Here is a 70,017-nt window from a genome sequence, read left to right on the forward strand (position 1 = left end):
GAATCAATGTTATTGTTTTGACATAATCATAAATAAAGATGATGGAAAAAAAGAATACAGCCCAGTCGTTAAACTAGCTAGCCAATGGAAGACTAACGGTGTTTGGACAGCTTCCAGTTAGCTCACTCTCTCTGATCACTGTGCCAGGAAGTCCAGAATCTAGCCCACTGGGTTAAAATCTAGATAAAAACAAGGCTGCTATTTCTCTAACAGATCTGATGTGCGAAACATGTGGAAAAAATATTGCCATGACTGTATTGGTGATGTTAAAACACCATTTGTTATGTCAACCACATCCTCACATAGTAACATATTTCTTGCTGTGATTTTTCTGTGTATTTGTCCCAAAGGCACATGGGATATGTTTAGCAATATTTTATTGCTATATTGTCCGTCTGTGGTGTTTTATGGAAGAAGATTTTTACATTTACATTTACATTTATTTATTTAACAGATGCTTTTATCCAAAGCGACTTACAAAAGTGCATACAGTAAGTATAGCAACAATATGGGGACAGGATGTGTACAGTTCCACAATGAGACAGTTCTCAGCTGAGAGCAAGGTCTGTTTGAGGACACAGTACTATCAGATTTGTACAACTACAGCATATAGGGCAACTAATACGATACACCTTCAAACGGCAAACTTCAATAACTTCAAACGGCGCAATAAGCGTCAGGGTAAAGGCGGCAGCAAGAAACAATTTAAAAAGCACAGCAATTTACGACAGCACTGATTGGGGGGGGGGGGGGGGGGGGGGGGGCTGACCCAGCAATTGTGTGCTGGGTCAGTCCAGGTAGAGTCTGAAGAGGTGCGTCTTCAGGCCCCGTCTGAAGGAATGGGGTGAAGGAGCTGTCCGTAGCGGGACAGGGAGTTCGTTCCACCACTGGGGAGCGAAAGCAACACACTGGACAGAAGCCATGGACAGCGATTTCAGTGATTGCCTGCATTGACAGGTTAGATTTATAATGTGGTGGTTGTGTGTTGCAGACCTTTTCCCTGAGTCAAGATGTTCTACACCTGTGGACCCAATGAGGCAATGGTGGTGTCAGGTGAGTTCAGAATACTTACACAAATAAAGCAGTTGGCATTGTGTGAATGCAGCTGACTGCCATTTCTGCACCAATGCTTTGAGGCAAATAATTTCATTTACAATCAGACCTGTATGTGGGGAAACTGCCCTGTTTTTTTCAGTGCATATTGGTTTAAGATTTATTTACAGGAGTCAGCTCACAGATATATGCAGATCAATGTGCAAATAATAAAACCGATACAAATTTGCCTCGCGTAGGTCTGTGTCTAATTTTGATAGAAATTAAGCATACTGTTTTGGATTTGTCAGTTTACATAAAAGTTTACTTAACAAAGTAGGTAATAATAAGTAAAGTAAGTTTTTAGATGAATTTTCGATTAAACAGTTCTTTGTGGAAGAGTGATAATGACAATATTTTTCATCATGGATTTGTTCATCATATTTAGGATGGTGTGTTTTTTGTGAATGGTGACTGAACCTTTGTGCTTAAATGGTCATATTGTATAAGAAATCTGTCCCCCTCTCCCTCCTTCCCTCTTTCTCCCCCCCCCCCTTTCTCTCCATCTTTCCCTCTCCCTCTTTTTTTCTCTTCTTCTCTCTCTTAGGTTTCTGTCGCTCCCCACCTCTGATGATAGCCGGAGGTCGGGTGTTTGTGATTCCTTGCATCCAGCGGATCCAGAGGTATCCCACCATCCCTCTCTGACTGTGATCATGCACTTCATGTGTGTGCTCATGTGTGTGCGTGTGTGTGTGTGTGTGTGTGGGTGGGTGGGTGTGTCCCTGTTCATGTCCATGTGTGCGCACATATGTGTGTGTTTCTAAGCATGTGCGCACGTGTCTGTAAGTGGATTCATGAACCTTCGCTTTCCTTGTTATTTCACAGGATCTCTCTGAACACTCTGACACTGAACGTGAAGAGTGACAAAGTCTACACCCGACATGGAGTGCCCATTTCTGTCACTGGCATTGCCCAGGTCTGCTCTTTCACCCTTCACTCTCAAAATATCATATGCAGTCTGTTAGTATAATGTGTAATAACCTCGTCTCAGACAGTGACTGATATACTTGATTAATGTCCAGTCAGTCACGGTATACACTATAGTGACAGTCATTGATGTATTTCAGTTTCCTATTACAGTATGTACACTGGAGTATCTCTCAGGGCTAGTGTTAAAGACTACCTCCATGTGACTGTATATTTTTTACAGCTTTCCTGTGGGTAGCTTTAATATATAAGCCTTTATGTAATATGCTTTGTTGGTAGCCAGCTATAATATGTGTTGATATCTCTGTGCATAGTTAGCCGTCGTATTTGTAAAATGCCTTCAGCTGTCATGTAACTACATATCTAGGAGTAAGATCTTTCTCAGCCAGTTGCTGTGCAAATTTGTTATAATTAGCCAGCCAGTGTTCTGTTAATATTATTACAATTGATAACATAGTGGCTAGCTAATGCAATTTTAATATAAAGCTCTAATAGCTAACATACTTTTCAGTGGGCAGTGTGTTAAGCAGATTTGTGTTTTAATTGTTTTAACCACAGCTTGTGTTTAATTCAGCTTAATTGTAGCTCATGTGTTTAATTCAACAGGTTGCATGTATACTTTTATTATGGAGCATTCTGAATCACAGGACATTGCTTATCGTTTACAGAAAGCTGTGAAAAGTCACAGGAGGAATTGTAGTCTCCACTGTATTAGTGTGTACTATGAAGGAACTGTCAGTGTTAGGGTTAACTTGTGTTAGTGTCCAGGGGGTCTGTATGTATACTGTATGTAACTATGTGTTAATGTGCTGTGGTTTTCAGTGGGTCAGTATATTTACAGTACTGTAGTGTCCGCTGGGTCACTGACCTCTATGACCTCCCTGCTGCAGATGAAGATCCAGGGTCAGAATAAGGAGATGCTGGCTGCGGCCTGTCAGATGTTCATGGGGAAGACGGAGAACGAGATCGCCCACATCGCCCTGGAGACGCTGGAGGGCCACCAGAGAGCCATCATTGCTCACCTGACCGTGGAGGTATGGGACCGCAAGACACCTTGACGCTCTGATACACAAGTGTAAACACTGTTACACCCGATAGTGTTACTGCACTGGCCTGATAGGCAACTGTGCATGCTGCTCTACGGGGTTGTGAACATTATGCTATACTCACAAAACCTCTGCAGGGAAGATGCCTTGCTGGTGTACAAAGAGTTGCCATTTATTACGGTATTGTCGTTTAGCAGACACTTTTATCCAGAGCGTCTTGCATAAGTTACAGTTTTATTCATTTACACAGCTGGAGGTTTACTGAGGCAGCTGTGGGTTAAGTACCTTGCCCAATGGTACAACAGCAGTGCTCCGGTGGGGAATTGAACCGGCAACCTTCTGGTTACCTAAAGGGCTGTGACATGGCGTAGAGCACTAATGCATGACTTGACTTCATAATGGGCTGACAGACCATGCTTCTCCCTTCCTCTACAGGAGATCTACAAGGACCGCAAGAAGTTCTCCGAGCAGGTGTTCAAGGTGGCCTCATCCGACCTGGTCAACATGGGAATCAGCGTCGTCAGCTACACCCTCAAAGACGTTCACGATGACCAGGTGGGGCAGCCTCTCCTGTTTGTGTTTGCTGAGTGAGGTCCCTCTGTTTATGCATGTGTGTGTGTGTGCGCAGGTGTGTGTGTGTGCGCACAGGTGTGTGCGCGCAGGTGTGTGTGTGCTCAGGTGTGTGTGTGCTCAGGTGTGTGTGTGCGCAGGCGTGTGTGTGTGTGTGCAGGTGTGTGTGTGCGCGGGTGTGTGTGTCTGTACACGCGTGCTGGCTTATCCCTCTCTCTCTCTGGCCGGCAGGATTACCTCCACTCCCTGGGGAAGGCCAGAACTGCGCAGGTGCAGAAAGATGCTCGCATCGGAGAGGCTCAAAACAAGCGGGATGCTGTCATCAGGGTGTGTGTCCGATTCCTGCTCTTTCTCTCCACTCTCCCCCTCTCTTTTACCTCTCTGTCCCCATCCCTGCTCTCTCCTCCTCCCCTCAATCTCTGTCTCTCTCCTCTCCCTCCTCCTCTGTCTTCTCTCTCAGTCTCTGTAGTCAGTGAGACAACACGCATTATGCTTATAAAAGTTTCACCGTTAAGTCAAACAGTCAAACAGTACACACACAGACACACGTACACTTTCACGCTGCTCATGTGTGTATTCTTGCATTACTCTCTGCCTATTCAGGAAGCCCACGCCATGCAGGAGAAGGTCTCTGCTCAGTACGTGAACGAGATCGAGATGGCCAAAGCTCAGAGGGACTTCGAGCTGAAGAAGGCTGCCTACGACATCGAGGTCAACACCAAGAAGGCCGAGTCTGAGATGGCCTACCAGCTGCAGGTAGGACGCAGCACCATTACCCCATACAGCAGTACTGAAACACATCTCACTTGTTTAAACCCACCCTCAGAAGATGTAAGAGTGTATACTGTACCAATGTATGTGTACCAAGTGTGTATACTGTACCGACCATGTCAGTGTCATTCTGTATATACTGTATTAACTATCTCAGTGTCACCATATACACACTGTATTCTCTCAAGGGAGTGTTTGTGCTGTAGTGACCCTCCCTCTCCTCTAGGTGGCGAAGACGAAGCAGCGCATCGAGGAGGAGAAGATGCAGGTGCAGGTGGTGGAGCGCGCCCAGCAAATCATGCTGCAGGAGCAGGAGATCTCCCGCAAGGAGAAGGAGCTGGAGGCCAAGATCAAGAAGCCGGCCGAGGCCGAGAGGTACCGGCTGGAGAGGCTGGCTGAAGCTGAGCGGTGAGTCACCATACGGCCGCGCAACTCTGGAAATAACACACTCCAGTCACGCAACTATGCAAGAATACACTCCAGCTGCACTACCCTGCATCACAGCAAATAATACACTGCATCCACCCAACTGAGCAATTGTGCAAATAATGCATTTGAGCTATACAACTGCACAAAAATAATACACTTCAGTTATGCAACTGTGCAACTCTACAAGGAATGCACTCCAGCCGCACAGCAATGCTGCAAATAATGCATTCCAGCTTTATAACCAAGCAATTCTGCAAGTAATGTATTTGAGCTATACAGATGCGTAACTCTAAAAATAAACACTTCAGCTGAATAACTGCACAACTGTAAATAATGTACTCCAGCTACACAGTCACACAATTAAATTATACAGACTGGCTGCAACATGCATTCCATAACAGTGAACCCTGCAAACCCTACACTCCAGCATACATACCCACACAACTCCGTTAAGGCACAGTACAGTCTTCATTAGTCTTTGCCACACTGAGGTGCGTCTGTGATCCCTGTGTCATATTCGGGCTCTCTCCTGTCTCTGCAGCCTCCAGCTCATCATGGAGGCTGAGGCTGAGGCCGAGTCCATCAGAGTGAGTGTCATCAGCCTCTGTCTCCTCTTTCTCCTCTCTCTCCCTCGCTCTGCAAGCTATCAGCCTCCCCCCTGCGCCAGTAAAATGTTCACCTTCCTCTCACTCTCTCTCTCACTATCTGTCTCTCTCAATCTCTCTCTCTCTCTCTCTCACTATCTATCTGTGTCTGTCTCTGTCTCTCTCTGCGCAGTGGTAATATCTGACACCTCTCTCTCTCTGTCTCAGTCTCTCACTGTCTCACTCTCTGTGTGCAATGGGTAATGTCTTTGTCTTTTTTAATGTCCTCTCTCTCTATCTCCCCCGCATTCTCTCCCTCTGTCTCACTCACTATCTGTCTCTGTCTCTTCTCTTTCTCTCTCTCTCTCTCTCTCTCTCTCTCACTCTCGCTCTCACTCTCACTCCCTCTCTCTCTCACTATCTATCTGTGACTCTGTCTCTCTCTGCGCAGTGGTAATATCTGACACCTCTCTCTCTCTGTCTCAGTCTCTCACTGTCTCACTCTCTGTGTGCAATGGGTAATGTCTTTGTCTTTTTTAATGTCCTCTCTCTCTATCTCCCCCGCATTCTCTCCCTCTCTTCCTCACTCTGTCTCAGGTGAGGGGCGAGGCAGAGGCCTTTGCGGTAGAGGCCAAGGGCAAGGCCGAGGCGGAGCAAATGGCGAAGAAAGCGGAGGCCTTCGAGCAGTACCAGGAGGGCGCCATGGTGGACATGCTGCTGGAGAAACTGCCTCTGGTGAGGCCAGAGTCAGGGCCAGGAGGGGTCGGGTGGCGGGGGGGACCAGGCAGGGGGAGGAGGGGCAGGGGGTTACAGTCATGTGCGCACGTGGAGAACAGGATTAAACACAGAACAGGGGGGAAGAGCATTATGGGATACAGCATGAGAGATGTGGGATGCATTTCACTTCACGGCTCCGAATGAAGGGTCTGTGGCGGGGAGAGAATGTGGCAGCAATGCATTGTTAAGTTGCAGTTGCCGTGACCTCCCTCAGAAGATGTGGCTCGTTGCACAGAATCAAAATAGCAAAATAGCAATTACCCTTAAAGCAGTGGTGTCAGAGTTGTAAGGCAAGGTGTCGTTGAGATTATAACCCTGTAGACCTTGGGTCTGTTTCCAGTAGGATAGCTGGTTTTGAGTGGGAGAGATCCTGGGATAGATGCTGGGCATACCTTACACGGTGTCCTGTTCCCGTCAGTAGTATTTCCGTCGACGGGGCTCCAGTTTTCACTCAGTTTTCACTGAACGCTCTCCCGTAGATCGCCGGCGAGATCAGCAAGCCCCTCGCGGAGGCTCAGAAGGTGACGATGGTGTCCAGCGGAGGGTCGGAGGTGGGCGCGGCCAAACTGACCGGAGAGGTGCTGGACATCATGACCCGGCTCCCTGAGACCGTGGAGAAACTGACCGGAGTCAACATCTCACAGGTGAGACCATGTGGAGCCTGAGCAGAGATGGAGTGTCTCGGGTGAGACCTCGCAGAGAGAGACGGAGGAGAGACCTCTCCTCCAGCATGCCATCTTTGTCATGTCATTCTCCCAGTCAAATTCAATTTCAAATTGTGTGTGTAACTGGCATGCCTTTACAATGTACAGTGCAATGAAAGCAGGGCTGCTAATGGGGCAGGTAGGCCAGCCAAGAGGGCACTGCAGTAGTCCACTACTAATTGGAAGTAAGATAATAAAACCAGGTTCACTGACAACAGTGTATTGCAATGCTGCTGTTTGTATCCATATTGCTCTAACACTACTGCGCTCTCCCTCTCTCTCCCCCTCTCTCTTTCTCTGCATTTATTTCTCCATCCACCCAGGTGTCAACTCGTATGGGCTGAAGAGGATCATCATTAAAACAACCAAATGGAACATCGACATCTTTTCCCACTGCCCTGCCTGTCTGTATTTGTCTGCATGTGCGTTTGGATCACAGCCTAACCTGTGCCTCCTGTCTGTATGTTCCTGCGGAAAAACAACTCCCATTTCTGAGTCTACCTCCATGTGTCTGTCCGTCTGTCTTTCTGCACGTCTCCTTGTCTGCGTGTCTGTCTGCCCGTCTGTCTCTCTCTCTCCATCTTTTCTACATAACTGCCTGTATCCACTGCCTTGCTGTTGAATCCAAAGTGCATCTTAACCTCAAGTCCGGTGCGAACACACTATCAAACTTTCCCGTCTGTTATTCCAGTTTTACAGTCTTACACGGCAACGTGGCAAAAACATCCTGACCAAATCTGCCATCTCAGATTTCACTCGTCGTGCTAGTTGCTTATTTATGTTTTTGGCCTCACTGGAACAGATAAACAGCTCACAGGATGCAAAGTGATTGGACAGTGTCCTCTTTCATTAGCCTATGAAAGGCCCCTAGTTCAGCTAGTGACAAATCACAGATGTGAGCTGCTTAGCCAGTACTGAGAGGCGGTTGGTTTCATTAATGATTTAGATGTAACTCTCTGTACTCCATGGGTTTCTCCTTCTAACATGTATGTACTGTTCTGTGTGTGTCACCTTATCACATTTGTGTTGCACATTTTCCTGTAACTTTTACTCCTCTCAGTCCACTGTTGGCACGGGGGTTATTTTCAGAGCCCACGATCCTGCAAGGCCCTAATCACTGCGCCACACTGCTACCTCTGAGGGACTTCAGCAGCCGAGATTCTACAAGGGACGTTTTAACAGAGTAGTTCACAGCCCCAGGGTGACCAGAAAGCTGGTGCAGGGAAAGAAGGATGTGAGTAGAGGAATGAGAGAGGTGTGCAGTGCCGTAGAAGGGGTGTTATGGAATGTTTGAGGGGACTTAGATGGCTCCGTTGGCGATTTACGTTTCTGTAGTAAGGGTCAAGTACACACAGTGTCACTGGTGTGAAAACCGAAACCGCTTCCTCATTCGTTCTGACTCGAGACGGTTCTGTGGAATGCATATCAATCCGGCTGAAGGGCCGCCACTGTCTTTCTCTCACGCTTAAACATAACATAAGGGACTAAATTGCCTCTTCCATTAATTCTGAGGCTGATGTGCGTGTAAGAGGAAAAAATGCAGTGACCCGGTTAAGTGACACTCCAGTAATGAAGAAAAACAGAGGAGCCAGCCTACTTGTGAAGTTATCGAATCAGGAAATGCCAGATAAGCAGTGTGGATGTCCACTCCACATTACAAACACCATCTATCTGCAGATGTGCTCAGGGCAAAGAATGTTTGGTGCTTGGTGACAAGGAATTATATGATGCGTGACATGAATGAGACATGCATGAGCCATATGGTAATTACTTTTCCTGTCATACCTGTACCTGTCTTATGTCTCATAGCAGCCATTGGCTACTTTACTGGCGAAGGTGAATTGGGCATCAGGATCGTAGGCAGACCAGGTAACTGGCAAAGGGGGGTGGGATCATCCTGTCCACTAGATGGCAGCAGTGTACCCAGTGCTTGACATTACAGCCAGAACGCTAATTAGTTTAAACGCTCTTTGCGAAATTGCAGCCAAGCACGTTGCTGCTGAAACCAGAGTGAGCATGTCAGTTACTTGAAACACTCTTCCGCTCGGGACCTCAGGCAGACGCGTCACATTGCTATATTCACAGCTAAGTGCCTGGACTCAGTAGCCTCCCTCTGTTCTTTCTCACTAATAGACTAACAGACTAATACACTACATTCTGTCCAGTAGTATAATGGTGGTTGTTAGCGGTATACTTTTGAAAACTGTGACTGTTCTTTCGTGAAATTACTTCCTGCATGAAGTATTTTGTTTGTTTGTTTTTAATTCTATTTTTAGAATGTGTGCATTATCAGAAGTAAAAAAAAAAAAATAGAGGGGAAAAAACTGCACGCCCCAAGAGAGGCTGACCTTTTGACGTCGCAAAGGTGTCGCGTTACCTCAGATAGTGGTAATCGGAGAGAACACGGAACAGAGGCAGACCACAGCGTCAACATCGATGAAACACGATACACAGCTGATGTTAAACACCGATCGCGGTCGATCAAAAACAGTTGACTTGACGGACGGTTGATAGAGCATGGAATGTTTGAAACGCAGGTAACTGAAATGCATTTTTCCGAACGCTAAACGTCATTGACCATATGCCAGTGTTGAATCGCTGTAGGTGTCTCTGGATCCTGGTACACTGGTACGGAGGACACTGCACTTAACACCGGGGTTGATTGGTTTGGGGATTGTCTTCAGTCATCAGAACTTGTCATGAAGGCTCCATGTGTAGATCTTTCTCTTTTATGCTGTATTAGACTGTGTTGAATTAGCTGCTCATGTTAGATTTTTATTTAGAGAAAAAAAAAAAAAACCTTTGATTGTTTGATTTTGTACTTCATTGAGGACTTGCCAAACTGTAACTTGCCTTTATGTGTAGTATTGGAATTAAGTGTGTTAGTGCACTGAGATATTGAATAATATTACATGTATGTATTTTATAGGAAATATTACTATTTAATCATATACAATATACAATCCCTGTTGTTCCAAATACTGCAACCCTTTGAGTCTTGTGGTGTTTCTTTCTGTGTGTGGTGATGTATGGTGTAGGGTTCTATTCACGTGTGCGTTCTGATGTCTTTTCAGGTATAATGCATGCTCATTTCATGCAGCTAAGCTTATCAAAGGACATACACTTCATGTTATTACTACCTGTACTTGATCTGGAAAGATGTGGGCAACAGTACCCACATCAACAGTGAAACGGCACTGATCACGAGAGAGAGCCAAAACTGCAGAGAAGATCCAAGCACAGCTGACGGTGACCTGCTGTTTTAAAGTGACTGAAACACAAGCTGAAAAGCACATTTGACTGCAGCGTGCCGACATCAAAAATTGTCTAACCGTAAAAAGGCTAAATGTGGTATTGTAGTTCATCAAAAAAAAGAAAAAAAGGTCATTATGGACTCTGTAGCCACTAATGTGACTAGCCACTAACTAGCCACTCTGTAGCCACTAGCATACTGTACAATGGCTTGTGCTCTCCTGGGCAGTGAAGACCACATCCGCGTGTTTTCTCTGCGTGGCTTGGTGCCGAGGGGGGGTGTGACTGGCTTTGTGGTGTTGGGGTTCTGCCCAACCCTAACCCCATCTAGAGCTTTACCCATAGCCTTTTTCCACTTACTCTAACCCTCCTTCTTTGCATAAGAATTTACTTTTTGGAGTCATACGAGCTGTAGTTTTTAGGTTTCTTTTTGTTCCCCTTCACTTGTTTTTATCTGCTGTTTTTCCTTTTTGAAAACCAAAATATGACTCAGTTCATCGTGGTTTTCCCTCATGTAGTTCCACGCTTGTCAGTTGCCAGTTCACTTTTGCGGTTCATTTTTCCTTGGTTACCACATGCAGATCACAAAGAATATCGATACCAGAGCGATTTACATAGGTTACACTTTTATCAGTTTATGCAGCTGGATATTTACTGAGGCAATTGTGATGTAAGTACCTTGCCCAACAGTACAACAGCAGTGACCCAGCAGGGAATCAAACCAGCAATCTTCGGGTTGCTAGCCGTGCTCCTTACCCCTACACCATGCTGCAGGGATGGAATGTAGCTCATTTCACTTCTGAACACCATTCTCTCCTTACACTGCCATGGAGCTGCCCCTGGGAGGATGGAGGATTACCCACGGTGCAGCGGGGCAGACAGGGAGAACTGACACTGTCACCAAGGGGGCGGTTCACTTTGCTCTGAGCCAGATCATGTACTTCAACACCTCATCAGTAATGCAGGGCTGGTGGAACCTCCCATACGCCCATATATGGTGTAGCCCCATCATCTCTGCTTCCATGCAGTGGCCATTTTAGGCACTGCCAATGATGCACTCCCGTAACACTACAACAGAGTAATACTGAAGCTATAGTAAAACACTCTGAAGTATAATTACAAAACTGTCAGAACTGCTTCCTTGCTGTCTGCCTTCTGTGAAGAGCAGAGGAGTATCACATCTACCCAAGCAAATCAGTTAAATGAAAAATGACACTCCCCGACCCGACCCGACCTGCCTTAATTGGCCTTATTACTAATATCGGCATTACTCACACCGTTCTTATGTGAAACCACATCATAAAATATTGATCCACAAGCCGGCACATCCAAGGGCATAAGACCTGTCAGGAGATGCAAAGCCTGAAGTAACCCGGCAGCATGCAGCTGGCAGAACGCAGACATGCTGCACTGCAGTAGAGGCGGGAGACGGATGTAAAGAATACAGCCACAGCTCAACGTCTGTTTCGGTGCAACTTTTAATGTCCTGTCAGGAGAAGCAGTTGCTTTGGATGTGTCAGTCTATACAGCATGGAGCATCAACGTCCTCATAAAGAGTACTGCAGTTAATAGTAATGATAGTTGTTAAGAGCAATAATAATATTAAGAACAGGAATAAGAATACTGAGAGCCATGTTATTTGGAAAGACACAATGAAATACTACAAGAGATATAGCTAACAAGAACCAGCCAATCACAGCCCACCCCAAGAAGTTCATTATGCGGGCTTAGCAGGGCTATGATTGGCTGGTGTGCAGCCAATACATGTCAATGATTCTGTAGGAATTATTACTTTTTTATACATTTGTAGTTTTTTTTGTTTTTCAGAAGCAAAAAGTCCTTCCCTTTTTGAATGAAAGTTTTTTTTTTCTATATATATATATATTTATATATATATGTATATATTTTACAAGAAAGACTAAAGTAACGTCCACCCGATGAGGATGATGATGATAATTATATAACTATGAGAACTGTAGTTTAGGTCTACTGGCATGAAAGCCTAAATAAGATTCGCAAATAGTACCTGATGGCAAAATCATCAATAATGTTATCATAAATCATCATCATCATCACTCATCTGTTTCAGCACCATCTCGTCCTTTACATAGCTTTTCAGGAAAAGAGCAGGAAAATATAAAATGATGAAAAAAAGTTTAAAAAAAAAAAATGGGAGAAGCCTCGCCCCCTTGCACTCGCTTGCCTCCCCCTGCTCAAACACACTTCCTCCGACAACAGAAAAGTACACATGAAGTAAAGCAGGCAAACGTGAAAGGAAAGGTGAGAGACCACCCCCCTCCCCATCTCTGCACCCTAGCTCCTTCCGCCACTCCCTCACTCCTGCTCCGGTAAACTCTGATCAAAAATCCATAGGATCAAGAATCCATCTTCCCAACCATTCCGCCCATCCGTCCATCTTCCCCCACCGTTCCACACGCCCACGCCAACCCCCCCCCGTTCAGCCTGTTTGAGAAAATCTCGCCTGTACAGTTCTTTTTTTTTTTTTGCCTCCTTCCCTTTGGTTGCAGGGCGCCCAGCTCTATGAGTTGAGGTGCTCCACCTGGATGGCTGAGGTGGACACGGTGAGGCAGAGGTCCTTGTGGGCCGCCAGGTCCGCCACGCTGACCGGCTTGTACTGGAGCTCCCCGGCGGACACCGTCTTGTACTGGTGCAGGTCGAAGGGGCAGGGCACCCCTCCCTCCGCCTGGGGGTAGCTGCCGGGAGTGTTGGGGTTGCCCTGGTTTTGCCCCTGGCCGCCGCCTCCCGCTCCGGCGGCCCCGCCCTCGCCCCTCTCCCCCCGGCCCTGCCCCCCGGCCCCACCGGCCTGGTTCTGGTTCTGCTGCTGCTGCTGCTGCTGGGCCTGCTGAGCCGCCACGGCCGCCGCCACCGTCAGGGGGTCCGGGTTGTGCTTCCGCATGTGTTTCATAAGGTACGTCTCCTGGGGGACAAAGGAGGAGGCCATCAATGCAGAGCACAATCAGCGCCCTGAACACCAAGCACAATCAGCGCCCTGAACACCAAGCACAATCAGCACCCTGAACACCAAGCACAATCAGCGCCCTGAACACCAAGCACAATCAGCGCCCTGAACACCAGGCACAATCAGCGCCCTGAACACCAAGCACAATCAGCGCCCTTAACACCGAGTACAATTAGCAAAGCATTGGGGTTGGAGTGAAGGGCGGTGCCGTCACCAGGTGTGGCCAGGTGAGAGGAGGGGCGTACCGAGGTGTAGGCACGGTTGCACAGGCCACAGGAGTAGAGCTTGGCGTGTTTCACCGTGTGGGTGGACAGGTGCACCTCGAGGCTGGCCGAGTCTGTGTAGGCCCGGTGGCAGTTGTGGCACTTAAATGGTTTGTCCTTGTTGTGTTGCCGACGATGAGACTGAGGGTCAAAAGCAGAGGAATAACAAATTACCATCAATATACGTATCTCATTTAATGATAATGAAACAAGAACAAGTTTGCATATTGTACTGATTGTCATTACAACTGTGCCATTTCCTGAGGTCAAGGCATATCAGAGTATCTGAAGCATCACACTGAATTATCATTTATATGTGTGTGTGTGTGTGTGTGTGTGTGTGTGTGTGTTAAAATGGCCTGGGAGGCAAAATCTGATTACACTGACCCACTGATGAGCCATTTAGTCAACAAACTAACTACACTACACATTAATGCTTGAGTGGTTCTTGGCAAAGTGCTCCACTGTGAATTGAAACAAGTAATTTTGTTTTTGTTTTTTTTATTGAAGGGAAGCACTGCGGCAGAAACTACTGTCAGCCAATAAGTGCTGCTGCTCAGCTTTCCTCTGAACTGCAACACATTTCCGATGGACATTTTGCCAGAGAGTAAAAACAGGCAGTACCTGCAGGTTGGACAGCTGAGTGAATGCTTTCTCACAGCCAGGGTGCACACATTTATAAGGCCTGTCTCCGGTGTGGATCCTGCAGAGACACACACACACGCAACCCATGCGTTATTACTCGGCCTAAAGCAGCCAGCAGATGGCGCTGTGCACACAGCAGTCCCTTACTGCGGGGAGTGGTCCTAAAGACAAACAAGCACAGTAGATGAGAACCAGCTGCCTGACAGCGAGGCTTCCTCCGCTGAAAATTTTAATACATAAAATCAATACTTCCTATTATTTCCAGACACTTCCTGTTATTTCCCCAACAAGACTACAAAAAGCTTAGGCTGCAGCACGCTAGCTCCAAATATAATTGCAATATATACACATTTTCTTATTTTTCAAAAGCGGTTAAATGATTTAAAAGGGGAATGTAGCAGAAAAACACCATGACACCATGCTGTAATGTTTGAAAAAAAATGGTATTTTCTGAATGCAACTCACAAATTGAATAGAAAAAAAAATCCAGTCTTTTGCCATTTTAAAAGGTGTGTTACACACTAACAATTGCCCAGCTGAACATAAGTTTCCCAATAACAGAATACCTGAATGCTGTTTAATACCCTTTAAAGAACCTCTTCAACAAAGACCACATTCAGTCTTGTAATCTGGACTTTCCACAAAAACAGCTGCAGCGGCTCAATGCACTCATACCACAGCGCTCTCTTCAACACTAGCACACGCACACATCTGGGCCCTTACTGTAAGTTCAGATCAGCAACTGAGTGAATACTGTGAATAGGAATTGTATTTCTTAGAAAAACAGTCATGCATAAATGAAGTGAAAGACACGGGAAGGCAAACACAGAGCAGACAGTGAGGAAGACAGATACAGCCTGCAAGCGCTGTTCGGGGGGAGGTGTTGTGTACCTGAGCATGTCCTTACTTTACCTTACTTACAAAAGAAAGGTCAGGACAGGACTGACCTCTGTTTCCGAGCACTCTGACCCACATGACCTACACAGTACTCCATTACTGAAGCCCACATCATGTCAGAACACAAGTTACCCAATACTCAGGACTCAGTAATCATTATAGCACATCTTGTTTTACTGACATATCTTTACAGTCTGCTGAAGGGGACACTCTAGCAAAAGTCTTCAGTGCACTGGGCGTAAAATATTTAAAAAGTGGTGTTCATGCAGCACAGAAAGCTCCGTATGGACACTCATGAATATTCTGCAGACAGGGTTGGTTTCCCGTTTCCTCTCTGTGGGAGTTGCTGCTTTGAGAGCCAGCTGTCTTGTAGCTGGACCTCCAACCCATCTATAATCTCTAAAACATCAGCAGTTGCACACTTGAGTAACTGCTTTAAATGAGACAGTGAGGGAATCTGCCATTTAAAGTCTATAGGTGGGCGAACTGAAAAGGTTTCATCGGCGACACATGCAATATTAATGAAGTCAGAATCAGCGCCACTCCTGGACTGCAAACAAGTTTTCGCACAACCCGAATGCATCATCCACTCTGACGTCATGACAAACTGCAGATAAGCATTGGGTGAAATGGTGAAATTACCCATATGCTTAAAGTGCTCCAAAGGGCCATTTCCTCAGTGTGTAAAGCCCAGAGCTGCACTATAATTACAAGGTTGCTACACCACCCCCTCTATCTCCATGCATTTCTCTCTCAGCTATCGATCCCTCTTCTGTTTCTACGTGTGCATAAATCCATCAGTACCCAGAAGCCTACCCACAGACCCACCCGGAAACCTCCTGGATGTATGCAGTTCTGGTTAGGGGACACAGCACAACAACTGTGTGTTGTAAATGCTTCGCCGCAGGTAAAGTTGGGTTCACATTACATGTCTGTCATTTAGCAGACACGCTTATCCAGAACGACTGACGTGTTACAATTTTACATGTTATCCATTTAGACAGCTCGATATTTAATGAGGCAATTCTGGTTAGGTAACCTGCCCAAGCGTACACCGGTAGTGCTCCAGCAGGGAATCAAACCAGCAACCTTTTTAGTCACAAGGCCTGCTCCTTACCACCATGCAACACCATCATCCCATGTGAGGGTTTGAGGACCATGGAAGTAAACTCAGCTTGGATGTATGAAAGTGGAGAGAGAAAGCAAAGAGAAAGACAGAGGTGGAGAAGGAGAGGGGGGGTTCGGTGTTGTGAGGTGAGTGTGTGCTGTGCCTGTTACCTGTTGTGCTGCTGTAGGTGACTGAGCTGCCTGAATGTTTTCTGGCAGTAGGAGCAGGTGTAGGGCTTGGCCCCGCTGTGGATGCGGATGTGCTGGGCCAGGTAGCTGGAGTTGGCGAACGATTTGGAGCAGTGGGGGCACTTGTGCGGTTTGGCCTCTGTGTGGTTTCTAACGGGGGAGGCAGGGAGATAAGAGAGAGAGAGAGAAAGAGAGAGAGAGAGAGGTATCAATCACGCAGATCAAATCAGATCAATCCCCACAAAATCTGATCAGGCGTTACAGCAAACGCTCCTGTGTCTGGGTGATGACACACAGGACACAAACACACACCAAGCACAGTAACCCCTTCCTCTCTCTCTCTCTCTCTCTCTCTCTCTCTCTCTCCCTCTCTCTCTCTGTATGTCTCCCTCCCAGCAATGTCCAAATGTGGGGGCCAATGTTTCCAGAACAGTCTATGGGCAGTACAAAATCTACAACTAACTCCCTTTGAAAAAAAAATACTAAAAATTCTTTACGTTCCACCAAACATAGAAAGAGATAGGGAGTTGGGTGGAGGTGGAGGCGGTGGGGGTGAAGCGGGGGCTGAGGAAGGCTAGAGAAACTTCTCGAAGGAAAGAGAAGAATACGCGGAGGGAAAAAAAAAAGATGAACGATATGGCTTGACAGTGGGATCCTACAGCAACTCTTGCAAATTTCATGAAACAAAGACGAGAAGGCTGCAGAGACGAAAGAGATACAGGGACGTAAAGATGAAGGGAGCAGGGAAAGGGAGAGAGGGATGAGAGGAAACAACAAATGAACTTTCCTCCAGTATCTCCCGAACCTTCTTTAATTTCCCCCCACCCCTCTGAGGGTCCATCTGCCTAAACGTTTGAGCACTGTGTATGTGTGTGTGTGTGTGTGTGTGTGTGTGTGTGTGTGTGTAAATGTAAGTGTAACAGAGACAGCAGTGAAGGAGAGAGAATGTGAGGATGACAGACTAATGGATACAGAAGAGAAACAGACAGAACAGGAAAAGCTGAGCTCTGAGCTACAGATGGATACACAGAGAGAAGTGGGACATGTAAACAGAGACAGACACAGATCACAGATCACTGCATGCAAAAAACCATCAGACATTGCTTAAGAGACACACTACAACCACCACATACCCCGCTTCACAAACACTTAAGTTGCAGCTTTAACATACAGGTATTTAAAATCTAATTTTTTTCTTAGTCATTGTACTTGTTATATAAATTCACTTTAAAAGAAAATCTCTCGATCCATCAAAAATACAGAGTTAATATTTTAAACACTACATGCATTTGGAAACCACCCCTTTATGTCCACACTCCTTAAGCCACTCAGAAAGCCTCTAACACACAGTCAAGCCCCCACACACAGACACACACACAGAAAGAAAAACACTCCACACACAAACCAAGAAGCACTACACAAACTCCACCCAGACTCAGAGGTACGCACGCATGCACACGCGCACACATAAACACACACACTCAGCCCACCCCCTCTCTACACTAAGCCCACTCTTAACAGACCGGTCCCCGGGCGCCTACAGTACCGTGTGTGCTGCTGTAGGTGACTGAGCTGTCTGAATGTTTTCTGGCAGTAGGAGCAGGTGTAGGGCTTGGCCCCGCTGTGGATGCGGATGTGCTGGGCCAGGTAGCTGGAGTTGGCGAACGACTTGGAGCAGTGGGGGCACTTGTGTGGTTTGGCCTCCGTGTGCGACTTGGCGTGGATCTGCATGTCTGACTTACTGAAGAAGGTCACCGCACACATCCGGCACCTGGAGGCGGAGACAGTCAAACAGTCAGCCAGTCAGTCAGACAGATACAGACAAGGAGGAATGGTGACATGAGGACAGGATGGAGACAGAAAGACAAAAGTGCGTGTGACAGGGTCATGACGGGGAAAGAGAGGGTCAGTGGTGAGGCAGAAAAGAAAGACAAAGAGAGGTAGGAGAAGAGATTTAAAGAAACAAACTTAAGACGACAGCAATCGTATCCGATGAATTAAGAATGTGAATGTGGGAGGAGGAGAGAAAGGATTGTAAAGAGTGTGTGTTCAGTCACTGCGATGGTGAGAAGCTACATATAAGCATGCATGCTTGAGTAGCATATGGTCGTCATAGTTCAGGGCTCATCGCTACGATTTTTATCCAGATTTCTCAAAAAATACTGGGTTTGTTCCTTCACCCATGCAATAATTCAAAGCATAGTCACGCAGATGTACGGGAGTGTTTTTTTCTTCCTACCTGTAAGATTTGTTCCCATCTTTGTTTGTATGGTCATCTTCGTCGTTCGAAAGGTCATACGGGTCAGCTGTATGGTGCTGCAATAATTAACCAAGATTCAATGAACAAGCAAAGTGCAATAACTTCTGGTAACTGCAATGAGTATTACACGGTGTGCATCGGTTATCAGGTCTGGAGTTTACCGATTACAAATCGCTTACGCACCTGGCCCCCTGCTGCAAGGTGTGCCAGGATCAGAGCATCACTTCCTGTGGGGAGGGCGTGGCTGGTGACAGGACCCGCCCTTGGCATCATGGACTTCTTCTTCCTGCCCCTCTTTGAGGGTGCTGGCATGACGACCGCTGGAGAAACGCTGGCATCCTCTTTTTTGTCTGACACAGGGAGGGACACAAAAACAGCGGTTGGAGGACGCTAAGGGAGAGGGAAGAGTCTTGACAAATTGTGAGCAGTCACAGGCCCACACCCACACACTGGTTCTCAATGCGTATGGACTACATTTCCCATCAGCCTCTACAGCTCACAACTGATTATCCTTGGGATGTTTCCCAGTTTTCTACCTCAGTCTTGAGGCTGATGTTACAGTCCATGTTGCATGACCCTCCCATACATTTGGTGTACTAACAGCAGAGCAGAATGCCACAGCCAATCACTGCTTCAAACCTAACCATGTGATGAAAAAAAGCCTTAAGATGATCGAAATCCATGATAGTTTAGCAAAACTGCTCATTTTAATCCAAGTGTTCCGCTGTAGCAAACTGCCCTCACACACAAACCAATGAGAATACCGCACTAACTGACATTTTCTGAATAACTTTTTTTTTTATTACTCCTTAGTCTTTATTACTTTTATTATGCATCACTGTGCAGCGATCTGCATGACCTCGGACAGGTGAGCTTGTGCAACAAGGTTTCTGCTCCATAGTCACACGCGTACTGTGCAGAACCTGGGAAACGTCCATACAGCATGTTGTAGCAGAGGCCACCCCTGTGTCATACTGTACTGGCCTTCGGAGCCATACAGGATGTAGCCCAGCTGCTGAACAGAAATGTAATCTCTCTGATAGGGACTGGGCATCAGGGCTGAAACACAGGTCTGGATAAAATAAACATCGCCTGTAATTAAACCTTTATTTTATTTATTTTTTTTTTTTACTAGAAGCTGTCATGCTTTCAGCACCAGAGCAGTCAGTAAACTTGAGCTGAGCTTCATTTCCAGGATTAAAAGATCTCTTGAAATGCAATTCATCAGAATGATATTCTGGAGTGGGTGCTTTCAAGGGGAAAAAAACTCATAAACATAACAAAAACATAACAAAAAGCCCTTTTCCCCATGTTACTTGTGTACCTTTGGGACCTTTGTAATTTGATTAATTCAGATATTGTACAGTAGTTGATGCCAGTTGTCATTTATTCAGATATACTACTATTTATAAGTTGGTTACTGCCTCTGCTCACACCCTTGCCACCCCATGCCCAAAACACTGAAACTAGACACACAGACACAAAATTATAGGGCACATTAGCTGAACCCCAAAATGGCTAAAATACAACAGACTGGTACACCCCTGCACCCACCCCCTCATCCACAGTCCCACACCAGATCAAATTAAATTAGTGGGGGTAAACAGTAGCAGAAAGCACACCTAAACCTCTAAAGTGTAAACGAATGTTTTATTAATAGTGCTGCACACAAAAGCTATAAACATGGAAAACTGTTAAGCTTAATGGGTCGCTCCGTGGTGGTTTTTCAAGTTTTCCCACAGACCAACTCCCATCTGCTCTGTGCCAAGTTGGAGAAGACTGATTTTAAACAAGTCGAACACACAGCAAACATTCAGCTCCTTGATGCATATTCCTGCATGTGGAGGCATGCAAAAAAATTAAATGAGGTTCTGCATATCGCCTTATTAAGGCTAACAAACCCAGGATGACATACCGTGACAACGTACTGGACATAAACAGACAGTGGGTGTGGCAAACAAGTGCAAACAGTTCAAAATACTGAACTTATATACTAAAAATACTGCTACACCAATCTACCTGGCTACATGGAAAGGGATAATTCTAACAGCTTTGGCACTGAAATTTACACCATGAGGAGCAGAGACACCAGGATGAAAACCCTAATTCTGTAATATTGTCAAAATATATAATTTTATGCATGAGCGTGTATGATATATACTTTGTATAAAACCCTGAAAAATGTTTTAAGGCCTTTCGCCCTCTACTCACTAAAAAAGAGGAATGTGCACATGCAGTTGTCTGGATGGATGGAAAAAACTAAGTGTGTTAAAGTGCAAATGTATATCCACTGTTAAACGTTTTTTTTAATATCATGATCATATTGTTGGGTTATAACAGATAAAGATGAAATAAATACAGAAATCAACATAGTTAGGAAAGAAAACTGAAAAGAATGAACAAATGAAAACAAGTAACCAGCAAGCATAAGATAAGCATTATCTTCAGGGGGCAGAAATGAAATATTTATTGATACTAATTTCAAAACTGCAAATCCAAAACCGTCAACACTGATTCACTACTGCATCTCTTTTTGCACAGGATTTGAGGTGAACAGAACGGAAACTAGCTATTACGTTACAAAAACAAAAATCCCCAAACACGAGCTTGGATTTTCCATGGTCGCCTGCAAGAGTACACATTCTGTGAAGTCCTCAGAGTACAGATGAATGACAAGCGTACACCTGTGCTGGGTAAATCTGGCTGAATAAAAGCAATCTCAGGCTTTAAAGTTTCTGCCTACTGACAGGAGCTGCTGTTCCCCACCACGTCTTTTAGAATGAAGGAAAACAAGAGTGTAGAACATTTGCAGAACTTCACACTGTGCGTCTGTACAACTTTACCCCAGGTCCACAGACCCCAGTCAGAGTCTGAATAAGCATTAGTCATGAACACATACATAACACTCTGTGAATATTCCTGTTACTCAACGGTGGCTTTTATTTCAAACAATCAATTAAAAGAAATGGTAAGCCCCCCAGTGAGGTAATCTGAACACATTTTCTGAGAATTGCACACTTTCAGACTACATGAATGTACTAATTATGGTGCTGTTGCTGCTGCTACCAATAAGGCTTGTTCATGAATTCATTAAGTAACGTGGGCTCTGTAATGTTATAGCAAGCTATCTTGGCACGGTGTCCGTTTTTTGTAATTCTATTTGTTAGATATATTCAGACTTAACTGTAGTAGTAAGTAGTAAAAGGTGTAGTGCCTGATATGCAGCATTTCATCCGTAGTCAGCTGTTTGCCCTAGCCATTCCTACTGCATAGCTAGAACGAGATGTCATAACAACGAGAGAGTGTCTATGAGCCCAAGTCTTCCTTCAGTGAGCGCCTGAGCTACGAATGAGTCCATTTCGGACTAAGTTATAAGGCTGTGTGTCGGGGAGCTGTGTGTGTGTGTGTGTGTGTGTGTTTGTGTGTGGGTGGAGTACTCACTGTGGCTGTAGAGGTAGAGAGAGGAGGGACGGCCTGTCTCTGACAGAAACGGAGAGAAGAGAACACACTCAACACACAGCGCTCGCTTTCTCACCTTACTGAAGGGTCAGGGTCACTGCACCGAAAGTGCAGCGAGTGTCAGTACACAGACGGGTTAGGGCCAGGCGTTAGTACACAGACGGTTTATCGCCAAGGTTGCTGCGTGAGTGTCACTGCCAGGGTAGTGCAGGTATCAGTGTGCACAAGGGTTACTGCGGGCATTAGTACTTGTGTGAGAACGCAGAAGGGTTACTGCCGACATCAGAACAGGTGTGAGTACGCACAAGGGTTACTGCTGGCGATAATGCAGGAGTCAGTCTGCATGAGGCTTACTACGATGTCAGGTTAGTGCAGCTGTTTGTGCCAGAGTTGGGGTCAATTCCATTTCAATTCAGTCAGTTAAGGGAATTAAGTGAGCTTCTGTTCATTAACTGAAAAAATCTCCACAGAAAACGACAGGCAATTTTCAATTAATTAACTGAATTTGATTCATTCCCTGATATTGACTGGATCAAAATGGAACTGACCCAAGCTCTGGTTTATTGGTGCAGTTACTGTGTTTCTGGGTTCAGCCTCAATCACACGGTACAACTTTTGCACTTGCAGTCAGTGTCCAGCTTGTGATCTGACACACTCCTAAATTTGTGGACTGGAATTACTGATATTAGGGCTGGCACACCCACCTGTGTTTTGAAATCAGGAAACTGTAGTGTCAGCACCTCAGCAAGATGCTACAATTAAAGCTACACCCTTCACCGAGCTAACCATTCTCTTCATAGCTTCCGGGAGGGTTTTAAAGTACATATCATATCATCTACAAAAATAAAAAAAAACCTATCAATATTGCCCAGCTATTTCTTTCCACATACTGTGCTTCTGTTCAGTGTTGTAGTTTGGTCTCTACGAATTGACCAAATAAGCCCTAATGTTCTCGCTATACCTCAGAGATCTCATCTTCCGCCTCTGTCCACCTGTTTGTTTTTTTTTGCCTTGGTGCTCGTGCCTTTCCTTCTCCGCGGCTCTCCATCTGCTCTTTTCGAGAAATGGCAGCTGGAACACATCGCTGAATGATCACTTTTTTTTTTTTTTGACTTCTTGACGGTCCTCGTTAGCTCAGCTCATAACACCCTATACTGAGCGCAACGCTGGAGACAGTTTCTCAAACGCCAGAAATGAACTCCATTGGTCATTACCACCTACCACGTGGGAACAGCGAATCATATTTTATCACAACAAACTTGTAAAAGTACTACATTGAAAACCAGTGCTGACATCATACTGCGTGTTCTAGCCTTAGGTCGTACAGCTCAAATTCTTGTGCTCTCGGGATAGTCAGTACGCACTTGGTTCATGCAGGTGCCACTGTAAAGTGGAGTTGGACTGAATATCAAAGCACTTCAGGATTAGCTCTGGATATCAGCCTGCTGCAAAGTTAGTAGTATAAGCAGTGAAATGTAGCATTAGTGATGCTGTCATCTTGATACAGCAATAAAACGTGTGTTAACCAAAAAAATCAGTTCATTGTAGGGCTGTTGCATTAAAAACGGATACACAGACGACACCATTGTCAAGACTACGTTTTGCATTACACTATGATGAACGCAGTAAATCCAATAAGCCACAGTGGGTGAGATCAGCGCCTCCAGTTCAGACTCACAGTAATGTGTTCAGGCACCACGTGCTGGCTGAGAAGGAGCAAAGCGCAGTGCAGTGCAGTGCAGTGCAGTAATTACCTGTGTTTGGTGGGTGCAGCGTGGACACTATCATGGTGGTGGTGGGGGGCCCGGAAACAAAAGACTGTGACGAGGAGGGAGGAGAGACCAGCGTGCCCTGGGGAGTGGTTATCACTAGCCCCGCTGAGTGAGAGAAGGTGGGGGGGGGGGAGAGAAAGAGAGAGAGAGAGAGAGAGAGAGAGAGAGAGAGAGAAATGGGTAGGGTCTGGGAGTCAGTGCCCTGTGACACTTGCATCTCTATTACATCACACTTAAGATCTGTTCAAAATCAAACCCACAACCACCACAGACTGGAAGTGAAACAGAAACAGACTCAAAACAGAGAGGTCCACAAAGACGGAGGTGAAAAGGGACATAGACACATACCACAGACGCAGAAACACCACACACACACACACACACACACACACACACACACACACACACACACACACCTGCCGTCATGATGCCTGTGGAGGGGACGGGCACCACGGTGATGTTCTGGGAGGTGTGCGGCGGGTGCAGGTGGCCGCTGCCCGCCAGCGGGGTGCCCCCTCCCCCTTCCTGCTTGGGCGCCCGTGACCCCGCGGCCGCCCCTGCGTCCATGGCAACCGAGCCTGGCACGGTGAGCACGGCAGCGGGGTAGTGTGAGGAGGCGTGGGGGAAGGAGGGGTTCTTGTCAGGCCCCAGCTGCTCCTTCATCTTGTTTAGGAACATGGCGTTTTCGATCTGGAGGGGAAAGGAGAGCCGGTCGAGGGTGACAGACAAAGGTGACGAGTGGAGAGTGGGGACAAGGCAAAAGCACAACGAGAATTGGACAAGAGGAATGTGTGTGAGAGAGAGAGAGAGAAGAGGGATATGAGAGAGGGGAACACAGGTAAGGGAAACAGACAGATGGAAAAAGGGAGAGAAATTACTTAAGTGATTATTCAGCTGTTAACAATACTAAAATAGCTGTGCATTGGAGTAGCTGTCTTGGTCAACTGATGAGTTGTAACACTTAACTATAATTTGGTGATGCTTCATTGCTCATCAGTGATGATTGTGAGGCTGTTGTTATTAAATTGTTCTTGAATCGTTAAGTTGCTCATAAGTAATAACTGTCACTTGTCGTTATTAACTAAGAAATTGTCAAGATTATTCAAAGGTGATCCAGTGATAATGTCCTTACCTGTCCTTGTACTGTTGGAACGGGAGACCAAAAGTATGATGAGTTAAAATGGGAATCTTCCATCATTTCTACAAATGCCAAGCACAAACCCATTAACACCATGAAGTGCATTATCAACAGACTAAATAAATCCATGTCCCTTCTCCTTGACTGACATGGGGCAAGTGCTTTGGTGCATAATGGCCACGACATTATTTCCCTGGTGTGAATAACATGGTGGAGGTTCAGGACACTCAGTGAGATTTGAAGTAAATAACAACATAAATGTAATTGGCTTTGATGACCATAGATATTGTCATCCAATATTTTGTTCAGTGCTCATCCATTCACTAAGCTAGTCATGAACGGAGTGTCTTTGTAACACCTCCACGTGTTCTAAATAACCAAGGTGAGATCTCAGTAGCATTGACGTACCCACATGCACATTCTTGCCAAAAAAAAGAAAACTTTTTATTCAATTGAGTTGGACTCCCTCTCCGACGTGTTCAGTCTAAAACAGAAGTAACTCGTTTTTTTTTTTTACTTGACACACCTCTGAAACATTCAAACGACAGTACCGCGCAGTAACTCTGACACATGTAACTTAAGGACACAAATAAAGACAACGCGGGGGGCAAACATTCTCCTGCAAGCTACCTAATATGTTATTCTCAGCGATCAGTGAGCACGACTTGAGTGTATATGCAGCTAAAGTTAGCAGTGGTTATTGGTTGTGATCTCTTGATGTACACAGTTCAACATCGGGCGACACCTTGTACAGTTAGCTGGATAACTACCTACAAACGCAGCCGAAAATATTTGAACAGCTAATTCTAATATCACGTATTTTAATCATGCGGCTAGGTAGATAATTGAATCACTCCTGCCCAGAGATGTAACGTTTGCTACCAAACTAGTAACAACAGTAACACAATAATTAAAGAAATCGGTGTGTTAACTAGATAATTATAGCTTGTATGTCAGAGCTAGCTAACTAACGTTTGTGTCATCTGGTCTGAAAGCAGGGACAGCAAGCAAATGTCACTTGTGCTTTACACAATAACCAGCTAACCAGCCGACGTATAGGCATTAAAATAAGCTAACTGTTAGCTAGCTAGCTAGCTAGCTGAATCACCATTTCATTTGCGAAAAAAATAACTTAGCTATTAGCCAGATTGCTAGTTAGCTCATAAAGCTACCTAAAATTCGCAGGAGAGCTAGCGAGCCCGCTAGCCAGCTCTCCGGACTCCATTAAAGACAACTATTTAAAAACACACAAATAAACTTCCGCTTGAAAACAATATCCTCCCCTGCCCTCCATCTCTCCCCCCCCCCCCCCCCCCCCTGTTCGTCTCTCTGTGAAAATAAAAAAAGGAAAAAAAAAAACTCGGGGATGAAAAAAAAAAACGAACAGCGCAAAAAAACGGCCGACGCCAAAAAGCCCCGGTGCGAGGCGGCAGCCTCATGCAGACTTCCGGCTGTCGAGACGCGGCTTGTGCGAGGCTCTTAAATTAAAACACGGCAGAGAAAAAAATGCACGGAAAATCATGCGGGAAATGGCTGCTTTAGTTACCGGTGCTGGCGACTCTCTGTCCTCCCCGGGGGCTCCCTCGGGCCGGGACAGTTCGGAAACTCCGTCCAAATCTGCCCGAAGCCACCAAATTCACCGAGTTTTTTTTTTCCCCTCTTAGATTTTTTTTTTTTTTAGTTTTTTTTTCCACCCCTCGTTCTCGTGCGGGGCTGCCCGACTCGTCTCGCGCGCCTCACTTCCGGTGGAAAAAAAAAGGTCAAGAAACAAAAGGAGGCACTGAGGCAACTTCCGGTTAACTGGGGCCGAAACGCGCACTGCCGTAGCGACCGCTTTGATGAAGTGCGGCTCGTTTGTGTCGGTGTCGCTGATCTCCGTTTACCGATCAAAGATGCAGAGCAAGAAGGTGTGAAATATGGTGGGGAAGGCAGTTCATTAAAATCCGGTTTCGCCCAGCTGTCCCCATAAATGTGTCCGTCCTGCTCCGCTTGCCTGAGTTTTAATGTATAACATGGACACTTCTTTTCTGAATTAGGAGTCCTTAAGACGGGTTGGTCCGTGTCGGCTGTGTGTGGAAATGTAAGATTAATCTAAAAAAAAGTAAATTGCATTATGTCGTTGCATGAGGTGTGCGTGTAGCCGCCAGATGGCGATATATCACGAAAATGTGTCTAAAAGTACCTTTACCAAACAGGCAATGGGTTAGGTCAGATAAGGTTTGCTTTGCACTTCCCCTTTAATCTTTAGCAATTTTTTGTGCTTTTTGGTTTGGAAAAAAATAAACAGAAAATGCACGTAACTATTGCATCTCTCTTTGATTTAGATTAAACTGTCCACTTTTTACCCAATTTGCTTAGCAAAACTAGAGCTGAAATGCTGCAAAAGGCCAAGAAAAATTCCAGAAATAAACAGTGTATGTGTACATGCCACTTGTATTCATTCTCGCAGATTTTGATGAGAAAACTGCATTCTCCTGGAGACATGGGAGATTTTGCTGCTGTGGTCCACTGGGACTTAAAAGAGCACTTTATTTGCTTGAGTTAAATATTCTGGGGTCTGTATGGATAGCATTGAAACATGGATGTTATGCAAGTTTCTGAAGAAAACAGGGGTCTCTGCAGAGCAAATGAATGTTATGTAGCATAATTAATTTTCCTTATTTATATGCCAAAGATGTAGGAGGAATCACAAATTTATATGTGGGCAAACTGACTCTTGGAACAGCTGCAAGACAGCCTTGACTACTTCTCATCAAGCAACACTGCAACACTCAAGTCCTCACCAGAACTGTTCATCTGGGTCAGATTTTGGAAACAGCCAAAGACTTTCATTAAAATCTCTCTCTAAAAATAGCAACAATATTGTCACCATCTAATTTTAGGTAGCACAGCTGTATTTTCAAAATCACTGTCACACTGAAATCTGTTCAAGCAGGACCAACAATTGAGAACGCAACACCTTCGTTGTTACTTTCATCAAGCAAAATCAGGTCACTTCAAGCCACTGTTGCCTTTGGTTCCTTGGATTTTTACTAATTAATGATCTCAGTGGACCGTGTTTACTGCCCCAAAGAGAAATCCTTTCTTCCTTCTGTCATTAAAATTTCCTCATTCAGTCTTAAAAACAGCTGGGCTATGCGTCCACTCATCATCATGAAATAGTCCCTTTGCTCCTGTGAGAGTGGAGTCACTTCATTGTGAATCATCCACCAAAAAATAAATTAATAAATAATCAGTCTATCCGTGAATAAATGATGTAATGCCCGAAGCATTGTTCACTGGCTACAGCTTACTGATCCAAGGGGAACATTATGTGCCTTTCAGTTCTGAAACACATTTTTGCTTCCTACCAGACAGGAATTAAACTAAAAGCATAAATGAGTTGTACTGCGAGGAAAAACATTGTTATTGAATGACAAGCTAATTAAGTCACTGTGTTGTTACAACATTTCAGTTCAAGAGGTAGAAAGCAGCTTTCCAAAGCTCAAATACACACAAGGCTATAGAGGGAAGAGAATACAGAAACTCTATTGATTTCCACGGTCAAAAAAATGCCAGTGTATTTCTGATTGACTGCAGTTAAAAGCTTCTAAAAAGACCTGGAAGCAACATAGTTGAAGCATATTTGAGCTGCTTGAAATTTTAAAAAATAATAACTAAATACCAAGATATATATGATGTAAATGATGAATTAAACATAAAACAATCTTAGGTGTTCTGAGTGTTAAATGAGAACCCAAACATTCAAAACACACAAAAGGCAGCAGAAAACATAAAATACATACTGTATATTTCTTTGAGTGGCAAACAGATGTGTTCCACTAAGGTGACAATATAACTGTCAACTATGGTAATGTCTTTCATATTTCACTGACAGGAATCCGGTCATACAGATGTCCCCCAGACGAGAACCTAAAAAATGAACAAAATGAAAAAATGGTGGGGGTATGAGAAGGGGTAGGGTAGGTAGAGAGGCAGGCGTAGTGAGAGTGGTTTTCAATGTCAGTATATTTTTTAAATGAACAACTGACAAATTGTTACTTTCTGTCACAGTCAGTCATAATGTTTGTCATGTCCACAAATGTGCACTTTCCTGTTTATAAATGCCTGCTCATATGTCTGAGTTTGATCCTTCCTCCCTCTCTCCACTTTCCTTGCTAGAACAGTTAGGAATACAGTGATATGAATGCATATTCATTCCTCTCTCACTCTGGTCATCACCTTGTCTTCTCAGTGAGGTCTCAGTCATCTGTTTGCTTAAATAAAAAAGAGTTCACAAATCAATTTTACATATAAAATAAAAGTTAGTAAATAGTCAATAAATAATTAGTTGAAAATTAAACTTGGCATTTATCATTTATATTTTATAAATTAAAAACTTATTATAACAAATCATACATGTTTCATATTAACATTTACCTTTTTCTAAATTTTAATAGAGTTTCTCACTTTTAAAACAGCCAAGATGTTTATTACCCCGCTTGCATTCTCTTTTTCATTTAAAAAAAAAAAAAAAAAGTTAATAGATGCTTTTCAGTGCATATAAAACGGACATTAAGGTGTATATCATCTGCTTTCTAACAGTATAAACAGGCCCTCAAAATAAAGTGCCACAAATGAGAATATCAATAATCCCTCTGTCTATTTCTGTCATGAAATCCATTTCTCTGTCTGTATCTGTCAAATTTAATTGCCGCTTTTAAAAAGCATAATTAGCATTTAAATCTCTCTCACTTTTTCTCCCTTCATCTCACTCTCTTCACGTCTCTGTTGCCAAGGCAACTAGCTAATGCTTTTTCCCTCTCCCTCTGCACATCTCTCGTCTCTCTCACTCTGTCCTTCTGCGGTAAAAGGTAGGCATGTGAAGGTATAGCTCGTGTGTTTGTGTGTGCAGTCATGTGTACATGACAGTATTCATTGGCATGCGAGCAGCCTGTCTACTTGATCGAGCACCGTGTGTCCTCAAGTGAAGAAGTCTTGTGTGTGTGTGTGTGTGTGTGTGCACTGGCTGCGAGCGTGTGCCTTGGTGTTAATAGTGTGTGAAAAAAAGTGTGTTTCTTAAAAAATCTCCTTTTTTTCAGGTGAGTGTGAATTTCCGACCTGTCTGTGACAGCAGTCCGTGTCTGTTTTCCGCTTTGAGGATCTGCCAGCGAGCAAGTGAACCGTTCTCTTTCTTGTTCTCCCTCAAGAGAGATGATCAAAAGAGCCGGAGCACAGTGAACAGCTGAAGCGATGGAGAGATGGTAAGAGTGACAGAGGAATAGAGATGTGTCTTACGGACAGGCTGACCCTCTCGCTGCAGTGTCCATCCTGGTCAGTAGAGGTGAATGGGTGCTCTTTACTAAATTAGCCCCTCTCTCTCTCCGCCTCAGCTTCCTCTCTCCTGTTGCCCGACTGGCCACCCTCTGCTGCCTCTTGGTTGCAGTGGCCACTCGCCCCGTGTCATGTGACGGGGGCCAGAAGAAGGGAGCAAAGCGAGAGGGCGAAAAGGAGCAGGTGAGGGCGACACAGAGAGGCCCGTTCTCACCTCAGCTGTCCGTCACGACCCAGGCCACTCCCACCCCCCTCTGGGCAGTCGTCTGGGGTCCGACGGAGCCGGCCGAAGACGAGACGAGCCAGTTTTTGTCTGGCGAAGGGATGGATGCTCCTGAGATGGTCACCAAGCATGGGCAACAGCACCAGAGCTCTCCAACCACGGGACCCCAGCAACCCCTGCTGGGGGAGCAAGATGGAGGAGGCCAAAGGAGTGGAGAGGGCGTGGTCCATGGGGAGCCAGAAGAAGGTAGGGACACGCCGAGGTTTTGTGAACTAGGGACATCTGCAGCCACATCAGTAGTTAAACTTCTGGCTGAGGCAAAAAGAGAGGCTGATTACTCAGGGCCGGCATTATGGGGGTGCTTAGGGGTGCACCCCCAGACAGATCTCAGTGCGCCCCCAGTTGTCTCCTTAACTCCAATGTCTACACAATATTTATTAAGTTTTTTAATATATGACCTTTTGGGCCCCCCAATGGACTGCAAGTGCACCCCTCTGTATTCTCTCTGAACCGAGCCTGCGCTTGCTGATAAAACTCTTCTCTGTTTTGGAATTTTTGCAGAAGCAGAGTTTTGAATTGATTGTGGGTAGTTTTCACTGACCCTCTTCTCTTCCAGTCGATCCTCAGGTCTATGTCACAGTGACCATTTCCTCACTGTTAATTGTGTCTGCAATCGTCATAACTGCCAAACTCTGGTAAGCGCTGTCTGCGTATGTACAGTGTCATTATCTGTCTGGTGCAAGACACAGCACTCTGCCTGATGCCTACCCACAGACACACACACACACACCTGTTAATAGTTAGTGTGAAAAAATACATATTTATTTTATTTTGTTTGACAGATGTGAATTAAGTATTCAGTGGATTTGAATTACGGCTCTCACTGTTAACACTTTCCTGTGTGCACTTAATTTCAAATGATAACTCATTAGTTGTTCTTAACGTGATCAACCTAAAAAAATTAATCATCAGCTAGTTATATGCAGGTTACATCACAGTCTGTGTGCCTAGAATATAACCAGCAATCCTTGGCGATTCCTTTTTAAAGAACTACGTTTCTGCCGTAGGGTCAATATAATTAATTTGCGTTAATCGCGTAAAAAAGTAAATAACGCGCCAGCCTCATGCATTACAGTGTTAACGTTGACAGCCGTACTTAAGTCTATAAAAATGCCATTCTAACAAGAGGTCGACTGATATAGTATTTCAGGACCGATGTCAATGTTTTCTCAAAAAACGTATACCTCTAATCCTAACATGAGAATAAACATGCGATTAATTGCGATTAATTATTGAAATTGCAAGACTAATCATTAATTATTTTTTAAATTATTTGACAGCACTCTTTATATTTGCTCTGAAAATAAAATATGCCAAACAATAAATAAATAAATAAACAATCTGTATTGCCTCCCGCATCTGTTTTTCTTAATTATTATCTTAACTCTCTCAGTATTAGTATGCATTAACTATTATGTTAATACCTGTAAATAATATGTATTATATGTATTATGTGAATAATTGGTATATCTCATTGTCATTATGTGCCTACTGTCAGGCATGGATTCTCTCAGTACATTGTATATGTAATGCGTCAACTATTGCTCACAGTTTCACTTTGCTGTTTATTCACTTTCTGCATGCATGCATAGTTACTGTATTGTTGCCCAGATACCTGTGCCTGCAGCAGAAGAAATCTCCATCTTCTGAAACCAACGACACCCTGTTAACAGTTCTGCAGTTTAAAGTTTATGTTGTGTCATGGTGGATACTGTGTCTGCAGTGTATGTGTGGAGTGTATGCTAAAGCTCACTCTTTTCCTCCCACAGTTATGACCGCAGAAACTCCTGGCAACCTCCCCCTCTCTCCCATGGCATGTCGCCCTCTCTCTCCCTCTCTCTCCCATGTTCCCTCACTCCCGAGGGAAGCAGGCAGATGCTGCAGAGATCTCCCTCCGACAGAAACAGGTGAGAGGGAGAACACGGTAAAGACCAAGGGAGGCAGAGAGGTCTGAGTGTGTGTGTGTGTGTGTGTGTGTGTGTGTGTGTGTGTGTGTGTGTGCGCGCGCGTGTGTGTGTGTTTTCATACAGCGATTATCTCTAACATCAGCAGTGCTTCACTTTACATTTGTCTATAAAAAAAACATAAATTTAACTGCAAGCAGATATTTTAAAGTGTGTGTTCTCATATTCATTCTTAGACCTTAAACAAATGGCCTGTATTATTTTAAGGCTGTGGTAGGCTTGGTTTGGGCATGTCAGATAGGTACCACCTTGAAGAAAAGCTCAAAATACATGATGAATTCTTTTTTAAGAGATTTCCACCAGTCAGTTAAAAGATCTGAGTGTTGAGTGTTTTCTGGGGATGCTGAAACAATTTTCTCTACGGTTCTCTCTGCACAAAAGCTGCCTTTCTTGTTTACTACAAGTGCTGAAAGATAATAATACTAACCTCAATAATAACATTGAAATGGAAGATCAACAAACTTTGTATTTCTCTCATTTGTAGAATGCCTGAGGTGAATCTCTGAGAAGAAGCAGAAGACCATTCTAGATTATTCCATTTCTATGTAGCATTTCAATCAATACGTGTCACATAGAAACTGTGTGTATTTTTTTCTGACTCCTTGAAATGTAACCATTTACCATATACTTAGTACTGCAAAGATCTCAAATGATCATACTGCTGTTGGTTAGGTGTATGCGTGAGTGAGTGAGCCTGTGTGTGTGTGTGTGTGTGTGTGTGTGTGCATAAGTGTGCGCACGCATGCGCGTGTGTGTGTGCGTGTGTGTGTGTGTGTGTGTGTGTGTGTGTGTAAAAAAACATCCATTTCTGATGCCTCAGCAAGCATGCCATGTGGTGCAGTCTATTACTCCCTCTGAATATGCTTAAAATATGTTGTACTTTGGTTTATGGAAAATTGCCATAATAATCTCCTCTTCAGTTTTCCCTCTGGGGCCAAGGCATGCTTGAGTACTTATTCCAAGGCACAGTATGACACCAGTGAAAGACTTTCAGTTCCTCAAGTATGTGAGCTAATATCTAACAACCCTCCCATTACTCATAAGAGCCCCCCAGAGGTTTAGATAAACAGTTAAAAAAATAAAATTATTCAAGGTAATGGTGTTATTGCTATGATGTTTTGTGGCTGTCAAAAATAAATTGAAAAGGGCTCCCATGGAAACAAGAGGCATCTTGAAGGCTTGTTTGCTGCACATTTGCAAATTTCTGCAATGACAATGGCTGTTACTGACCATGTTCATAGAATCTATTTCAAAAATGTTTCATAGCTTTCAACGTTTTTATTGCCTACAGATTGAGAAACACTGCTCTGCTCTACCGCACTGCTTCCTGCAGTACCACTGCCTGTAATTTTTGTCACATACTCACAACTACTCCTAATTTTATATCCTTCCTATTGTAATAGCATTACTGAAGTTACACTGCCAGCCAACAGTACATGTAACAGTAGCATTATGGATCGTTTATATGGGATATGTGTTCAATAAGCACAGTATCACACAACTTTTTCTAGAACTTTCTCGATGTGAATTTCATCAAAGGCATGACACGTAAATATCTAAATAATCAGGTTTGAGGACAACTGTGTTTTCGCAGGCGTTGTTCCATTTTGATAAAACACTGTTTCATTCTGTGGCATTCTTGGTGACAAGAAATGGCTCTTTAGACTCCCTGTCGGTGAACGCTACTCGGTGAGCCCACCCATTCAGTATGTCATTTTTTTAACATTCTTCCCTGCTGAATACAGCTTGGTTGTTGTTTTGTGTTATTACACGTGATTTTTGCAGTGTGATGTAGGTATTATGTTACTGTGGTTGTGTGGTAAAGGGTGAACTGAATTCCCAATAAAAGCCATTGTTTGTGTTTTAACATTTTCTTTGGTTGGAATTTACTGTAATTGGGCACGGGTTAACAGCTGGTGAACATACACATTTGTCACATGGGCAGATCTAAGGGGCATTTGCAGCAGGCCTAGAAGCTGTTCAGTAGCTTAGATTACAGTTATCATTGAGCATGTATGCTGCTATTTAATTGGAACTTGATTTAAACTTTAGGTTAAATTTAGGTTTTCTGAAATAATAATCAGTAAGGCTTTCTAAATAAACTCCAGGAAAAGTGTTAAATTGGACATGCCAAGCTTATCATTCTGTGGCCTTTGGAAGCAGATTTACAGATGTTTAGTACATCCATCCAAAACACTCACTTGGTTTTACTGTAGTTGGTTAACCAGGTGCAATTTAATGGGCCCACGTGGTGGTTCATTTCAATGGAAAAGAAACACAGAACAAAAATGTATATGCTCATGTGGTGCGCACATCATATTACCTGTATGTATATGGAGCACTGAGATGCAAGAGATAAAGTCTAATCAAAATTAAATAAACCTATTCTGAAGATGCTCTGGTTCATTTGCTGGCCCAAAAATTTAAAAAAAAGGAAGTAGAAGGATGTAAAAGGTGTAGCAGAAGAGATAAAGTTCTGCATATTTCTCCTTCCCCAATTAAAGACATTTTACAGATCAGTAAACACACTTCTGTCAAAATGATTGCCATTGATTTCATTTCTGTGCACAATGCTACAGATTACAAGAGATAGACCAGGCTGCTGGGCTCGTTAATTTGATTTGTTCTTCTAAGAGGAACACATGCAGCACAGTATAAAATAACCATCCTTCAGGAGCAACAGTTTTGAAACAGAGGCCCTCTTTAGGTGGGTCGTTTCAATGACTTGAGGAACGCTTTGGGATGGCAGAAATGGGAAGAGGCATACACACTTTCCTCAATTATCACTTCCGTAGAGTAGTGCTTATACGCGAGTTCTAATGGTGCACTGCAATCATACAGCAGTTTGTACCTGTGAGATTTCACAGTTTCTGTTTCTTTCTGTTCTGTTCAAATAAAAAACTATTTCAACAAAAACAGAGAGAGGAGAGAGAGGTGGAAACTAAGGGGGTTCGAAGACACGGATCCTCTCCCTCTCTCTCCCACAGGGAGTTACTTGGACTAAACTTGCTACCGTTTGCTGTGACCATATGCACATTAACCATATGCTTTAGCCCTGAGCATGCATTTAAATGGCTGTGACTTCACGTATCCAGCAAGTGGGGGTCTTACTCAAAACGTGCACTGTGCGTGTAGCTGCCTGAAAGCTCACCTTATCTCACGTATGCATTTTTCCTGGAACTGTGAGCAGGCTCCGATGTAATGGAGGTATCAGACATACAGAGACTGACAGGATGTGGGCGAGAGAGACACACGGAGAGACAGAGTGGGAGCGCAGAGAATTTTCAGACATGGAGGGAGGACATGGAGATAATGACTGACAGCTATGTGTGTGAAAAGACTGAGAAAAGACACAGTAGTCTTAGCAAATTAATTTTGTATAGTATTAACTCCAAGAGCAGATAGTCAAATTCTAATTATTTCTATATTAGCTATGAAGTTATTACGCCATTCGCTATGTCAACAGTTAGGTCTGGCTTGAATCCAAATATTCCATTAATATTTTATGAAGAACAAATGCACAAGTTACACTTGTGTCTAATTGAGTCAAAGAAGATGGCAAATGTTAATTGAATCCTGCCCTCAATATTTGATTTATTATCTAAGTTGTACAGAGACAGCCAGTGATACCTGATATGGGCAAACTGTTTTTATGTCTAGTCATTGGCTCTTTACTTAGCAAATGTGGATTTTCCTGTGACTCCTTTTGCACCATCATTGTTGTCTAGGCATTGTTATTTGTGTTGTATCATTTATATGAAAAGATGTAATGAAAAAAGATATCTCTGCTCTTGCCACATTTTTTAATAAACGGCTCTGTAAAGTGCTCCCTGATAAGGTGACAGAAAATAAAGGTTTAGATGACTTGGTAACAGGCAGTTTAATGCATATGCCTCAGTGCATCCGTACCGTCTTTTCCATGTCCCTAAGACCTGTGGTCAGCTTCACAGTGCCTGTCACTCCGCTACACTCAGTGGGTGTATATGACTCCGAGGCTGAGTCACTCACTAGTTTGACACTAACCTCATCTTCCCACCGTTACAGAGTGTGCAGGAGAGAAAGGACAAGGATTAACAGAAAACAACTGAAGAAATGCCAAGTAAAGACATTTAGAGTGTGTGAAGTCAAAGGCTAATAATGTCTCATTATGTTCATAGATTATAAGTTCTGTTAGTTGTGCTCAATGTGCATGTCATCAGTTCTCAATGAAACATTTTATTAGCTAAAGCATGGGTCGGCAGTGTAGCGTAGTGGTAAGGCGAAGGGCTCATAACCAAAAGGTTGCTGGTTTGATTCCCCACAGGAGTACTGCTCTTGTAACCTTGGGCAATGTACTTAACCCACAATTGCCTCAGTAAATATTCAGATGTGCAAATTGGTAACATGTAAAAATTAAGTTGCTCTGGATAAGGGCATCTACTAAATGACAATAATATAATGTAATGTATGAATCATTTCTGTAATTCTGAGGAGACTAATAAAGTTTCATCTGCATCTGATCGCTGTCTGACCTATAAGGAAGTATGGTCAGTAAAATCATTAAGTATACGCTGTTCAAAAATGAGATATTTAAGAAAAGAATAATAGTTTAGAATTTTTGGGAATCACTTCTCAACATTTAGAAAATGACTGAAACGTTTCACTCTTTTAATCAATATTTGCTCAATTTATTTGTAAATATTTTCTGCATATAGCACATGTGTGCTCACAGTCCATAATATAAAAATGTAACTAGTCAACTCACAGATCATATAGATATGAATCAAATTTGTCCAGGTGAGCTATAAATATATTCCTTTCTATGCTGAGCTATTTATAAGGACTCTTACCTTATAGCTGGTAGTGAATGCCTCCATTCTGCAATGAATTTTAAAACGCACATATTCAAATTCATTCACAGTATAAACTGTCAATCATTGCAGTGAGTGTAGTAACTCAATCTGCTATGTTGTAGCACTTTAAAACATTTTACTATGGATGTAAATCATGGCTGTGGATGAGATATTCAAAATTTATCCTTATTCTGGTTTGTAGGCAGCAGCACAGAGGCTGGTCCTGTCAGCTCCTGTTATTCTTAAAATACGATTTACATTTCCCCCCCACTTGCTTTAATCCGTTTAGTGGAATACAATTCTGTGTCTCAATATGATTAGATTCAGGCAAATCAAGTAAAATACAGCATAGCGTGTGAAATAAGGTAAACAGACTGGAAAAGGCTCTGGCTTTCTCAATAACTGTACATTGATTATTTCATCTTTTTTTCCTCATGAAAATGGGAATTTAATCATTTACATGTCCTGATGTTTCCTTCTGTATAGTTATGACTTTGGCATGCGATACATCGTATTGAATAAAGTAGATAAAACTATGAAAGAAACAATTTTGTCCCTGAGGTCATGAAAGTCATGTATATTTAAGGCTAATGATTATATTATCTTCAAGATCCTGAAACACCAAGGTGTAATCTGAGCATGAAAATGTAAAATAAGTTATCCTCCATTTCTTTTCCAATGGGAAATTAAAAAACACATATAAAGGCCTGTTCCTTTCTGCAAGAATGCTATATCTGCAAGATAATGGCTGGCCCCTGACTGCCAAGCCAAATGGGTTATTTGTAATTGTCGTTGTCTGCAATGAGGATATGAGCCTGCCAAAAGTGAGCTTGTCTTGTTTTTTGACAGCAGCAGTAACTGGAAACAATATAACAAGTTCTGCTTTCCCTCCTTTTTTTCTTCTTTGAAACCCTGGAGATCCAAACCAAGATACAGGCCCTGATTTTGCATCACTAAATATCACGTTGTCTCACTTTGATCTGTAAACCTCCTTGATATGGCCGACACCATTTTCTTATGCGTGGGGAGGATCTGTGTTTGAACTGTAAACATATTGCCAGCTCGGGTGAGCATTACCATGAATTGAAATGACTCATTTATGTCAAATAAAACCCAGTACTTATTAGTTAAATACAAATAACATACTTGAAAGAACGATCAAACAGTATAGCGATGTTGCACATTCAATTATGTTGATAAAGCATAAGGATAAGGAATAAAGACTAAGGAGCATATTAAATCAGACAACATGCTTCCTTCTAATGGTTTGCCTTTACTTTATCGTTCTCCCTCAGTGTCTACCTTATACATAGATATTCAGCATGAAGTCTAGTAGTGCATCAGCATGTAGCTAATATGGCAGCTTGGCCATGCTGGTTCAGATTCAATTCCCTTCCATTACACCCTTAAACATAGCAGCAGCGTGAGTCTGCTCAATTATAGTACTCTCTGTACTGCATAAATCTGTACTGTCCAAACATTTATAATGTAATTACATTCCATAAATAAAAATCCAGTGGTGTAGCCTGGCAACACTCTGCTTTCTCACAGCCCCCGGAATGGCTTTTTTTCTGTTTGATTAGAAAAGAAAATATTTTTACATTATTTTCACTCTACACCCCCTGTCATGTCTCCTGGTTACCGCTTAATCGGGCTCAACAGATTGAAGCTGATTGAAAGACAATCAGAAAACACATTAAAGTGGAATATGTTTGATGCTAGATAGATACAATAGATAAAATTGGGGCAGCATTAGTCAATCATATAGGTGGCTCCAGTTAAAAATGGATGACTCCTTCAGTTTCTTCCAGTCTGACCCTCTAAGCAGAGCTGATCTTACCCATCGTTGTTTGAGCCATCGCCTGCAACTGGGAAGAGCTGATTCAGAATCGCCTCCTTCCGTCAGAGATTGTCCGTTGAGAAAGAAATCATAGTCACGGGTCATAGGTGTGCTGTACTGTGAAGGGATTCACTTACTGAACTTATTCGAGGTCAGGAAAGACCTAGAGCCTTCTTTACATGACATCATATCACGTTACATTCATTTAGCAGACGCTCTTATCCACAGCATGTTCTAGTACAAGAAAACAGAGGCGTATCCATCCAAGTTAAACGAGCAACAGTGTCAGACCAGGCTAACAACACTCCCAGACCGGCGGGTGTGAGCACAGCACCATTCAAGCACCACCACAAGTTAACTTGTGATGATTTTAAACCAGACAGCCAGGAAAAAAAGGGAAGTCAAGCACACACACTACCTTATATTACACTGTCACTATATCTTCCTGATTATAGGGGAAAAATAAAAGGCCAGTGGTGGAGATCACTGAGGATGTTGCAGGTGCTGCTTCGCACACCTAGTCACCTGCATGGAGGGAAGGACACAATGCAGATTTTGGGAGAGCAGAATCAGCAGTGTAGCTCTTCCCCCTTTCAGTTAAAACATGGCAGCAGTCTCCTCCATCTCCTCCATCCTCACCACTTCCTCCTAAGGCTCCTGGTTCCGGCAATCTGACAAACATAGGATGTGAATCACGGGGCACTTCGCATCAATGTGGGGCAGTTTAAAGAGGAACCGTGGTGTCAGTGATGCTTGTTTAAATTGATTGAGGGACAATACCTCAGACTTTCCACAGTTCATTATACATTACACTACATCATTGTTCTTTAGCAGATGCTATTATCCAGAAGGACTTACATACAGTAGGTTACTATTTTATCCATTTATATAACTGGATATTTACTGAGGCAAATCTAGGTTAAGTACCTTGCCCAAGGTTACAGCAGCAGTGGCCTTGAAGGGAATCAAACCAGCAACCTTTTGGTTACAAGCCCTGCTCCTTACTTCTACACCACACTGCTGTCCAAGTGGCCAGGTACCAAGCCAAAGGTGTCAATATTGCGTTTCCAATGGAAGTACTTTCAGCAAGGAAGTTTCTGTATGTTCATGAATGTGTAACACAGGCAGTTCCTTCATGCAATGCCCGATAAGAATAATGCCTAAACTTGATTATCAATGGCCTCCAGGTATGTGCGTCTGTGTGCCAGGTGGATGCTGTCCAAGGTGCTGAAAGCCTCCCAGGAGACTCCCAAAGAGCCAAAATACCAGAGCACCCGCTCTCTGCTTTCACACCACCCCTTCCAGCATCAATCTTCCAGTAAAATCAGTTAATCTGCAGTAAAAATGGCTGTTTACACATTGGCACTGAGCTTTAAGGGTGAAAGTGAGTTGAAATGATGAGAATTATCCAAGATGATGGCACTGGTAGATACGAAACCTGCAAGCACTCCAAGCACTCCATCTCCGTGTCACTCATATGTACACTACTTATTTATTCTCTTTAAGTCAGAAGCACTTGCAGGAAGACTTGCAAAAATGTTTATCCATGATTCATGATACCTTCATAGCCAATAACTGGTGAATCTTTTCATATCAGTACATTTTTCGTTAAGCTTGGTAACTAAGGAGCTGCCTGAAATAAAATACGGTTGCTAGGTGGCAAGCTCAATTTTCAATCTTTTTCTGTAACTAACCAGTCTTTCCCGAATGTGTTTTTGGATCCCGTTAGCTTCCGTTCACACATAGCTATTGCAATTCTTACTGGCAGAAGTGTGTAACAGGAACTATTTCACACATCAGGTTTAAACTTTTAAAAGGACTGCTTTGAGGAATTCTTCCCTCAGGCATATCCACCCAACTCGAGCTGAAACCTCTCTTAAATTGGAGATCGTTCATCCGAATTGGAAAAGGCGCTTACATGGAGTCAGAATGGTGCTTATCGCCATCTAGTGGTAAAACAAACATACACACGAAACGAGTACGCCGCGATCACCCCAACACGCTGCACACACCCATGTTTGCACACATGGTGTACGTGTACACACATACACACACGCACGCGCGCAGACACACACACACACACAGTCACCAACACACACGCACACGCAATGTATTTTAGCCTCTGACCTATTGCTAGAGAATCTTTTTTGACTTCGCGTTCTACAGAGTCAAAGTTCACACAGTAAGCGCAGACCTTCTACTAGAGTTGTAACACAGCTGCTTAGAAGACCTAAGCGTCAACAACGGCGGTTACCCTCGGTCCATCACATAATAAGCGAGATGGCTATGTCGGCAGACATGGGGACATTGTCGAGTGACGGAATGTATTCCAAACTCATTAACAACGACACCGATACACTCTGTGAAGAGGTGGACTATAAACTTTCAACAAACACTCAACACACAGGTAAGTTTCAAATGACGTTGTATATAATCGTTTATATATTTATTCTGGAATGCCATTGTACTACTGCATAATTATGATTAAGTTACAGTGTTATATTACACAATAAAATTATTAATACTATGATAACACTATGATAATTAAACTACACAAAACTGATTTCTAGGCTGCCGTAGTGTTGCGTGTAGGTTTGTAACACAAATGCAAACTTATGATGCAGTATTTGGGGGTGTGCCAAACACCATCATCGTCATCGTCAAAAGGTATATTTCACAGGTGATATATGCCAGTAGGCTACAATAAACGTTGATCTAGAACGTTAACTTTGTAACGAGTACAATTTAGAAGAGAGTAACTACACCGCCGCTCCCTCTTTCACTAAAGAAGAAAAGCATGGTTGGGTCAGGCTTGTCGAAACGTGGTGTTGACCTTTTCTAAATGTGGGAAAGGTTGCTCAGCATTTGTGCAAACATGTTTTATATATCCAAAGTGCGGACTTCGCTTAGAGAGTAAATACGCCACTAGATGCGATGGTTTTGCGGCGTGTGGCCCTTTTCGGTTGTGCTGTATGTTGTAGTAGTCTTCAGGAAACCTTCTGATTCTCAGAACTTATTTTTACAGTTATTTTGCAAACACTGCCCGAGTCTTCGCTGCTTAAATTTACTGAATGAACTTTGAATTCTGGAGCATTAGCAAAAAATGAAACCGCATTGGGTGATGTCTTAAAGGCTCAGAGCGGATGATCTTGTTTTTCAAAAATTTCCCAAATAGTTTTGTGTATCGAAAAATAACTAGAAAAAAAAACAGGGGTTCTGGGTTTTAACATGTCTGGTACTGACTCTTTGCGTCTCCCATTGGTTACTTGTATAACATGAATGCTTGCTTGGATTGTTGATTCTTTAACTAGCAAAACTTAGTAGATTTAACAATTTAAGTAATTTTAACGAAGCTTGTGAGTTGGACCTAAACTGTGAAACAGGAGCCTTCAAGGAGTCACGCAGTGTGAGCTGCGATATCTTGTAAAACCTCAGCTCATTCCTTTGAGAGCGCGGTGTGCGCCCTGAGGCGGTTGCAGTAACGATGGGTTTCCTCTGTGCCCCGTAGTGTCCATGCCTTCAGCGGGAGCGGCGCCCACCTCTCGCCCTTTCAAGCTGGCCACAGCGTGTCTCGGGTTGCTCTGCGTGGTCTTCTTGATCGCCATCGCCGCAGTGTGCGCTCATTGTGAGTATGTTCCTCCGTCATGTTCCTGTACTGTGTGCCAGCCACAAGGGGGATGCGTGTTCCTTGGTGTTTGGATCATGTTCGTGCAAGTCTCATATTTGGGAGTGATTTTCGCCTATTGTATAACATCCTACCTCAGGGGAGCTCCCGCACTGAACGTGCAAAAGCGAGAACAGCTCCACCCTGCGTCGCAATCCCCCGGCGCATGTTTCTGCTGCTTGCGGGAATCAATTCTCTAATGATGTTCCACAATTTTTTTTTTGTAACGATGCCGTGTCCTCTGGACTGTCACAGATAAAGGTCTGTTGTTTGGCGTCAATGAGGATCACAGTGCGCTCTCACAGAACTACTCCTCCGCGCAAGGCCAGCTGGAGCGACTGACCTTTAACGTCTCTGCTCTGGCTGCCGCTATGAGCGAACTCCAGAGGGAGAAGGGTGACGTGGAAAAAGAGAGAGAGAAACTGCAGGCAAGGGTAAACGAGCTAGGTATGTGTCAGTAATAATAATGCTAATAAAGTCAAAAGAAGAGTAATATCATTAAGAATAATGTGCATATAATTAAAATTGCAGTCAATAACGGACAGTTAATATTATATGCACAGTACCAGTCAAAGGTTTGGACACGCTTTTCTCTCTTTGTTTTTACTATTTTCCACATTTAAGAATAACAATAAAGACATCAAAGCTATGAAATAACACAAATGGAATTATGCAGTGACCAAAAAGTGTTATGAACAAATCAAAACTATGTTATATTTTAGATTCTTTAAAACAGCTGAAAATCTTTTTAGAAATTCAACATTTGGAAAGAAATTCATACATAGGCACCAACTTCACCATTTATATTTGTTTAAGAAATTTCAAGCATTTAAGCAAATGTCTTTAGATCAAAATGTCTTTTGATGCATGTTTCCCATGATCTTAATCAGGTGTGTCCAAACATTTCACTGGCCCTGTAATATTCTATTTATTTTGGAGTTCAAAATGTTGCATATACTGTTTCAGGCAACCACAGCTGAGAAACCATAACGGAAATATCCGTACTTCAGATGAAGTGGATCATGCAAATGATTATTGTTTTGTTTTGTGTAAATCTATACTGCTGCCATTATAAACAGTATAGCTTTACACCTTGATTGCAAAAAGAAAACATTTTCAGAAGTCAAAGGAAGCACAGTTCCTGTGAATATTAAAAAAAGACCCACAATATCATCCCTTCACCATCTCTTGTTTTGTTTGGAGCCCTCAAACCCCCTGACTTTTGTAGAAGCTTGTAAGGAAGCCCAATACCTGTGTTTCCTTAACGTTTCGGCATAAAGGTTGCCCCACGTAAGCAGATAAGTTGCTCAACAGGTCACATGATACAGGGGCAGGCAGACAGTGACCAAGTGTGCTCTTGACTGTGGCAGGGTCATTTGTGGCCATACTGCGGGGCAATAATCTCCACAATAAATCAACAAAATAACAAGACAAAAAAAAAAATAGATAAAACAGCAATACAATAAATAGACAAAATATCAAGAAATTAAAGACATTAAATGGAAAATCAGGGGTCTTAGAGCAGCCTCTGTGAAGGTGTATTAATTTTTGGTGTAAATGGTGTTCTCTGATTTACTGGGAACCAGTAATTAGGTTGTGCTCTACCGTTCTGCAGATCCCAGGATCTTGGGTGTGTGTCTCTTGTGTCTGTCACTGGTCAGAGGAGTGGAAGTCACAGAATGAGAAAAACACCCCTCCCAACCTCCCTTTAACTGAAAGAGAATCGGATTCAGTGTGGTTTGGTGTGGTGACTACTGCCGGAGTTTGGACCACTTTGACCGGGTTTGAGAAATAGGGAATAAAAACCAGATGTGCTATGAGAACAACATTTTTCCTGCCCCCCACCCCAACGCACACACCCACCCACACATGCATAGAGGCATAGAGGAATCTGTTCCCTAAGGGTGAGATCAGAGCCATAAAAGTGAGCGAGGCTAAACTACGCGTTTAAAGACTCAGAGAATGACAATCCATCCAAAGTCCTGGCACATACTTTGAAGTGCAAAAGGTCACCTGCCATCCTGTTGAGCAGATTTTTTTTTTTTTTTCAGCTAGCTACTGCCCCCCTCAAACCTAGCACACACAGTAAGTGTTTCAAAAATTACTGGAAAGTGAAGTGCGAGTCAACCTAAACCCTCAAGAAAGGGGAAGATGAGACCAGAGAGCTGAAGTTTTGAAATTCGGAAATCGTATTGTGCATCACCACCATAAGAACGGGCAGGAGCTACACAGTGCTGCCCACCGATCTCTGGTGCTGCTCTACAAGGTTTTAACAACTTATAGGGAACTAACCCCTTACAACTCTGTGACGCACAAAATTCATTGATGGTGATTTTCCCTTTTTTTGTAGCGGCATGCTTTTCCTGCAGCTTGGTAATTTCTTTACCTTTCATGTATATTTCCAGCATAGCACTCCTTCTTTTACGTTTTATTTTTCTTATTCCTCAGCTTTCTCACTTTTTTTTTTTTTTTTTGCTTCAGCCCTATAGGAAATACTAACATGTTTGCTGACAGCAAGCTGTTTTCTTGCCTTTGGCAGGGAGGTGTTGAGGGGAGTACACTGGTGGGCCCCATACATTATGATTGAATGGTCATTTTTCACAGGGACCTGGCCACTCACAAACCCTGGCCTGGAACAGTAATCCATTCATAAGGCACATGGACAAATCATAATTAATCGCAGGACCTAAGACATCACACAATAAAAGGGGATAAGCCGAGGTACAGTTTCAGCATGTACGTATACCTAGTTTCTCCAACAACCATAGAAGAGATGTGGCAAACTCGAAACGGCATTGAAAAATGTGAATTAGGCCCTAAAGTCACAGTGAGAGGACTGGCCTTAAGGAGCAAACACAGTAACTACACTGCTCAGCTGCCCCCATCACAGAGATATGACTCCTGTATCTCCCTTTGTGTCTCTGGACAGAGGCACAGGCGAAACCCAAGACATGCAAACCGGACTGGATCTCATTCAACACCAGCTGCTACTACATCTCCACAAACAGCATGTCCTGGAAGGACAGTCAGGACTTCTGCGTGGAGAAGGGGGGCCACCTGGCCATCATACTCACACCTGAAGAACAGGTGAGAAGGGCGCGCGACATAGGCAAGTTGTATCAGCCGTAATGGCTAGAGCTCAGCTGCTGGTACGTGATGTACATTGTCGATGCGCCTTTCATGTGGACACTCCTAAGCCTTACAGCAGTGCTTTAATGCTATTTCAGTGAAGCAGGTTTGCAAATAAGAGAGAGAATTTGAGAGCGCACAAGAGCAATAACGGGGGGAGAACGTAGCATTCTGCATCTGGGCTTCCGTGTTTATGATAATACTGTAGATCCAAAGACAATGTACACTTAAGGGAAGTTAATGGAAGTTGGAAGGCCCCTGTAAAATCAGAAAGGAGTGGAATTGGCAATGACGGGAGAGTGAGACCTCGTGGACCTCACGAGGGGTGGAGCTACCACATGCTGTCAATCACTGGTACCAACCAATCCAAAGACTTTGCATTCCACAGCACAACACAGTGATTGGTTAAGTCTTTCATAGATAGCACATGATAGCTCCACCCTTTCTGGGATCCATCAAGCCTCACTCTGCAATCACTAGGATACGACGTGTCCGGGAGTGAGATGTTGAACTGCTTTGTTTATCATTTATGCCCTGTGATTGTGTTGAAGAGCTTTCTGTGGAAGCAGCTGGTCAGGGGTCACTGGAATGCATACTGGATTGGGATCAGTGATGAGACGGCAGAAGGGGACTGGTATTGGGTCGATGGAACCAAGCTTGTTGGAGGGTAAGCGCTATCTCTGCCTCCTAAAATGTCAATGAAAATGAGTCCTCTGTTAATGTCAGTGGTGGTCTGTGAAAGTGGGATAGTGGAGAAATGTGACGTAGTGGTAAGGAGCAGGGGTAGTAAACCAGCGGTTGGCAGTTCAGATACAAGGCAGATCACCGCTGTTGTATCCCTTAGCAAACTGATCCGGTAAATATTCAGCTGAAATATAGGGCATATACGTTGCTTTATAAAAGGGTGCCTGCTAAGCACACATTGAAGTGTGTTGTGCTGCTGTGAAGGACTAAATATAGAAAAGTGTAAACATGACTGTCTATTAAAATACACTAACCTTGGTCTGAGGGTTTACACATTACATTACAGTCATTTAGCAAACACTCTTATCCAGAGCAACTTACATAAGTTACAGTTTTATCAATTTATACAGCTGGACATGTACTGAGGCAACTGTAGGTTAAGTATCTCACCCAAGGTTACAACAGCAGTGCCCCAGCAGGGAACTGAACCAGCATGCTCTCGGTTACAAGCCCTGCTCCTCACCACTATGCCACCCTGCTGCACACACTACAGCACAGCATTGGTTGTCTGGTAACATGACTCTACACCCCCCCAAACCCCCCCCACTTGCAGTTTTTGGATGGAAGGAGAACCCAACAATCACATCGACGAGGACTGCGGCTACATGGTAAAGACTCGCAATCCGAGCATACCTGCTCTGGGAAGCTGGTACGATGCTCCCTGCAGCATGTACTGGCCCTTCATCTGTGAGGCTGCCAACAACTAGAGCGCACGCCGTCGACCTCGCAGACCACAAGACAAAAGGACTACAGTGGGTTTTGTAGCCGTAATGGAGCCTGGACCATAGCAGTTACAGCACCAGTCAAAAGTTTAGACACACTTTTCTGTACTATTTTTCCACATTTTTGAATAACAGTAAAGACATCAAAGCTATGAAATAACACAAATGGAATTATGCAGTGACTGAAAAAAGTGTATAAACAAATCAAAACTATTTTATATTTTAGATTCTTCAAAATAGCCAAAAATATTTTTAAGAAAGTAAATTTTTTTTGGAAAGAAATTCATACATAGGCATCAACCGCACTATTTATATTAATCTAAGAAGCAAATTTCAAGCGTTTAAGCATAGGTCTTGAGATCAAAAAGTCTTTGAATGAATGTTTGCCATTATTATTTCCCAGGTGTGTCCGAACTTTTGACTGGTACTGTATGTTCCATGAAACATAGTCATGGAATTTATAGGTGCATCTTCTGGGGAATTCAAATGCATATCTGGGAAGGTAATTTCACTCCAGTTAGTTTGGGCATAGAGGGAATAGCATTACACTGTCAATTACCAGTAATAGCTATAAGTGCTTTTTGTTTTTTACCAACATTTTTTAGTGATGATGCAAATGAGCTGGACTCTGTTTTGACTGTCAATCAATAAAACTATGCCAAAGGAATGAAATTTACGTGGAGTGCTTCCTGGGATGTGAAACAGTTGCAGAGTGTCTGGTGAAAAGTTTCACCCCAGCTGTGTCGCCTGGATTATTTAGGATCATTGCAGCATAATCCCATCGAGCGTGCAGCAGACTGCATTCTCCTGTTTCCTCGTGCAACTCTGCGGCAATCTCTGGACTGATGTGCAGAAGCAGGTCTTCCAAAAAAGAACGAATGCAGGGAGGTTCTGCATGCTCATCTTTGACTTCCAATTACACTCACTTTCAGTGTTTTTTTTTTTTCCCAACATTGCTCACCTTACTGATACTGTAATGGCCAATGATATGTAAGAGTTATGGTAAACTAGGTAGAATTCATTTAAGGATGGAGTCAGGGATGATGCAAAAATGACATTTCCTTCACAGAAGGATCCAAACTCTGATACACCAAAGGTGAGCAATACCAAATAAGAATATTTTAAAAAAATGAAGTGATGCGAATCAGGGCAAAAAAAAAAAGCCTCTGTTGTCATCATAACAGAGGCTGGGGAAAAAAAGCAGTAACAGATGCAAGATATTTTGCGTACAAGAAGAACAAAAAGGACCAAGCAATGACCCCTGAAGAACTCAATCTGTATTATTGATTTTAAAATTGATAATAAGTCACTTCACAGTCATCTTTGTCCGTCGTCACTCACAATGCATGAGGCGGTTTAAAATACTTGAAAGAAATTCAACATATTAATAAAAGAAATAAGACGTTACTACATTTGACAAAATTGAATCACAGTCGCACAGACTACAGTGGCAACAGAAAACATCACAGGTCATCAACAAACTTGAGCACCAGAAATGCAGAGGGGAAGGGGAAGCTTCAAGGCACGAACTGTGCAGATCAATGTAGGCATGAACAGAAAAATAATTAATGGAGTTTGCAAATTTTACATTAGCGTGCTGAAACTATCCGTGTCAAATTTTTCATCACAAAATCTAGTTCTTATTGCATTAATGTGGAAACGACCATCCACCCAAACACAAACATTTCTCTTCCAGTCACGAGCTCATCACTTGCGAAAGAGAAGGTTCCCGTTTGGTTCCACAATACAGACGTAAAGTAGAAAGGCATCATAACAGACAGTATTAAGGCCAAGTAAGGACGGACAGCAAGAACACTAACTGGCAGCTGACAGAGGCAGCTTAGACCGTAGAGATGGTATCGACTGATAAGGAATATGAGAATATCTACTCTGGGCTGGTCTCTCCGGACAATGATGTGTATAACACATTGCAGCAGGCAACAAATACTACCCAAAGGGCTCAGAAAAAAGGTAAGAACATACCCATGCTTGTGTGTACTGTGCCGTTATGATTCATCCAGCTTTCATCATGGAGAATTTAACATTCATAAAACGTATCATATCTATCATAGTAGCATAAAGAAGAACACCCGGCTGTGCCCAACTGTGACAATGGGGACATTGTGTTGTAGGACATTTTGATTGAGATTTTAAACCAAGAGAATTACGGTAATTAGGAGGTGTGGTTATCAGATGAATATGGGAGAATACAAGGTCAACATTTCAGGGCTGTACATCAAATTCATCGATTGTAAATATTTTGTAAGTGACTAAATCTGGCCACTGTATTGTATTCCACAGTCAAACCATGTGACCTATGAGTATGTGTGGATTCTGGTTTCTCCAAGAGGCCTTCCCACTTGAAAGAACTGGCCAGCAGAATGCACATGTTCATGTATCATCCCACTAAACCTTGCAAATTGAGTTTGTTAAGTTTGCAGTTGTTTATCTTAATGTGGAGGCCAATTTGTGATTCTGCCTTTTTGTGTAGGTTTCAAATTTTTGGACCAATCAGAAATGTTGAAATTTGCCTGTGGTGCTGGTAACACAAACTCATGTTCTCTGCTCCTAGCAGTCCAAGAAGTCACTTTAATATTACTTGTCAGAAATGTTCTGAAATCCTTCCCGAACATTCACAGACTCAAATGAGTCCCTGTAATACTCCCACAGACCTCTAGAGATCCGGAAAACTTAAACTGAACCCCTACAAACACATTTCTTGTTAAATGTCAGAGGTTAAAATTACACCTTCAGTGCAAAAATCATCATGAACTATGAAACATGAAAAAGTGTGAAAGACATGTTCTAGTAACTATGCTCATTGAGGTACAAGTTCCCCAAATACTTATTTTAGATTGTGAAATAGTACATATTTCGTCAAGTCTTTGCTGCTGTGAGTAGACACTGCAAAGGGAAAATACTTTTTGCAACATTCACCTCTTGAGAAACACATGCACTTTCAGTCACTTGTTATTTGTCATAATCAGAGTACCGGTTCAGAGATTTGCATTTCCAGGTGGGGAGAAGCTGGCCAACACCTCTCACATAAATGAGAAGAAAAGAGCAATGGTTAAAAAAAAATCATTCATTCATTCATTCATTCATTCATTCATTTTAAAAGCAAAGAAACCAGCCTAAACAAACAGCCAGACAGCAGGAACAAAACAAGCTTCTCCCTTGCTCCACCCACACATCTGTACTTAATAAGCCTTCAATTAGGCAGGTGTGGCTTGTTAACCAATAGGCTGGCTTCAAGCACACAGGCAATTACACAATTACCAATTAACAGGTTTTGATGAAATTGATGACATAAGATCTCCTATTGGTAAATTTGAAATGTATAGATGACAAAGGGCCCTCGAACATTTAACAAATGATTAACAAACAATTAACATTAACATTAACATTCTAGGGGGAGGTGAAGGCTCTCGTTCACATCAGGCCATTTTTTAAAAAATATAATCCTTTTAGTTTATTTGAAAGAAGTGGCTATACCTGATTCTTGTAATACTTCAGAATATCCTATTCGATAACATACCACAGGGACCAAAAGTAAGTTACGGAGTATGCGTGTTCACATATGGGTCTGCCTATTGAAACATACATCATAAAAACACTCACCTGAGTGATAACAAGAGACAGAACCAACTCTCTCCCATTCCTTCCTCCTTATGACAGGAAATGACATCAATACACATAACGTTTGTTATTATATTGTCCATCATTAACATGAGCATTATTAATACATACATATACAAATACATATTAGGGTGGTAATGTAGCATAGTGGTTAAGAAACAGGACTTCTCACCAAAAGCGTAGTGGTTAAGAAACTGGACTTCTCACCAAAAGGTTGCTGGTTTGATTCCCCACTAAATGCCAATAATGTATTAGAAATCTTTTGTCTCGTGTGTTTATTACTCTAATGCCAAGCACCTGTGTGGACAGGTAGACCCAGGCATTGTTGCACACCGTGCAGACTGACTTCAGTGTGTCTGGGATTGCTGTCTGTGTTCTTACTGGCCGCCATCGTGAGCCTGTGTCTCTACTGTGAGTATAACGCACAGCATGTGTGTGCTTGGGGGGGGGGGGGGGGGGGAGGACGGACACATACACAGAATGTGAAATATGTATCTGCACGTTACACACTTTCAAAGACTTTTCTAGGTCTGGTATATTACAAATATATTGTATGCAGTTACATCCTAATCTCCCTACTGTTTATGATCTCTAGGAGGACGGTAAACACATTCAGAGCATACTTCAAAGATATATTCCAGCATTTCTAAACTCAGGCTGTATTACGCACCCTGTGTGCCTGATTTGGCAGAACCTCTTACAGGTGAATCAGACACTTTCTATGATGCAGCCATGAGGAACAGCTAGTGTGAAAAACTGTCACCTCCACCTTAGCGTAATAACACCAAAAAACTTAGTTTCGTGTTGCACTACTTTCCCAAGGTAGGTTACTTTAGCTACCTACCCGACTAGGCCAACAGGACACACACCAACCGATTCTGCTGCTATGAGCTAAAGTCTGATTCTCTTTATAAGAACATTAAGTTGAAACATTACTTTCTTGGCCTGGCTTTTTGCTTTCATCTTCCTCTGAGAAATCCCTGAGTCTTTTCCCACTACCAAACATTATTCACTCTTTCATGGAAATTGGGCGTGGAATCTACTTTGGTCGCAGCATTATCAGATTCCACAAGCAGCCATGTGGAGAGAATATTCAAATAAAAATTCATACATTTCAGTCAGAGAGAGAAAAGGCAGAAAGCAAAGAGAAGCCAGAGAGGAGAAAGAGAACTACAGAGTGGTAGTTAAGCCCTTAAAAGTCAGGCCTCAAAAATTAGAATGAAGGGAAGCTAACTCAACATAATAAGGTATAAACAAAATATAAAACAGTATAAAAATACAAAATATATTTATTTTTTAGAAAATATAAAGGAAAGGGATCTTAGGGAATCGGCAGACCACAAGCCAGAGGATTTCCTGTTATCCTGAAATAAACCCCAACCTAGTCTTTCCGAGCCAAAAAAAAAAAAAAAAATAAGCGCCAAGTCGGTGATGAAGAACGCGGCGTGATGAGTATCCCATTAGCTGAATCAGCCAAGCGAAGGAGGAGAGAGCTCAGCTGGAGAACACCTGCTGCATTTAGCCTGTCCTCAAAACACAGGAGAACAACGCCAGAGCAAAGCTGCAATGTACGCAAAACTGCAGTGTGTCACAGGGTAAGTTTGAGTAAGACCAAGCAGACCCCCTTTTACTTATTCATACCTCTCCTGTTGGAACAGATAATGGAGTGCTTCCGCATAAATGTGGGGCAGCGAATAGCTCAATGATACTATCAGAGCTGGAGAGGCTTAAAGCCAACAACAGAAACCTGACGGAGCTGGGGGTGCAGCTGAGGAGAGAGAAGGATGTGGTGGAGGGGGACAGGAATACGCTTCGGAGGCAACTCACCAGCGCAAAGAAGGAGACGGAGAACGTGAAAAAAGAGAATAGTCAACTTCGCTCCCAGGTTCATGAGAAGCAGAAATCCATCGATGATCTCACCGCCAAACTGGGTGAGCTCTCTGGCCTTCGGGACTATCTTCAAGGATTGATTTAAAAAAAAAAAAAAAAAAAAAAAACACATAACAGACCACAAAAATGTCGAGAAACATTTTTAATCTGTGTTGATGAGAGATGAAGTCTAAAATAAGAGGCTATGGGTAATTTTCCAATGATCCGTTGGAAGCCACCTCTCATCAGCACTGCATTGAACAGTGATGGGCAATGTTGCTGTGATACATTAACATAACACGTGCATTGTAGTATGATGTAGGTATATCACTGTTAAGTGTAATTGCTAGACACTCTATGTTTTCAAATACAGTTTCTGTTTTATGCTCATATTTCATTGCCATTTTTTATCTTGAGGTTCATTTACCATGTTACTGGCTGTATCTATGTCTCTGTTGTTGTTGTTACTTTTGTGATACACATGCATAGTACCTTGCCATGATGGCGTTGTAAGTCACTGTGGATAAGCACTTGAGTCAAATACACAAATAATACCAATTACATTTTATGGATGAGCTGGACACAGGATAAGAAGGTCTGTTAAATGACAAAAATGACTATAATAACCACATAATTCCCACCCGTGTGATATTTTGCAGAAAATTTAGCCCACGGAATTCCCTGAAGTGCCTAGAAAATACCGACCCATTTCTCCAGTCCTGGAGCTAGGATAACTCGTCGCTAGGTCGTGTCTGCGCTACTGACAGCGGTTGTTCACGTTTGTTGCCCTGTAGCGAACATTAAACACTGCCCCGGGGACTTTCTGCCATTCAAGTCCAGTTGCTACTACTTTTCCCGTGCGAAGAAGAGCTGGACCGACAGTCGGAAGGACTGCAAGGCAAGGAGAGCTGACTTGGTCAAAATAGAGAGCCAGGGGGAACAGGTGAGGATGCCATGACCCGAGGCTGTGGCCAAAAGCACTTGCCACACCTTATATTAATGGGCACATCCATTTTTTTTGTCACACTCCCAGGAATTCCTTCACTATCACTGTAAAAGTGAATACTACTGGATCGGACTGACTGATTCAGCCATAGAGGGGACCTGGATGTGGGTAGATGACTCTCGACTCAGTGTGGGGTGAGGGCAATGATTTGTTTCTCGGTACAAGAACAGGAGTCATACACATTGAGAGACAAAGCTTGAGAGACAGGCTCTACAACCGACTAGCACATGATGCCAACTCTGGGCTGCTGGGGCATGAGGTTATTGCCACTCCTCAGAAGAGCTTTATCTAAATTTGTGATTTCCTGACAAATTTCAGGTATTGGGAGGACGGGGAGCCCAACAACTGGGAGAACAGGAACGAGGACTGTGTCCATGGTTTCAAGAAAGAGGATCCACTGAAAAGCTGGAACGATGCTGCATGCCATGAACACTGGTTCTACATCTGTGAAACCAAACCTCAATAACGTGACTGTGTTGGGTGGGTCCCACACAGTGCTGGTGCAAGTGTATACACACACACACACACACACACACCACACACAACCTCCGTACCTCACAGATTAAGATTGCCTTTGGCCACACCGCGACTTGTTTTTTGTGTATTTAAATTGCATTTATGTCTCTGTGTATCCACATGGGGTACCGGAGAGCTACAGGGAGGGCAAGGGCAGCTGCCTGTCAGCATCAGCAGATGCACCTCTTCAGCTGAATTGTACCAGAGCACCCACTGTGGTCAGCTAGCCTCTACATTAGCACTGCTAGCCAACAATTGTTGACCATTTTCCTACTGTCTAGTGTGCAACTCTGTACTTGTGTAGCCTTTGCAGATAATGAAAGTAAATGCGTGTTTTTTTTTCCAAATGTGTTATGGTTATTTTTAATCTGGATATGAACATAGTAGGAATTTAGATATTGACGGAGTGAGTGCTTAAAAATGATCAGTCCAACATGTTGTTTCATACACACTGAAGCCCTCACCAAACACAGTTTTACAAGCTTATTCATGAACATAACCCTTGTGGCTGATGTAGGCAGTATGTGGACAGCGTGCACTGTTTACTAAACATTATCTCTGAAACGTTTGTACCAAAAAGTCCCATAATGCACTGTGAAAACCATATATTGTAGGAAAACAGTGGCCAATTCCAGTAAGCAAAGTAGTTAAAGGTAGCTTGCTACACAGTTTTTCTTTACACAAATGATGCTGTGACCCATATACTAACAGAGTAAAAATCAGTTCCAGTTAAAGTGTTATTCTCAGAGAGGTTTGCTCGATGGATATTCAAAGTGCCAACAGATATGATTGATGGCGCTACAATGCATTCCACAGCAAACCTTTATCCTCATAGTTTACGCCCCACATATGTGCATACCACAGTTAAATTCCTGAATTAGGACCTTACAGCACAGTGAGCGATTCATGTCCAGTGCCCGGTCTCCCACTCTGATTGGACAGACCCAGTGTGCCTGGCTCCGCCCACTCTGAGGGGGCTTGCTCAGTGGACACGCACAGACGGGGCATCACACCGAGTCACGCCGGCAGACCCAAGCGTGAGGGCGCTAACCGCCACGCTGGCCAAGCCCGGCAGTGTCGTATAGCGTTATACCCATTCTCACCCTCTCCCCCTTTCTGCGCTTACCGATTGCGGTCAGTGACGTAGCGCGAGGGCGAGAAAACTGAAGAGAGCACAGCCAGCAGAACAGAGAAAAAGAGGCAAAGCCATCGATGATGACGATGGATTTCCCAATGAAGTGAGAGGCATGTGGGCAGAGGCGGTGCAACAGCTGGAGGGAGGAATGCTCAGCAGGGAGCGGACATGAATCATCGAAAATGTGGTAGCGAAAAATGACCCTCTCGTTTACCCACTCATTTTCTCTGGGGCATGTGAAACATCCAGCTGCATCCCCATTCTTTTGATAAGGTGTGTGTGTGTGTGTGTGTGTGTGTGTGTGTGGTATGGTTTAATATTTTAATATTTTTTCCAGCCAAACAATGACAAGACTTTTTATAAATTGGTCTGTTTTATTTGCACTTACTTTGTTACACAAGTAGGAAGGACTGGTAGGAACAGTAGGGCTTGATCTCAAAGTTAGTATTTGCTGATATCGCCCCTGTCAGATCCTCTAATGAAGGAAAGCTATGAGTGATGTTTGGATCAATCAAACAAAACACCTTCACACTACCACTGCCCCCTAGAGGAGACTCGTTTTAGTAACAACTTTTTCTAGCACCAGCTCTCCATGGACCAACCATGCACCAAAGACAGATGTTCTATATGGGAAAATGAAAACAATTCCCAGCATGCATCAAGACTATCGACCAGACTTTCCCCCATGAGAGCCACGGTACCCATATCTCCAGACTGCCATTCTGGTTAAGGAAGTGACATTTTTTATGCAATACAATGCAATAATTTTATACAATTATTCATATGTTCAGAACAGATCATTAGCTGAGGGTCAAAATTACAATTTGATTACAACTGATTTTGATAATGCTAATTTTGAAAATATGTTTAAATGTTTTACAACTGAATATTCATACATTTACTTTAGGGAAGACAAAATAAAGTTTAAGTCCAGAGTGGTATCTGTAATAGAATTGGCTATTGTGAATCGGCCATTTGGTTTATTTCATTAAACATCATATCCTTATAAGGAGTTGTCTTGCAATAACCAGATATAACCTATAGTCAGATTCTGGTTACATCACAATTTCCGGCATAACTATAAAAATAAACAAAGAACCTGGATTTTCACTACACTAGAATTAGCCCATAACAAGACCAGCTTTGATCCACACATTTCTCACTGATTTAAGTTACACATCTGTGGTTGATCCTATTTAAGGACCATAATACTGGAGAGATGGAACTGAAAGAGAAATGAAAACTAGAAGAAAATGAAATATAAGAGGATTATATGCAGTTCTGGATCGTACTGTGGATATGGAGGAAATGATTGTTTTCAGAGGTAGAATGCATCTCTTACATCACCTTCTCTTTAACATATTCTGGTGAAAAAGCACACACACACGCACGCACGTGTGTGCGCGCGCAGACACACACACACACACACACACACACACACCCACACACTCTATAGTAGTTTTGTGTACAGTACCATAAAGTGTTCCTACCTCTCTATCCACCTCTACAGGACGTGTACCACCAAAATGTCAACAATTACAGGCAATAACTGCGTGTGTCTCTCTCCCTCATTCACTCAATCATGACAATTATGCATTGTCTCCCTCATTCATTCAATCAGAGACAACGCAGAGGAAAAAGAACTTATAAAACACAGAACAAACAAGAAAAGAACACTTATGGAGATTACTGAGTAACCTGCAGGATTTTACTGAAATGTTTTAAATTGACTTTGCTCTTGATTAGGATTGGACAAATAATGAGAGTGAATTACAACAGATAATAGGCAAGTTTAACAGTGTCTCTCATCCTTGTGGAGCAGGAGTATCAAACTAAATGCCTGGGAGGCTGGGTATGTGCTGACTTTTGCCCCAGCCTCCAATGTTCTTTCTTGTCTAATTTTTTTTTTTAAGTTTATTTTGAAAGTATTTGTAAATCATGTCCCACATCTTAAGATTATACCCACGTCTGACTCATTTTCTGACAACATTTTACTGCAGTGTATTGTGTACTGCAGCACGGACACAATTATGCAAGAGTGATGATGACCTCATTGTTCCAATTAACGCAAGGAGGATGTGCTGGAACCAAAACCCAGCGTAAACATTTTCTTGACAAACTGAGTCACACACCCGTGTAGCTGATCATATGTTGTTAGAAGGCACATGCTGGGTCTCAGTCATCTCCTAGAGAAACAGAACAGAAACCACAGCAGGCCGGTGACACTTTACAAATTGGATTCATCCAATGTTCAGCTTCCTCTTTTGGTGATGTTCTTCTCCCTCACCTCTTCTCTTTTCTTTAAATCTATCTTGTTAACTTCCTCCCTGCTGAGCTCAGCACTTTTCCAACTTTCCGATATCATATATCCATCTTTCTTGGCTTACCCACTTCCCTGCAGGAACAGACAGAAGAGATGAGATGCTAGGCTGTCCTTGTCACCTGTTACACAGGGGGTGGCCTAGAGTGTGGCTGATGCTGACCTCCCGGCCTGTTAACACAGAGCGGGAGAAGAAACCAAGGAAAACGCCACCAAAACAGGAATTAATTTTTTTTTTTTTTTTTTTTTGCAAAACACCGACACAGTACATGCCGCCCACACCCCACAGGTGTTTTTCAACGGGTTTAAAGAGGGGGGGGGAAAAAAATCACATTCCATTAAAGTCACTGACATCTTGCACACTGCCTGCTACAGCTCCTCTCTGCCTTTTGACCTAGAATGATTTGATTTATATTGCATTGCTTGGTGGTTTATACCCTGCTATTAGCATTTCCACAGGCCTGCCCCCGCCACACATGTTCTGTATTGGGAACGGACTGTGAGTGGGCTCTCATAAGCGGGCTTTCGTGTGGGGCACGGGGAGAAAACAATGCACAAAGCTAACACGCAAAGTTACAGCCCCCACGTGGCCCGCAGCCGGCCGCCAGAGTCCGCAGCTGCAGAGCGAATCTCCTCTGTTTAGTGCAGAAAACGCAGCACAGCACACTACTGCCAGCAAAAGCAGAATGCCGAGACGATAGTGCAGAAACTACAGTCGTAACTGGAGATCCTTCTTTTATCATTTCTGATCCTGCACCATTACAAAGTGAAGGGGTCAGGTTCTTGACTGTATCACAGCTGAAGGTTTTACTAGTCCATCGTCTAGTTTTCGTTTTTTATTTAACACGGGCACCTACGTCAGAAGGGAGTGAGCTTAGTGAATGTTTATGAAGCAGCTGGAGAGTTCTCTGAAGCAGCACAGCCCAGAGGAACATGTGTTCTGAGGTGAGGATTTTTAACCGTCCAGCTCGCGCAGATCTCAACAGGAATCGCGTGGAATCACATTCCTCACCCCTTACGGAGCTGAACAAATCATTAGACAAACATGACCAATCAGCCACATGGAGAACATGGCAACAACAGGCAATACTCATGGCCATAGGTCAGAATCGGTACTCCACCAGCTTGGCTCGATCATTAATAAACTTCTGAGCACCACTGACGTGTTCCTTCGGCATCCTGTTTTATTGTCCCCAGTGGGTCTCCCTGATCATCAATCAGATGTGTGCATGTTTTCTGGTCAATGGTTTTAAACCCAAGCCCTGATTTCAACACCCTTTTCCTGAAGAACCCTGTTTCATCAAGTACTCTCTTTCTGGCCACAGAGGAAGCAAAAAGCAGCACGTTTCACCTCTGTGAGGGCATGAAGCAATATTGGCAAGGTGCAGATCCATCATTTTTCTCAGTTGTACAAGTACTAATGACTCATACAGCCTCACAGCTGGGCAAAAGTAAATATTTGCATAATATCCCCTGCTCAGCTTTCATAGCAAAAAAACAGCGACGGAAACAAGAAACTGAAAGCTCCAGAACAGTTCTTTGACTGTATGAGAGACCCAAAGATTTGTCTGCAACACTAAATTTCTTGAGGACATACAATTATTTGCTGATGTACATAAAACCCTGAAAAAAAAAAACATAATCCAAATCAGGAGCTGACAGCTGCTCTACTGACAGCCCTGGTGAGCCATGAAGCTCAAGGGGCCTTCTTAAGTTCCAGGTTCCAAACCCTGGTGCTGATGCCTTGGCAACACACTTTTTAGAGATTAAGTAAGTCATTCACTGCCTATACTGCCTCTGGGAGAGAGCCCGGAATTCAGCCAGCCTCAGACAGTTGGGATTTAAGCATAATTATCCTCTAGTGGAGAAGATGAAGAAGGTGAAAGGCAGGGTGACCTGCAGGACCTCTCCCTAATATTCCAGAAGAAGAGGAAGGGACCCCTGAAGAGACCCTAAACCTGTGTGACAGCAGTTGTTTGCTAATTTCCAGTGCATATTTAATTTTTAAATATAAAACAAACAGTGTACGTGGAATGTCTTGCCAAAGACTTTTAAACTACTCACCCACATGTTTTCCATCAGAGCACAGTGCAGGTGTAATAGGATTCCCAGGGCCGCAGTGTCTCTTTCAATATGTTCAGAACATGCTGCTGCTGACTGTTATGAGGAAATGTTTCCAGCTGGGCTCTTTGGTTTACTTGAGAAAGGCCCAAAAGGCGCAGCTTCTTAAATCTGATATTATTTATTTGGGTGATATTACTTATGTGGGTATCATCGGGAGCGATCTCTGTCAAGGCACACGCTGCGGTTACTTGTTTCTGCAACAACACGGACAAGTATTTGACTTTGTCTCATGTCTTCTGAAAACTAACTAAATGAATCAAAACCAAGGACAGCAATTCCATTACATAAACCAAGAAATAAACGCAATGCAAACCTGTTGAGAGAAATGATTTAAATCGCATACAGCATTTCAGATGACATCTGTGACGTCAGCTTCCATAGGCCGTGTCACAGAAACCGATAAGCAACAGTAACCATGGGGGGGCGGGGCCCAGTAGGTAAGTCAAACACCTACAGCTATTTAACATATTCGCAGCTAATTTTTTACTTTCGAATAACGTATTCAGTCTTTTAAAAGGTAGCAAACCTGTTATTGTGTGTTGTTTATTAAAGTATTGGGTATTTTCATTGATGTAATGGTGTTTAAGAGAGATGCTCAATTAATGTAATCTGACTCAGGATCCAAACACCACATCGCCAAAATACAAGACAACGATGGCTAACCAGGCATAAAAAAATTAATTGATCTCCCAAAGTTACTAGGGTAAAAATATTTTCAGGCGGGGAAAATACGTTGTGTTGTCTTTGCTCATACCTCAGCCACCCGTTGAGCAACTTTTCCGATAACCGTGTGGTCAGTTGTGGTTTATCCCGTGGGCCTACATCCGAAGTATCAGAGATGGCAATTCAACCAGGCAATCCAGCATACAAAGGCGGCATCATTCAGGATGTGTCCAAACAGTTGACATACACACGATTAAATAAAACAACATTTGGGACGACATTTGTGATGTCAAGTTCTATAGGACACGTAATAGAAACGCGTGAGTAGCAGTCATAGAGGAAGAATTGAATAATCATGATTTGATTATATTGTTACCATTAATTTTCCACAAACGCCGTATATTGTCCAAAATAACTTAAATGTTTCTGGAGTCAACTGTTTACTGTCGATAGCCCACTAACAGACGGATTTTCAAAGGAACAAATCAATGCCACGAACGTATTTGCATTTAAATTCACTTGTCGATTTTCAAAAACACGTGAAGGTGTGTTGCAGCTTGCTAGCGACGAGCTCCGTTCAGTGGGCATGGTGGTAGTCGGCGCGCCCTGCACGTCAATTTGACAAACGCCCTTCGTTAGGCGAATGCTGGCAAGAACCATCCTGAAAACGGAATTTATACACCACGTGTGGAGTGTTTGGATATAACTATGAAACGAATTAATAGGAAAATATTGATTCCGCAAACAGCCCTTTTTGACGATGCCATCTTTTAATATTACAATACTTCCTAATACTTAGATACACGCTTTTTAATCCTACAACTGTTGGTAGTAACTACTCCTGCTACTACTATTACTGCTACAACTAATAATACTTGCAACTATCTAGCTATTAGCAAAGTATGGGGGAAATAGCTTGCAGTAAAACCATTTGATCACAAGCTGAAAGTTTGTACTAACATTTATTATTATTATTATTATTATTATTATTATTATTACTCTCCCAGACCATTAACCAGTGTGAATCAACATTATCAGAAAAACTAAAAAGCGATGGACCATTTCAATTGTCCACTAAAATGGAGTGAATGTTAATTGCTCCCCTTTCTTGTAGAAAATATTGAACTTTTTTTTTTATAATTTTGGCTGGTCATTCATTTGACAAGCTATAGCGGACAAACTTTCACGGCTTATTGGTCACGATACATTCGTTTAAAAACCAATTGATGTGTTTGTTAGATACCAAGGAAATATTTAAAATGAAGAAAATCCACCTCGCGGCCCCTATAACTCAAACAATTTCGAAGCGCAGTAGTTTCGTTACTATAAGAGGCACACCTTATAAGTTATTCTGGAAAAGAGCGTCTGTTAAATGATAATGACATGTACATTTTGCTGGTGTGTTGCTGCTTGTGACGTGTACTGTGAAACCTGACATCACATGTGTCATCCGAAGCGCTGTCTTATTTAAATCGTGTTAATGTCAGGACTCTTTTTTTCCTGATTCACGTTACCTTTGCAATATGGATTAGGCCTATCTCATTGAATTGCTTTTTTTATCTTCGGAAGACGTGCGGCCGAGGTTTGTAGATGGGCCGAAGTCTGGAGGTTGGCCAAGGTAAATGAATGAATGAATGAATGTAAACATGTCCAAAGGTGAACTTACTCTTTAGGCTTGTCAACTAAAAATAATTTTCACTGGCCAACGTTATTGTAATTTCCCTCAAGGTTGCGCATGTCATGAATTGGCTGGCTAGCTAAGTTTGCTGGTAAAAATGACCTATCTGGTTACACAATGACTGGCTTACTGCCTACTAATATGCTGCGTAGTAGCCTAGGTGCTCTATACTGTTTTTAGTACACGTCTCTTGTTTTGTACATTTCTTGCTGATTTGTTAAAGGCGCTTTGCAATTTAACATTTGAAGTCGCTCTGCATAGGAGCGTCTGCAAAATGACAAATAAAATGACATCAGTAAGTACGCAAGTACACAGTATGCATCGATTGTGAACGCACTGGTCTGTCAGAATTCTGATTCATACAGTAGAACAAACGCAAGTGACAGTTGACAGTTGACAATTGACCTCATGGTTACTGTTGCTTCTAGGTTTCTGTGACATGGACCATGGAACCTGTCATCATAAGTGTTATCCGAATTGCTGTCTTGATTTAAATCGCGTTACCGTCAGACCTTTATCCATTTGTATGGACAAATCCATGCAGTAGTGTTATTTTGTGATGACATAATTTAGCCAGCCAGCTCATGGTAAGGACGATAGGATAACTGGTAAGTGGTTTAGATAAGCTAACCTGCTCGTAAGTTAGAAACCCAGATAGGCTAATAGTCAAATAATGCAAGCTATGTAGTGTTGTCTGCATTACGTTATTGTCATTTAACCAGCGCTCTTATTCATAGCGACTTGCATGTTATCCGTTTATACAGCTGGGTACAGCAGCCCCAGCAGGGAATAGAAACAGCAACCTTTGGGTTGTAAGTCCTGCTCCTAACCACTGTGCTATACTGCTATCTGGGTATTTTAGTATTATGGCATTATCACGTTATTGGATTACATGTTTTGAACATTTCCCTCATGTACACTACATACATACAGTAGCAACAGATGACTTCAAAAACAGCACAACCCCACGTTTGATACCTTTGAACCGCACGCGTCATCTGTCTGTAAAATCAAAAACAAGTATGTTGAATTCTATGGTGTAGTAACCGCGCCTGACGTCTCCGTAGTTACTGGCATGGTTTTTTTTTGTGATGTGGCTGCGATCACATGTGATGGGCCTTACGTCACAGGTGACCTCCGAATAGTGGTGGCATTTAAACAGTGTTACAGGAAGAACTTTGTTCATTTTTGGATACATCCTAATTGAGATAAGCTTTGCTTGTTGGGTATTCTGGTTGATTTGCTGCCTTTTCATTTACCGCTTGATTTTGCTTTGGGGAAAAAAACTGAACAAAGTCTGTGACTGAAGTTGGGATAACCTAAACCTAAAGTTCATTTAATCCAAAGGTGAGTTAATGCTATTTTGTGATGGGACTGACTTGGTCACACAGCTAGGCTATTTTCCACTGGGATAGATGACAACTCAAGTGCTTTTTTTTACCTTTTTGGGCTGTGTACTTTCATCTACGAGTAAAATATATTGATGACATACTTTGTAGTTATGCGTAAAAGTAAAGCATTGTCATCAGCTGGTCTCTGCCCCTCCGTGCTTACTGTTACTCATGGGTCTCTGTGACATGGGTTATGGAACCTGACATCACAGGCATCATCAAAATGGTTAACTAATTTAAATCGCGTTACTGCCAGAACTAACGTTATGAACTTGTCACCAAGATTAAAATTAATAAGGTTCAGGGGAAAAAAAAACACCAGAGAAAACATTGATGATGGTGCTACAAATCTCAGGGGGAGAATCCAGAAACACAGTGTCCATCTTTAAGGCTGTTTTTGACTGTATCAATCATCTGTTGTGAAAATAAGTTGAACATTTTGATGAATTCCAAGCCCAGTCATGACCACAAGCCAGTGTATCCAGCCATTGGCCATGACCTCAGTGCTGGCCACCGGGCTACAGTGCACCAGCTATGCATGGGGGAATCAATGGGAACTGTTCTGCACCTAATATCAACATGGCTAGTACAATTTCCACCAGTCTAAAAATGGATTCGACCACATGAATTCCCACAGACCCTGCAGACGCACAGCACGATCAAGCACACGAGGAAACAAGACAGAAACGCACGTCTTTATTCGTCAAAGCTGAAGAAGGAACAAAGAGGCCCGTTTTGGACCACGACCTTTACGGGTGTGCCCCCCCCCCACACCCCCTCACTTCAGTGCTCGAAGAAGCGGAACATTTAGTTTGTACATTTTTTACACATTACATTGCATTTCATCAGTGTAACATTTTTTTTTTGTCTGTGGTGTATTAGAACAAGTAGGGGGAAGAGCAGGAGTGGCTAAAGCAGCCAGTGACATCACAGAAGCTGCTTCGCCAAAAGTAGTGGCATGAGCTTGGAGTGGCGATGAGCTAGGGGAGGGGGGCCGGGAATGTTCCAGAAAGCGAGACAGGGAGACAGGAGAGAGGTGTGTGAGCGAGTGAGTACCGGCTTTCTTCTCCCCAAGACTGCCTGCGTGGACACCTTGCTCTCTCCGTTCTGGCTTCCTCTCACTTCTCTCTGCATATGCGAGTCGTGCCCCGAGTCCCTTCCCTTTCACCTTTTCCTTTGTGAGCCCAAGGTGTGTGTCGGTCATGCTCAGCAGTGCACAATGTGTTTATTTGCTCTCCATCCCTCTCAGTTACTCCCCTGTAAAAGTACTGCCTCAAACCCCATCCCCCTTCTCAGAGTCCCTCTCCTGTAACATCGCCACCTCAACGTCATTATTCTCCTAGCCTGACCACATCTTATAAAGCCATTCTCCTGTAACCTGCCCTTCAATACTGTCACTCTACCGTAACCTGCCCCCCCCCCCCCCAACATGACCACTCTCCTGTAACAAGCCCACACCTCATAAAGTCACTCCTATAAACCCATGCCCTTATGCATACAGTGTCATGCACCTGTAACCCCACCCCCACAAACTGTCACTCTCTGTAACCACGCCCCCACAAACTGTCACTCTCTGTAACCCCTCCCCCTCGAACTATCACTCTCCTGTAACCCCTCCCCTCGTCTCATTCAGTCACAGTTCAGTAAAGGTACTGGTACCCCCCCTCTCACTCAACCAGTCTCCTGTAACCTGTTCCCCTCCACACTGTCACACCCTTGTAACCTGACCCCCTCTCTCACTCATCCACACTCCTGTACTACCCCCGTCCTCACTCTGTCAACCTCTTGTAGAAGTACAGGTATCCCAGGTCCTTCGGGGGTTTCTCTGAGGCACACACCTTCTGATCGTTGAAGATGACCCACCTGCAACAGAGAAAAATGGATGACATTTATCAGAGCTCTGTGACGATGCTGTCTGTAGACGATAAAAATGCGTACACAGAAATGTTCTGTCATTGAAGCACAGTAGTACTGTACTGCCGTGCTCTGAGTTCAGATGCTCCTGCAGAAATCTTGCCAAACCCCCACCCCCCTCGGAATCTGGATCTGTAATGATCTCACTGGGGTGCAAGCTGCGCTTCAACAACATTTATTGCGCCTCCCTGGACCTCTTTCATCTCAGAACCGGAACTAAATCACCCCACAATGCTGAGGGCCGGCGCTTTCCAGGAGTTTTATTTTCACGCAGAACCACAAGCTCCTTTTATTCCAACAAAAGAAGCAAACATAACTCTTGCAGCACGGTGAAAGATACCCTTGAAGACGCTTGGCTTGAGGATCCTGCAGTGAAAGCTGAAATTACATCCTTAATATGAGCCTACTGGAAAAATCAACATTAGCCTCCCTTTCACCACAACAGTGTTCACTGTGTGGCCACAAAAACAAGCTGAGTGGACGAAGCACTAAAGGTAAGTCATCTTTGTAGCTACACATTAACTCTTTATAGCTTGAATGCACTTCCTAAAGGCAGGCAGTCGTGTAACTACATAAAAGTTAAACATTTTTCTCACTGTTGATCTTTCTTGATGTGGCAGACGTAGTGACCACACATTGTACTAGTTCCCATGTGGCTGATGAAGGCAAACAGCTCATACTCTGGAGAATATGAAAGGGAAAAAGAAATATTAACAAGGTGGACAGAAAGATTAGTACGTTGAGTAACATGTACAATAACACACACACACTAGGGTCTAATGTTGCAATTACGTATACATTTCCATCTCAATGACATGCATTGAACTATTTAATGTTTGTTGTGTAATGCAGTACATGTGCTTTAAGCCCCCCCCAACCGTCCCGTGACTGACTTCCTTCTCCGTCCCTCACGCGCGGTCCTGGGGGGGGCTCTCTCCCCTCGCTCTCCGCGGCCGAGCGCCCCCCCTCTGACACCTCCATCGACTCCAGGTCGTCCAGGTGGGAGAAGATCCAGTCCACAGCCCGCTCCAGAACATTACTCTGACAGAAGGGGAGGCATCATTGTGATGCAAGGCATTCCTACGGTTATGTGTCATTGTTTGGTACCATCTGAACATTATGTTATAAAGCAATGTTAGGAGTCATTATTTGGCAGGTGCCATATGCACTTTGTAATGTTGTTATGAATCCTTGTTTGGTACCATGTGGACGTTATGTTATGAGGCAATATTATTCAGATTATCTTAACAGATCATTGTTAGGCTCCATGTTCATGTTAGTATGACATTGGGTATGTTACTCTTAAGGATCATTGCTGGGCATTGAGTATACTAAAACAGTTAATGTTGTATGCTTACATCTGAACACTATTTTTCAGTTTCATATTTACTGGCTATTCTGTGCTGCTTGCTAGGTCTGCGTTTGCCATTATTGTTTTGCCAATGATATGCAGTCAATGTATTTAGCCATGATGGCCTTGAAAGAGTTCCTGTCAAATAAATAAATAAATAAACAATACATTTTGGTCAATAAAAAGCAGCTCAATAGGCAGCTCTCGGTTCAATAACGTGTTGATCAAATTTTAAGAGGAAAAGAGGAAGAGAAGAATATTTTGAAGTATACCTACAGTCAACAAATGTGATATGCCATGTGGTAAAAATGCTGTGTTCTGCAACTTTCACTTCCGTAACGCTGAACTGAATTTGCCCACAAATCCCTTCCCCTTTTTTGGCTTCTTTATGCTGAACAAATGCAGTTCCTGTGAAACCCTAACTTAAACTGAGAGCAGATTAAGCTGTACACACGTTGCCATTTGTCCCAGTGCCCTTATTATCATGTTACCATGGAAAGTCATTAGGAAGTCACCCACATCTATGCCGTAACAGGGAGAAAGGAATGGAAAAACAGCGGTTTTATGGTTACGGGGTTGTGAAATAGCACTCACAGTCGCCCGCAGCGCTCGTGTGGCCTGATCTCGGCTAAAGCCCATGGAGACGATGGTTGCTAAGTGCTCTTCGGATATCGTTTCCGTGGGCGTGGTCCCTGGAGCGGAGCCACAGCCTGGCAGTACCATGGGGGCGGAGAAATCTGCAGCCAATCACAGAGAGGGAGAGGCATTCAATGATAATGGAAAAAAGAAAAAAGAACATTATGTAGTGTTACGGCCATGCTAATTCTAGTCGCCCCATACTCACCTGGGTCATCCATGTGACCCATCACCCAGTTCATGGCAGCATCGATCCCAGTGTTGCCAGTACAGTAGACCGCCTTTCTGCAGGCTTCAATAGGGAAGCCCATCTCGGACAGCTGGGACACTGTGGAGTCGTCCAGCACAGGGGCTGAGAGAGAGAGAGAGAGAGAGAAAGGAACTATTAACACAAACAGGTTAGGCACTACTGCGTTTACACTGACGCTCAAAGAAGGCCAGTACAGAAAGCACAATCTATACAAAAATGCCTTGACCGTACTCAGACACTCACAGTGGATAAATACAGCATAATCGCACAGACTCCACACGGGACTGCTCTGATTTAGGGACTCGGCTAAACACGTGTGAAGGGAGAGTGACACCAAGGGGAAAATAGAGGGCACGAATGGGCTGACAGCGAGGCAGGCACGCAAAGCCAACAGAAAGACAAGAAAAAAGGAATCCATGCAGTGCAGGTACTGCTGTGGGGGTGGGCGGGAGACAGAGGCCAGAGGGAAAGGAGGAGGAGGAAGAAACACAGACTGACACAATAGCGGGGAGTAGAGTGAGTCGTCCTCCTCGGTGCCGTGGAAACCCAGGATACCTTTGACCTCCACATCGGGGGTCATGAGAGGGGGCGGGGCCACCTCGGGAAGCTCTTCCTCTCCCGGCTGCAGGCCCGTCCCGCGGAGGGAGCTCAGGTCCAGCGTGTCGGGAACGTCGATGCTCACGTCTGAACACAAACAGTCACACGTGTTTATTCACCTCCGAAAGCTGCATTCATTCAGCTAGGTGAAGCGACAGACCAATTTCTCACTTTCATTTCAGTTAAGTGAAAACATCAGCAGCTATAACAGCTAACTTATGGTATAATATGTTACGCAAGCAAAAAAAAAAAAAACAGCCAAACATGTGGTCAAATATAACTGGTGTGAAATGAATTGCAAATATTCTCATAACTTCTCATATGGGCTGTCCAGCTCAAATAAAAGGAAGCTCTGGGCCACTAATCTAAGACTGGGTTTGGCTCATGGGTCTGGGATGGATATAATATAAGAATACCACCTGTCTTAAAGGTAAGGACAACAATATCAAATTATCATACTGTGCCCTGTTAGCAAACTGACTTTAACACTAGTGAAGTGATGAAGGAGATATGCGGCACACGCCCACGCTGTTCATGATGATGGTTAAAAAGCATCCCAGCTGGCACATCAGCAACAGCAGAAAACGAAATTAGTGCCTGCATTCATTTTTCATTGATCACTGCAGTGAGACAGAACTAATACTTCACTCCCCCTCCTGTCTATTTTACACATAAAAAGAAAACACTGACCCCTTATGGAGAACCTTGGTAAATTGTTTTTTGGGGATTTACAGGTACATAAGCTTGTGATGCCTTAAAGGAAAAAATATCTGCGTTCTAATTATTAAAAAGTGTTTTGAGTAATACTGCTCATAAAACCATTAATGGTAACCAAATACTATATTCAGCAACCTTCCCAGTGCTCATTAAGGCATCAGTAACATAATATGAGTGAATAAAGTTCCGAGGAAGTTAGCATTTACCAAGTTTCTTAGGAACCCAGTCCTGTCCGAAGGTGAACTTCTTGATCTGGATGACGAGGTAATCGGGGAACGAGGCAAAGCGGGTCGTCCTAAGCAAGAACAGTGATTATTCACTGCACTCTGTAGCATCTCTACAGCAGGACCCAGAACTGGGAATATTCACTGGCCTCTACAGTATCTCAAGAGCAAGAACAGCAAATATTCACTATCCTCTACAGTATCTCAGGGTCAATTACCCACAGCGCCCACCAGTTAATGGTGTCTACACTAGAACAAAAGTCAAAAATAAATATATAAAAATAAATACACTGCTTTTTAATCTGAGGTTCACAAATTCATCCATTCTTTTGGCATCTCCTTTTTGGCAGTTACAGTAATCAGTAAATCTGTTTAACCAACAGACCATCAACAATACACAATGATACTGGATACCAGATCAGGCACTGCTGAGAGCAGTTCAATACCAGAGCAGGTATTGTTGATAACCGACTGCAGGTAATACACAGTGGTATCTGATTACTGATCAGGTATTGTTGATAACCGACTGCAGGTAATACACAGTGGTATCTGATTACTGATCAGGTATTGTTGATAACCGACTGCAGGTAATACACAGTGGTATCTGATTACTGATCAGGTATTGTTGATAACC

The 70,017-nt window shown here is 43.3% G+C and overlaps 6 protein-coding genes across 11 annotated transcripts in view; 4 read left to right on the forward strand and 2 right to left on the reverse strand.

Annotated features, from left to right (window-relative positions):
* The window catches only part of LOC118768844 (flotillin-1), a 10,211-nt gene extending 1,617 nt beyond the window's left edge, over positions 1–8,594 (forward strand). The window contains exons 2-13 of the mRNA XM_036515797.1: positions 992–1,053; positions 1,640–1,715; positions 1,918–2,008; positions 2,910–3,053; positions 3,501–3,620; positions 3,867–3,962; positions 4,239–4,391; positions 4,633–4,814; positions 5,377–5,422; positions 6,017–6,154; positions 6,676–6,840; positions 7,224–8,594. Of these exons, the coding sequence (XP_036371690.1) occupies positions 1,011–1,053; positions 1,640–1,715; positions 1,918–2,008; positions 2,910–3,053; positions 3,501–3,620; positions 3,867–3,962; positions 4,239–4,391; positions 4,633–4,814; positions 5,377–5,422; positions 6,017–6,154; positions 6,676–6,840; positions 7,224–7,244 (1,275 nt within the window). The 5' untranslated portion in view covers positions 992–1,010 and the 3' untranslated portion in view covers positions 7,245–8,594. The remainder of the gene's footprint in view (positions 1–991; positions 1,054–1,639; positions 1,716–1,917; positions 2,009–2,909; positions 3,054–3,500; positions 3,621–3,866; positions 3,963–4,238; positions 4,392–4,632; positions 4,815–5,376; positions 5,423–6,016; positions 6,155–6,675; positions 6,841–7,223) is intronic.
* Positions 8,595–12,107: 3,513 nt separating this feature from the next.
* Positions 12,108–26,596, reverse strand: LOC118796597 (zinc finger protein 384-like). 5 transcript variants are annotated; one of them, XM_036555579.1, is made up of 12 exons: positions 25,271–25,344; positions 24,857–24,867; positions 24,141–24,414; positions 23,707–23,829; positions 21,935–21,973; positions 18,677–18,843; positions 18,473–18,549; positions 17,780–18,004; positions 16,216–16,383; positions 14,020–14,098; positions 13,378–13,536; positions 12,112–13,090 (listed from the first exon to the last, which is right to left on the reverse strand). In XM_036555579.1, the coding sequence occupies exons 3-12, from the start codon at positions 24,400–24,402 to the stop codon at positions 12,692–12,694; spliced, it is 1,698 nt and encodes a 565-aa protein (XP_036411472.1). In that variant the 5' UTR covers positions 24,403–24,414; positions 24,857–24,867; positions 25,271–25,344; the 3' UTR covers positions 12,112–12,691. The 5 variants fall into 5 exon arrangements, with proteins under 5 accessions (XP_036411473.1, XP_036411472.1, XP_036411470.1 ...); XM_036555577.1 differs by having other exon boundaries at positions 12,113–13,090; positions 24,857–24,924; positions 25,271–25,351; XM_036555576.1 differs by lacking the exon at positions 25,271–25,344 and adding an exon at positions 26,409–26,596 and having other exon boundaries at positions 12,114–13,090; positions 24,857–24,924.
* A 3,351-nt stretch (positions 26,597–29,947) lies between these two features.
* LOC118769303 (PILR alpha associated neural protein) lies at positions 29,948–33,092 on the forward strand. Its single transcript, XM_036516362.1, has 5 exons — positions 29,948–30,105; positions 30,235–30,644; positions 31,015–31,093; positions 32,228–32,365; positions 32,907–33,092. The coding sequence occupies exons 1-5, from the start codon at positions 30,095–30,097 to the stop codon at positions 32,926–32,928; spliced, it is 660 nt and encodes a 219-aa protein (XP_036372255.1). The 5' UTR covers positions 29,948–30,094; the 3' UTR covers positions 32,929–33,092.
* An 8,115-nt stretch (positions 33,093–41,207) lies between these two features.
* Positions 41,208–47,487, forward strand: LOC118768750 (CD209 antigen-like protein C). Its single transcript, XM_036515645.1, has 6 exons — positions 41,208–41,501; positions 42,603–42,719; positions 43,014–43,205; positions 45,688–45,845; positions 46,439–46,554; positions 47,185–47,487. Exons 1-6 carry the CDS (start codon positions 41,375–41,377, stop codon positions 47,336–47,338), a joined length of 864 nt encoding a protein of 287 aa, XP_036371538.1. The 5' UTR covers positions 41,208–41,374; the 3' UTR covers positions 47,339–47,487.
* A 1,655-nt stretch (positions 47,488–49,142) lies between these two features.
* LOC118796226 (CD209 antigen-like protein C) lies at positions 49,143–54,589 on the forward strand. The gene is made up of 6 exons (XM_036555021.1): positions 49,143–49,324; positions 51,302–51,403; positions 52,651–52,923; positions 53,656–53,804; positions 53,895–54,001; positions 54,186–54,589. Exons 1-6 carry the CDS (start codon positions 49,207–49,209, stop codon positions 54,331–54,333), a joined length of 897 nt encoding a protein of 298 aa, XP_036410914.1. The 5' UTR covers positions 49,143–49,206; the 3' UTR covers positions 54,334–54,589.
* Positions 54,590–64,391: 9,802 nt separating this feature from the next.
* The window catches only part of LOC118769222 (ubiquitin carboxyl-terminal hydrolase 5-like), a 13,346-nt gene continuing 7,720 nt past the window's right edge, over positions 64,392–70,017 (reverse strand). For both annotated transcript variants that reach the window (XM_036516261.1, XM_036516260.1), the window contains 7 exons: positions 69,366–69,454; positions 68,344–68,529; positions 67,804–67,947; positions 67,554–67,696; positions 66,502–66,649; positions 66,205–66,289; positions 64,392–65,557 (listed from right to left, as the gene is read on the reverse strand). In XM_036516261.1, the coding sequence (XP_036372154.1) occupies positions 65,464–65,557; positions 66,205–66,289; positions 66,502–66,649; positions 67,554–67,696; positions 67,804–67,947; positions 68,344–68,529; positions 69,366–69,454 (889 nt within the window). In that variant the 3' untranslated portion in view covers positions 64,392–65,463. The remainder of the gene's footprint in view (positions 65,558–66,204; positions 66,290–66,501; positions 66,650–67,553; positions 67,697–67,803; positions 67,948–68,343; positions 68,530–69,365; positions 69,455–70,017) is intronic.

Source organism: Megalops cyprinoides, chromosome 21 (assembly GCF_013368585.1).
Source record: "Megalops cyprinoides isolate fMegCyp1 chromosome 21, fMegCyp1.pri, whole genome shotgun sequence".
Lineage (NCBI taxonomy): Eukaryota > Metazoa > Chordata > Actinopteri > Elopiformes > Megalopidae > Megalops > Megalops cyprinoides.

What these genes read in the sequence shown, in the direction of transcription:
- LOC118796226 (XM_036555021.1), top strand. Translation starts at nt 49,207, where the DNA reads ATGGTATCGACTGATAAGGAATATGAGAATATCTACTCTGGGCTGGTC. An exon ending in CGTGAGCCTGTGTCTCTACT is followed by an intron (nt 51,404 to 52,650) that starts GTGAGTATAACG and finishes CTGTTGGAACAG; the next exon opens with ATAATGGAGTGCTTCCGCAT. An exon ending in GACTCTCGACTCAGTGTGGG is followed by an intron (nt 54,002 to 54,185) that starts GTGAGGGCAATG and finishes GACAAATTTCAG; the next exon opens with GTATTGGGAGGACGGGGAGC.
- LOC118769303 (XM_036516362.1), top strand. An exon ending in CCATGGGGAGCCAGAAGAAG is followed by an intron (nt 30,645 to 31,014) that starts GTAGGGACACGC and finishes CTTCTCTTCCAG; the next exon opens with TCGATCCTCAGGTCTATGTC. An exon ending in GTCATAACTGCCAAACTCTG is followed by an intron (nt 31,094 to 32,227) that starts GTAAGCGCTGTC and finishes TTCCTCCCACAG; the next exon opens with TTATGACCGCAGAAACTCCT.
- LOC118768750 (XM_036515645.1), top strand. Translation starts at nt 41,375, where the DNA reads ATGGCTATGTCGGCAGACATGGGGACATTGTCGAGTGACGGAATGTAT. An exon ending in CGCCGCAGTGTGCGCTCATT is followed by an intron (nt 42,720 to 43,013) that starts GTGAGTATGTTC and finishes GGACTGTCACAG; the next exon opens with ATAAAGGTCTGTTGTTTGGC. An exon ending in GGCAAGGGTAAACGAGCTAG is followed by an intron (nt 43,206 to 45,687) that starts GTATGTGTCAGT and finishes GTCTCTGGACAG; the next exon opens with AGGCACAGGCGAAACCCAAG.
- LOC118796597 (XM_036555577.1), bottom strand. Translation starts at nt 24,922, where the DNA reads ATGATGGAAGATTCCCATTTTAACTCATCATACTTTTGGTCTCCCGTT. An exon ending in GATGGGAACAAATCTTACAG is followed by an intron (nt 18,005 to 18,472) that starts GTAGGAAGAAAA and finishes CTCCGCCTCCAG; the next exon opens with GTGCCGGATGTGTGCGGTGA. An exon ending in CTCAGCTGTCCAACCTGCAG is followed by an intron (nt 13,537 to 14,019) that starts GTACTGCCTGTT and finishes TTTGACCCTCAG; the next exon opens with TCTCATCGTCGGCAACACAA.